The sequence below is a fragment of the Coregonus lavaretus genome (genome assembly GCF_964263955.1).
Source record: "Coregonus lavaretus genome assembly, chromosome: 5".
NCBI classification, from domain to species: Eukaryota; Metazoa; Chordata; class Actinopteri; order Salmoniformes; family Salmonidae; genus Coregonus; species Coregonus lavaretus.
The window spans coordinates 70,847,043-70,919,131 of record NC_139992.1 but is presented as its reverse complement, the minus strand read 5'-3'; the positions used below and the strand labels follow the sequence as shown (position 1 = coordinate 70,919,131).

The 72,089-nt window shown below is 41.4% G+C and overlaps 2 protein-coding genes across 2 annotated transcripts; both read left to right on the top strand.

Moving 5' to 3' along the window:
- Positions 1-14,614: 14,614 nt before the first annotated feature.
- On the top strand, positions 14,615-18,613 carry LOC311129118 (protocadherin-8-like; the record flags this gene model as incomplete). Its single annotated transcript, XM_084161403.1, has 4 exons — positions 14,615-16,978; positions 17,112-17,182; positions 17,887-18,011; positions 18,261-18,613. 4 exons carry the CDS (start codon positions 14,615-14,617, stop codon positions 18,611-18,613), a joined length of 2,913 nt encoding a protein of 970 aa, XP_084017529.1.
- A 20,408-nt stretch (positions 18,614-39,021) lies between these two features.
- Positions 39,022-62,225, top strand: LOC311128989 (protocadherin-17-like; the record flags this gene model as incomplete). The annotated part of the gene is made up of 4 exons (XM_084161222.1): positions 39,022-41,508; positions 42,882-42,940; positions 43,109-43,281; positions 61,615-62,225. 4 exons carry the CDS (start codon positions 39,022-39,024, stop codon positions 62,223-62,225), a joined length of 3,330 nt encoding a protein of 1,109 aa, XP_084017348.1.
- Between the last annotated feature and the right edge of the window lie 9,864 nt (positions 62,226-72,089).

Genomic DNA, 72,089 nt, shown 5'->3' with positions numbered 1-72,089 from the left:
CTCTAGAGGATATCTGCATGGAGGAATGGGGCAAAATACCAGCAACAGTGTGTGAAAACCTTGTGAAGACTTACAGAAAACGTTTGACCTGTGTCATTGCCAACAAAGGGTATATAACAACGTATTGAGAAACTTTTGTTATTGACCAAATACTTATTTTCCACCATAATTTGCAAATAAATTCATTAAAAATCCTACAATGTGATTTTCTGGAGAAAGAAAATCTCATTTTGTCTGTCATAGTTGACGTGTACCTATGATGAAAATTACAGGCCTCTCTCATCTTTTTAAGTGGGAGAACTTGCACAATTGGTGGCTGACTAAATACTTTTTTTCCCCACTGTAAATGCACAAAACATAATCTGAATAATGAAATACTTCAAGATTTGTTAGACAGTGTATTTTCCCTCCACAGTGAACATGCTAATTAGCCCCTAGGAGAACCATTGAGCAGTTTGCAAATTTGCCCTGATTTTTTATCAGTCTAATTTCTCTCTCCAACACACAGGCACATTTGCACAGTCATACACAGAAAAACACTAAAATCCTCTGTTTGCATAATTTGTTCACTGTCTGTTCCTATGAGTAAGAAAAGTGTGCGTGTGCGTGTGTGTGTGTGTGTCTGTGCATTTGCGTGTGTATTCTGGGGTAGGGGTTGATAGTTCTCCCCCCCCCCCCCCCGGATTGCTGCCCTCAGTGTGGCATGACCATGATCACTCTGACAATTGAACAGAAAAAAAACACCTTCTGCCCGACTGTTTCCCCCATCCTGTTATGGAAATGAGATTTTCCATCTCACTTCATCTTCAGTGCTTAAATACCTCTTAGCAGTGAGGAGGATTGTCTGGGCTGTTAACAAATATCCTCCCTTATAACTATCCTGTTGTTCTCCAAGCTTAAGCGAATTTCAGCTTCTGCTACCTTGGAAACCAGATTATCGGAATACAGTGCAAATTGCAATGTGCTGTGCAAGGAATGTCACATTACCATCTGAATCAGATTTACCTATGACTGAAATGAAGTCAGACTTATATTTAGCTCAACAGCAACATGAATTATCTCCCTCACTATCATTTCCTATTACTGCACTGACTTGGATTGGTACTCATTATGGCAAAGTCAACTGCCAGAGAGGGAAAATGTGCAGTCTGTACAAAATCCAACCTCAGTTTTGGAGCGGTGAGACTGAGGAAATTGTGTTAGTACTGTGACCAATTTGAAAAATCCCATTTCATTAAACCTCTATGTGAAATTAATTCCATACTTTAAAAATCTATTAAGCTCTGCTGCCCCTGACAGCAAACAAAGCAGACATGGACATTTTCCCCAGCCGAGTTGAAAAGAAAGAAGATAATTTCTTAATCTGAAACAATTCATAAGTGAGGTTTCATAAAGCGCCCATTGGTTGTGCTCTGGAGGACTGCAGAACATCTCTTAAAATGTACACTGACTCCCTCTTTTATCTGCTCTTGTTCCATGAAAGCACTAAGATGAGCTTCATTTTTACCCAAGCTTCTATTCATAGAAGCCTTTTGAAATAACTGCCATTCATAATGGAGTTGATTAACCTCTCTGCTTGCCGGCACAATGACAGGCTACCCTGAGATTCAGCCCCGTAATGGAGTCCGCTATCACCAAGCACACTACAAACATTCCTCGCACTGCAGGACTCGGCCAGATTGGAATCCGTTAACTCCTCTCTGCACAGTGGGGAGACTAACAATCCTGGGAGATGCTGTTGCCCCTCAACATTAAAGGTCCAATGCAGCCATTTTAATCTCAATATCAAATAATTTCTGGGTAACAATTAAGTTCGTTACTGTGATTGTTTCAATTAAAATTGTCAGAAAAAAAAAAAAATGCTTCTTAGCGATGAGCAATTTCTCAAGCAATAATTTTTATAGGACTGCCTGGGAGTGGTCTGAGTGGGGAAGGGAAAACTGAAAACTAGCTGTTATTGGCAGAGAGCTTTGGAAATCTCTTTCTTATTGGTCTATTAACTAATTTACCGCATGGTGATATCACCAGGCAGGCCAAAACTCCATCCCACCAAAACAGGCTGAAATTTCAGGCAGTCTTTTCAAACAGCTCTTATACCAAAAGGGCATTATATTCATTTTCACAATTTCACAGTATTATTGGAAATATATATAAAACACAGGAACATCTAGTTGTTGACTGGACTGGGCCTTTAATCTATACTTTCTGCTCTACGGAGACCAGCTCTCTCATTGCCATTTTCCTCCCTAATATACAGTAAGTGTATGTATGCAGTGAGTCTTACATTTCCATTTTAGTCAACGCTCTTATCCAGAGAGACTTACAGTTAGTGAGTGCATACATTATTTTTTATACTGGCCCCCCGTGGGAATCAAACCCACAACCCTGGCATTGCAAACGCCATGCTCTACCAACTGAGCTACATCCCTGCCGGCCATTCCCTCCTACCCTGGGCCAATTGTGCGCCGCCCCATGGGTCTCCCGGTTGCAAGCCTGGATTCGAACCAGGATCTCTAGTGGTAAAGCTAGGACTGCGATGCAGTGCCTTAGACCACTGCGCCACTCAGGAGGAGTCTTGTAGAGAGGATTTAAGTGTGTGCACAGTAGTAGGTTGATATTTATTGTCATGAGTCTTATCCTGGAGGCAGAACTGAGCGATTTCCCCTTAGATCAAAAGTCAAAATTGGCTATATTGGAAAAATTCATGAAAACAAAACAGAGCTTTTTGCTCTTAATTTAAGGTAAAGTGTAAGGCATTAGGGTTAGTAGTGTGGTTAAGGTTAAAGTTAGGGTTAGGTTTAAAATCAGATATTTTTACTTTGTTGCTGTGCCAGCTACTGACCACTCTGCAGAGCTGCCTCCAGAACAAGATTCATGACGAAAAACGCTAACATCCTGCACAGTACCCAAACAAATTGCCATGGAAACATCTTTAGGGGGCTTATTTTGTCAGTAAAATAAATACAGTTGAAGTCGGAAGTTTACATACACCTTAGCCAAATACATTTAAACTCAGTTTTTCACAATTCCTGACATTTAATCCTAGTAAAAATACCCTGACTTAGGTCAGTTATTTTAAGAATGTGAAATATCAGAATAATAGTAGAGAGAATGATTTATTTCAGCTTCTATTTCTTTCATCACATTCTCAGTGGGTCAGACGTTTACATACACTCAATTAGTATTTGGTAGCATTACCTTTAAATTGTTTAACTTGGGTCAAACGTTTCGGGTAGCCTTGCACAAGCTTGCCACAATAAGTTGACAGAGCTGGTGTAATGAGTTTGTAGGCCTCCTTGCTCGCACACACTTTTTCAGTTCTGCCCACACATTTTCTTTAGGATTGAGGTCAGGGCTTTGTGATGGCCACTCCAATACCTTGACTTTGTTGTCCTTAAGCCATTTTGCCACAACTTTGGAAGTATGCTTGGGGTCATTGTCCATTTGGAAGACCCATTTGCGACCAAGCTTTAACTTCCTGACTGATGTCTTAAGATGTTGCTTCAATATATCCACATAATTTTCCTTCCTCATGATGCCATCTCCAGAGTGGCTCTGTCGTAGCTGGCCGCGACCGGGAGACCCATGGGGCGGCGCACAATTGGCCCAGGGTAGGGGAGGGAATGGCTGGCAGGGATGTAGCTCAGTTGGTAGAGCATGGTGTTTGCAACGCCAGGGTTGTGGGTTCAATTCCCACGGGGGGCCAGTATGAAAAAATAATGTATGCATTCACTAACTCTAAGTCTCTCTGGATAAGTGCGTCTGCTAAATGACTAAAATGTAATTTTGTAAAGTGCACCAGTCCCTCCTGCAGCAAAGCACCCCCACAGCATGATGCTGCCACCCCTGTGCTTTACGGTTGGGATAGTGTTTTTCGGCTTGCAAGCACCCCCTTCTTCCTCCAAACATAACGATGGTCATTATGGCCAAACAGTTCTATTTTTGTTTCATCAGACCAGAGGACATTTCTCCAAAAAGTAAGATCTTTGTCCCCATGTGCAGTTGCAAACCGTAGTCTGGCTTTTTTATGGTGGTTTTGGAGCAGTGGCTTCTTCCTTGCTGAGCGGCCTTTCAGATTATGTCGATATAGGACTGTGGATATAGATACTTTTATACCTGTTTCCTCCAGCATCTTCAGGACCTTTGCTGTTGTTCTGGGATTGATTTGCACTTTTCGCACCAAAGTACGTTCATCTCTAGGAGACAGAACGTGTCTCCTTCCTGAGCGGTATGATGGCAGCATGGTCCCGTTGTGTTTATACTTGCGCACTATTGTTTGTACAGATGAACGTGGTACCTTCAGGCGTTTGGAAATTGCTACCAAGGATGATCCATACTTGTGGAGGTCTACAATATTTTTTCTGAGGTCTTGGCTGATTTCTTTTGATTTTCCCATGATGTCAAGCAAAGAGGCACTGAGTTTGAAGGTAGGCCTTGAAATACATCCACAGGTAAACCTCCAATTGACTCAAATTATGTCAATTAGCCTATCAGAAGCTTCTAAAGCCATGACATCATTTTCTGGGATTTTCCAAGCTGTTTAAAGGCACAGTCAACTTAGTATATGTACATTTCTGACCCACTGGAATTGTGATTCAGTGAATTATAAGTGAAATAATCTGTCTGTAAACAATTGTTGTAAAAATTACTTGTGTCATGCACAAAGTAGATGTCCTAACCGACTTGCCAAAACTATAGTTTGTTAACAAGAAATTTGTGGAGTGGTTGAAAAACGAGTTTTAATGACTCCAACCTAAGTGTATGTAAACTTCCGTCTTCAACTGTACATTCCAGGCAATAAACATTGTCATTATCAAGAATGATTCTGCAATATACCCTGCAATATGTTTTTTGAGATGGGTCTGTTTCTTGTGTCATACCTCTATTTTCATAAAACCTGAGTCCAACCTCTCCTTTCTCACAACAAGACTTCAAGCCCTTAATAACAAGGCAGTATAAATGTTTCCAATGTCGAACTCCCATCTCAATGTTGCCATCTCCTGGCGTGTTTCAAGGTTGTTTTTACAAAGGGATCACGCAGGCCTTGTGTATTGTTGAGCGAATCTCAAGCCTTGTGCCAAATATGTCAAAGGGACTGATTACAGCCCTCAGTGGCCAGTTGGCCCAGGAGTCCACCCCCAGTGGCCAGTCCGACGGGGACTGTCAGGCCCAGGCAGACTCTGGATTGGTGAGGAGCCAGGGAGGGGGCTCACAGCCATCCTACCCAGCCAGAGTGTCATGTGGCCCTGCCAATGAGAGGCTATTCACCAGCATCAGATAACACTGAGCAGGAAATTGCTTCAAGGAGAGGCAACATTTTTAGGACTGAAATATCTAGCTACAGTGGGAAGGAGAATAAATCCTGGTCCTTGAAAATATACAAATTAGCACGCACACACACACACACACACAGATACACATGTACACACACACACACACAAACTAACTTGCTATACTGTATCTCTCCTGCTTTGAAAAATACAAGCATCTCACAAAGAATAAAATGTATTCACAGCCTGGACTGCCAAAAAAATTGTGATTTACCCTGCCTGATATAGTAACTGACAACAAGCTACAAGGAATATAAATGGCAAGCATAAACATTGCAGCTTCAGATAGAACACATTGCAATATGGAAATATGTAATTAGACTAGGATTTATACAAGCTGAACATGCGAGTTTGGAAATGTGGAAAATTTAAATTAAAATGGAATTAGAATAGTCATGTGTCATGTAGAATATGTACTGAACGATGATCAAAATATATTCCATGGAATATCATTGAAAGTAATGAGAAACAATATATACTGTGTACCTCTGATTTTCCAAGGTTCTCAGCCGTGTACCTTGAGGTGGTGAAATTCAATATAAACCATGAAATGTAAAGTAGTCAACCTAATTGGATTGCAACATTCAGCACAGAGCTCTACCAACACGGAGTGAAAGGCAACACAGCTACGGCCCCACGCTTCACACTCACGCTAGAGCTGATTTCAAATAGACTGCTTATCACATGCTTTTGAGGTTCAGGGGCTCCAGACAAAATCCTATCTCTCTCATTTTAATTAGCTAGTGGTTTGTGTTGCTATGATCTGCCAGGAGAAGATGTACTTTGAGACAGGTGCTTCACGCACTTGTTTATGATTCATTAGTCAGGCCGGATATTGATCAGAGGCTGCATGACATTTATACATTAGAAAAGGGAGCATGCATGTCATTGGATGTCATCAGCCAAATGGCTGTGCAGCAGAGGGGAGACCTGTGGCCTGGAGATGGCACTCTCTCCCTGGGTTGTAAATACTGGCCTTAGGATTCTGACACCATTGCTCCTCTTGTGAATGCCCACAATTTAGAGTTTGTTTTTGTGGATTATTTGTACTACAACCATGTGTCTGGAAAGAAACTAATGAAGGATAGTAAAATGTTATAATATTTGACACTGATTACTTGCTCATCGCAAGTAAACAGCCATTATTGTGGATGTGTCTGAGTTGATGATAGTATCTGTGGTATGAATCAATGCCCTTTCAACAGAGAAGATTCACATTTCAGTCATCTCAATGAACATGATTTCCCAAAGCAACAAAATACTAAGAACTGGGTTAAATATAATTATGACTAGAATCATTCTTTGAAGAAGAATGTACTAGTTTTACAATGGGATGGGAGTCGAGGAGGGGGTGGAGTGGTGTGTGTACAAGAAATTCAGCCAAGTGTGATTTGTTCTAGAATTCAAATTTGTCTTTTGATCTGTCTTTGTTTTCAGAGGATTTAAACAACAAATTGTGTCTCTCTAAATGTCTTAAAAGATGGAGCCATCTGTGGCCAACACGAAGAAAATCCTAGAAACATGTTTGCATCCATTTTAAAATGCTGCATTTGTTTCAAACATCTACAATCCATATTACTGAGATATACCCTGCATTATTCAACTGAGCCCTAATAGACTCATTAATTTTTCACTAAATAATAAAATAACTCCATACTTTACTTGTATGTTATGCATTTTATTACTATAATTGATCTTTGTTTTACAAATATAAACATTGTGTGCAAATAACAAAAATCAAAATTTTAGGAATAGCAAAGTAGATTCTTCCATTCTAGCTAACTTACGTATTTACTGCCAGGAACCAAGCTACAGAGAAAAAATAATTAACTAAATCACGTAAGGTCTAGGGGGTAGGCCCTCTTACAACAGACTATTTCATGTGACAGAATGCACAGTGTTACTCTGACCAGTATGCTGAGCATTTGGCCAGTCCTAATGCGTTTGAGGGTGGCAGGGATGATCTGTGTTTTGGGGCCATGTGGGCCCTGTCTCACGCCACAGGACGTGCTAAGGCCGCAGGGACCACTAGCCAGTCTGATCTTCTGGCACCTCCACATCTGTTGCTCCCTCACACCCGCCCATTTGTCCCACTGACTGGGGGGCTACAACACCCTGGGCTGGCTAAGGGATCATCTTTATCTGGCTTTCAGACAGCCCAAATGGCTTACATTAAACATAGAATTCGCACATAACACATGACCCCCCATGGCCCGAGGAGTGACATGCATACCCCCCACTTAATAGACCACTTGAGGTGACAAGTAAAATGAAGAAACTGATAAGGAGATGGCTTGGCCTGTTTTAAGCCATTGGAATAATTTGAGATTAATTAACTGACTGCATATTATATATTATATATCAATATATTCAGAATAATCAATAATATAGAGTAATGTATGTTTCTTTTTCAAATCGTACAAATATATATATTTATTCGGTTAATTTTTATTTATTTAAATAAACAGTCCCCACAGAATCGTATTTCATACATGTCAGCGTACTGTCAACAACATGTAATTTGTCATGCTGTCATGTCAGTATAATGTGCATGGTCTCAAATACAGACAAGCATAATCTAAAAACATTGCTTTATTAATTTTGAACTAAACCAAACCAGCACAGCAGGAAAACCTGAAAATGTCTGAGCATGATGATGTAGTAGCCATACATCACCTTGCCCTGGCAAAGACACCATTATAGTATGAAACGTAGCTAACATGAATGCTATCCAAAAGGTTGTTATTTATGTTCTGTTGAGGGACATTTGCTCCCAGTGACATATGCTACAGGATTAATGCCTACAGTGTCACCAAAAGCCTGGTCCTGTGCCACTCCATCTTGGCTGTTTTGGACATTGCAAAAAAACATGTTACAAGGTGGAGGAGGACAGGAGGTTTGATCTTTGGGGCCCAAACTGTCCTCAAATGGTCCATATTAGAATCAGTATAAAAGGCCTGTTATTAGAGAGAGCGACTATAATTATTGTGTTATGGCCTGCCAAGAAGAAGATTAACATTATTCGTACCTTTAATTAAAATCTCCCCTGTCTGGAGCATATGGCCTAACCCATTAATACGCTCTAATGCTCTTACTGTCACCACACAGGTCCTAATCAAGCTGTGATCTGCCTTACTCACTAGTCTTAAGTGGCAAACAAGTATCACTCCAAGGCTAGCCATGCATCATTAGTGATGAGACTATTGCACTCACGCCACGGTCTGGTGTCGTGCTACATTGGGTCACAATAACAATAACGCAGACTGAAAAAACATGACACTGCAGTATGTTCTTTATTACTATTCTTAGAGCAAATTATGTATATTCTGAAAGAATTGCGAGGTAAAATAGGGTCTTTCAACGATGACTGATAGGATTATTCAGACACCAGTTGCCCTGTTTAGATTTTATAAGAATAAATTAATTGTTCTCTGACTGGTTTTGATTAAATATTAGGTTGATTGTAGAATTTGCTGTTTGTTAACCTTCAAAAAATGTGGCCACCCGAAATGGCACATGTATGCGTGATATGTTGATAAGATTAACTCCTAAGCTTCTTACTGACAAACAACTAATTTGGCCTAATTGTTTAGTATTATCTACCAAACTAACTCACATTAGCCATGAAATCCTGGATTTCCACACCCGGCCAGCCTGAGGGGGATAAAGAGAGTTCTGGGTAGAGGGCTTCTGGTCTCCCCAGTCTGCCTGGAGAGCCACCATCTGCAATCTGTTCCAATGCTCCTGAATCTCAAATATGTTTATTCACAAATGTGAACATGTTTTCTTTGACTATCATTAATAATTCAGGACTTTAATTATTAATGAAAAGACACACTCTAATTTACACTGTACACTCAATTAATACTGTATAACTATATTATAAATTGCAATTGCAGAAGTAAACATAAGTTGGGACCACTTTTACACATCATTTACACATTTCTTCACGATCATCAAAATAACTCCTGTTCTGTTCATGAAATAGCTTCAGTGGTGGTGCGAGAACAATTCCCTTGAATCTGTTAAATTCGATATGTTAAATTAGAAAGTGAATACAGCCTTTTTGTTATTGCATTCCTCTCCGCTCTGTTACTATGTGTGAACCCTCAGTAGTTGGACTACAGTGCAATACTACAACATCACTAATCACAGATAAGACTGTGCATTAACTTTTCTCAGAAGCTTACTGACAATCTTTCAGGGTATTATTTGATAATGGAGAATCAGGCACTGGGCTTAGCAGCTCCAGTAGAGTCCCATGTGATGGGTTGATGCTAGTATAAACACAACAGAGCCTGTACCTCTTAGGAGAAGAGGTTGTTTGACTAAGACTGTGAGTTCAATGTAAGTAATAGATCAATATATATATAATGGAAAGCTTTGCACAAGACAGGTTATAATATTAATGGATAATTTTAATGAATTTGTTGAAATAAGAGTGTTAAGGCATTCGCATGCTTCCCATTCGAAATGGTTCGTGCATATATTATGGCGACATTTTGTGACGTTTTTGTTCGTTTTGTTCTCCGGCAAGGTTTTTTTCAGCTGTTCGCGCACACAACATTTTTTCTCAAGGCAAGCCGAAGTTCGGTACCCGAAGTCTACGCCACTTCGTCGGTGATTGGTCAACAGTAGGGATTCTTCAATTAAATGTTTGTTGTCATTCAACGAGAGACGACTCGTTTTCATGCACATTTTTGTACTTGAGAAATACTGCACCAAACATCTTAGTTATATGTCAAATTAAGCTACTAAGATCTTCTCGACAAAAACGTCAAAATGAATGACAGATTTCTTGAGTTATCTTAGATTAATTATGACTATTTTGAGGAAGTGTATACTGGCTACGGCGTATCAAGATGGACATTGCTTGGATTGTTTTGCCAACTATTTGCTATGAGAGTGAACTGCCCCAATGAAATCGCAGGATTTCATAGCATAAATTATAACAGCACAAAGTAAACGGAACGTCTTGGGGTGCTCAAATGTGCATTCAGTCAGAACTTCTGGATCTGCTCTAGTCTCCCTCCCAATGAGTCTTTCACGCCAGACGGCTTATTTCCGCATGTGAGACAAGATATGCTCTATCAGGTACAGATGGCGCTAAAGCAAAAAGTAAATTATAATTAACTTGTAAATAAATAATCATAACAGTCATGGGAGCCTGGGACCTGATAACCCGGACATCTACAACCAAAAAGAGTTGACGGACAGAGGGATACACTAGCTAGAACCTTCTCATTGCGGATCTGGTAGGACAAAAATGCATGACGGTGTCTGGCCAATTTTCTCCCTATGGTGTTCATCAGGTTCTACTGTAGGTGACAGGGTGACATGTTGTGTGGACTAAAACAGCATAAAACCAGGTGTATCACAAAGCATGATCAAATTAATTAGCCAGATACAGTCATTTATTGAAACATTGAGAAATAGTTTGGTACATTTTTGGGTCAAATTAAACAGTTATCTACCTTTGATAAGCAGCTAGATAGCTATAGCTAGCTGGTAGATTGCTAGCTAGTTAGCTCCCATGCCATTCTAAACTAATATCTGACTAACTCTGAAATATTAAGTTATTTCAGAATGAAAGTTAACTGGCTAGGGCATCATACTTTGTAACATTATGTTAGCTAGCTATCCCCAGATTAGATCATGTGTTTTCACTTATTGCATCTGCATGCTTGTTGCACCCATTTGCTCATGAGCTGACTGCTTGTTCTAAATGGTGGCAGCATCTGCAGCAGTGGTCATTCGGTTTTTGACATGCAAAAGTGAAATAGGTGTATTTATGCTGTTGTTTAAATAAACAGATCGCTTTATACAGTGAGGGAAAAAAGTATTTGATCCCCTGCTGATTTTGTACGTTTGCCCACTGACAAAGAAATGATCAGTCTATAATTTTAATGGTAGGTTTATTTGAACAGTGAGAGACAGAATAACAACATAAAAATCCAGAAAAACACATGTCAAAAATGTTATAAATTGATTTGTATTTTAATTAGGGAAATAAGTATTTGACCCCCTCTCAATCAGAAAGATTTCTGGCTCCCAGGTGTCTTTTATACAGGTAACGAGCTGAGATGAGGAGCACACTCTTAAAGGGAGTGGTCCTAATCTCAGCTTGTTACCTGTATAAAAGACACCTGTCCACAGAAGCAATCAATCAATCAGATTCCAAACTCTCCACCATGGCCAAGACCAAAGAGCTCTCCATGCATGTCAGGGACAAGATTATAGACCTACACAAGGCTGGAATGGGCTACAAGACCATCGCCAAGCAGCTTGGTGAGAAGGTGACAACAGTTGGTGCGATTATTCGCAAATGGAAGAAACACAAAATAACTGTCAATCTCCCTCGGCCTGGGGCTCCATGCAAGATCTCACCTCGTGGAGTTGCAATGATCATGAGAACGGTGAGGAATCAGCCCAGAACTACACAGGAGGATATTGTCAATGATCTCAAGGCAGCTGGGACCATAATCACCAAGAAAACAATTGGTAACACACTACGCCATGAAGGACTGAAATCCTGCAGTGTCCGCAAGGTCCCCCTGCTCAAGAAAGCACATATACAGGCCCGTCTGAAGTTTGCCAATGAACATCTGAATGATTCAGAGGAGAACTGGGTGAAAGTGTTGTGGTCAGATGAGACCAAAATGGAGCTCTTTGGCATCAACTCAACTCGCCGTGTTTGGAGGAGGAGGAATGCTGCCTATGACCCCAAGAACACCCTCCCCACCGTCAAACATGGAGGTGGAAACATTATGCTTTGGGGGTGTTTTTCTGCTAAGGGGACAGGACAACTTCACCGCATCAAAGGGACGATGGACGGGGCCATGTACCGTCAAATCTTGGGTGAGAACCTCCTTCCGTCAGCCAGGGCATTGAAAATGGGTCGCGGATGGGTATTCCAGCATGACAATGACCCAAACACACGGCCAAGGCAACAAAGGAGTGGCTCAAGAAGAAGCATATTAAGGTCCTGGAGTGGCCTAGCCAGTCTCCAGACCTTAATCCCATAGAAAATCTGTGGAGGGAGCTGAACGTTCGAGTTGCCAAACGTCAGCCTCGAAACCTTAATGACTTGGAGAAGATCTGCAAAGAGGAGTGGGACAAAATCCCTCCTGAGATGTGTGCAAACCTGGTGGCCAACTACAAGAAACGTCTGACCTCTGTGATTGCCAACAAGGGTTTTGCCACCAAGTACTAAGTCATGTTTTGCAGAGGGGTCAAATACTTATTTCCCTAATTCAAATGCAAATCAATTTATAACATTTTTGACATTCGTTTTTCTGGATTTTTTTGTTTTTATTCTGTCTCTCACTGTTCAAATAAACCTACCATTAAAATTATAGACTGATCATGTCTTTGTCAGTGGGCAAACGTACAAAATCAGCAGGGGATCAAATACTTTTTTCCCTCACTGTAATCTCAAAGAAACCGGCAGTCTGAAAACTTGCCATCATATTTCTGTCATGCTGCTTTGTTGACAACTCCAACCACCCCACGCCCCAGGAATTCAGCCAATCAGTGGCCAGCACTGGACAAGTGTTAAGATTAGCTGGCAATTCACTTGTAACTATGAGCTCACATCAATTGAACCAACATTGCTGTGCTTGCACAGTATATCTATTTTTCCCATCATCAAATAAAATAAAATGACATACTAATGGTTTTAGTTATTGTAAAAACCTCTCAGATTGATGTTTACTCAAAATAAGAAGTGTTTGTATGAGTGGGCAGCAGTTTGTGAACAAAGACACTGCTGTAATTATTGGAATGGCAGGTTCATGTTTGATTGAATTCCAGACAGTTATAATTAATTGATGGTGCACTGTTCTTGGCACAGCTGACAGGTAAAACCAGCCTCAAACTATCACATTCTCTAATGTGGATTACCTTGTGTTAAATTCTATTTTAACTCTTTTTACCAGAGGCAGTAGACCAACAAATGCTTAGTGCCCCAGTGACTCTTTTTAAGTGTGTCATTTTTAACGCCTTCCTGTGCTTGCTCCAACAGGGGCTCAAACAGATTTAGCTCCAACTTGTCGAAGGTGTCAGTCAGACCTGAGCCCTTTGAAGCCCAACACTGTATTTTTAATCAACACACACTAATCATCCATATGTTTGTCAAAAGCTAGTTGAATAGTACACATGTTCTTTTGTGTCAAACTTAAATCTGGTAGGGACACACACATTCGTGTAGTACTAGTAGGCTACACCCCAACAACTGTTGTTGGCTAGTGTAACCATTTGACCCTTGCATGTTGACCAAAATGTAGTCTAAGCTTGCACACAAGGTTAAGCAAAGGGTATTTCAAAGTTGTTTAAAGGGCAATTCCACCACTTTTTAACCTCATATGAACTAATCTCCAGCACCGTACAAGTGTCTACATATGCGGAAATTGTGCATTTATAAAAGGGTTTTGCCACCAAGTACTAAGTCATGTTTTGAAGAGGGGTCAAATACTTATTTCTGTCATTAAAATGCAAATCAATTGATAACATTTTTGACATGCATCTTTCTGGATTTTTTTGTTGTTATTCTGTGTCTCACTGTTCAAATAAACCTACCATTAAAATTATAGACTGATCATGTCTTTGTCAGTGGGCAAACGTACAAAATCAGCAGGGGATCAAATACTTTTTTCCCTCACTGTAAGTATTACAATTGGTGACTTACAATTTGTTCATGGTTTGTTAATTCACAACAGAAAAGTACTTAAATGCCATAATATTATTGGGTGGTTAATACATGGTTAATAAAGTATTCACAGTATTTATAGTGAATGCATGGTACATATATTTATGTTATACAGTGTTGGTGATTATTGTTTTTCTGTATTCATAAACAGACCAACACATCAGTCTCAAATAACCTGTGAATGAAAGTTATTTATTCAGATAGAAAAAGTCCAACTGGATTAATAGTCTATTGAAGCAGTGACAATATACATACTTCACTGTAAGGCAGTTTTCCTTATCATTATCAAATGCCATTACCATTGTATTTAAAAAGACTGTTTGCACACAGTCAATGAGAGGGGCTGCAGTAATTGGCACAAGCCGGAAACCAAACATGCCCCATTTGGCTGGCCAGTTGAATGCCATTGGTCGGTTAGACAACTAATTTGCATAAATCAAAGCTTATATGTCAATGCTGTCTTTGGACTGTATCTAATCCAGTTGGTCGTGGCAAGCGAGCTCAACATCACAACAAGTTTACTTCCAGCTCGTTTTCTTTATGAAGTTTTATTTCGTCATCTTCATTGACCTTTAAAATGGGATTCTGCGGGATTCGAAGAGTTGGAGAGTGCGTGGTGCTTGCTGTTCTGTTCTACTCGGTTCAGTCTACAACTACGAGGTATTACACTTATGAAGAGGATGCGCCCGGGTCAGAGATTGGAAATCTGTCTCAGGATTTAAAGATAGACCCAGCAGAGAACCCTGAAACATCTTTCCGCTTCATGCAGGAGACCAATTCGTCTGTGATTCAAATGAGGGAGATCGATGGACTTTTAACAGTTGGGGAAATGATTGACCGAGAGCATCTCTGCCCAAGGTCCCCGCGGTGTTTTGTCACCTTCGACATAGTTGCCTTCTCCAAAGAAAAGTTTCAGCTGATTCACGTGGAGATCGAGGTAAAGGACATCAATGATAACTCACCCCAGTTCCTCCACAACGAGACGACCCTTGAGATATCCGAGAATGTTCAGGTGGACTCACGATTCCCGTTGGACATCGCTGTTGACCATGATGTCGGCAATAACTACATCCAACGTTACCATATCTCTCCCTCCAGCAATTTCATAGTTGATGTGCGCAGCAGGGAGGATGAAGTGAAGTATGCTGAACTTGTGCTTGTGAAAGCACTGGACAGAGAGGCTGAAGATTCCTACACAATTGAAGTGACGGCAACAGATGGGGGAGAGCCACCCAGGTCCGGATCAATGACTGTTCATATCAAAGTGCTGGATTTTAATGACAACAGCCCAACGTTTGAGCACAACTCACTGAAAGTTGAACTTTATGAGGATTCACCCATAGGTTACCAAGTACTGAAAGTGCATGCGTTTGACCCAGATGCTGGCATCAATGGCGAAGTAGTGTATGGATTTGTAGAGGACACATCATCTGAAACAATGCGCATTTTTAATATAGACCGAATTTCCGGTGCTGTAACTTTAAAAACATTGGTTGATTATGAGAAGAAGAGGTCCTATGAATTGTACATTAAAGCATCCGATTTGGGCACAAATTCTATTCCATCGACCTGCAAAGTTGTTGTTGATGTTGTAGATGTAAATGATAACGCACCAGAAATCACCATCAAGCCAATGACATCGACTAGTGATGGTGTAGCTTACATCACCGAGGCCGCAGCGGAGGAAAGTTTTGTGGCGCTGATCAGCACCTCGGACAGTGACTCTGGCTCGAACGGTTACGTGCGCAGTAGCCTACACGGCCACGATCATTTCAAGCTGCAGCAGGCCTACGGGGACACTTTTATGATTGTAACAACCAGCACTTTAGATAGAGAGAAGATCCCAGAGTATAACCTCACTGTAGTGGCTGAAGACCTCGGAACACCACCTTTCAAAACGGTGAAGCAGTATACCATCAGAGTGACCGACGAGAACGACAACGCCCCCCTCTTCAGTAAATCCATTTATGAAGTTTCTGTCCTGGAAAATAATATCCCTGGGTCATATATAACTACTGTTATAGCACGTGACCTTGACATGGGTAAAAATGCCAAAGTTTCATACAAACTAATTGATTCAGATGTAGTGGGGGAGGCCTCCATTTCGACTTATGTGTCTATAGACCCAATGTCAGGGTCATTGTATAGTCTGAGATCTTTCGATTTTGAAACCCTCCAACAGATTGAATTAACCATCCAGGCTGACGACAAGGGCTCACCTCAGCTGTCAAGCACATCCATGATCAGAATCAAAGTGGTTGATCAGAATGACAACTATCCCTGTTTCACCTTTCCTGTTATGCTGAATGACTCTGCTGAAGTTCCTCTTCCTGTCAATGCACCACTGGGGTACCTGGCCCTACGGGTCAAGGGTCAGGATGAGGATGAGGGCATGAATGGTGAGCTCAGCTACAGAATTGTACAAGGTGACTCTAAGCTATTTTCAATCAATAAAGACACTGGAGAAATAGCTCTAAAACAGGGGCTGGCCTCTGCTATTGGAGATGTTTTGGAAATCAAAATTGCAGTGAGCGACAATGGGAGATCCCCCCTCTCCAGCAGTGCCACCATTTGCTTTGTTGTCACAGATTCGCAGCTCTCAGATGACCAAGTTGTCATTGTATTACGGTCAAGTGATGAGGAAGACGCAGGCTTGGATGTTTCAGTAGTAGTTATCATAATGCTCGGCGGAGGTTGTGCTCTGCTGCTGATTACCATAGTGATTGTTGTTATCACATGCAAGCTGAATCGAGGAGGGAAGGATCAAGACTCCAAGAGAGACGTGTCTCATGGCCTGTTTGACTCCAGGCGTCATCCCAGGCTCAACTCTGCAGAACCCAACATGTACGGTGGACCAAGAGGTTTCCTCAATGAAAGGACCTCTTCATCTCTTGATGAGTCCAGCCTGTATGAGGAGAAAAATGGAGATTTGGAGTCACAGGTGAGTGAAATATTTCATTCAATTTCAATAGTGTTTAAATACTGTACAACTGTACACATTCAAGTGTAGCACTACTCCTGATCCAAGTAGCTGAAATTAATTCCCATCCTGTTCTCTTGTGTTTGCTCTTTAGATGTTCCTGCCTCCCAAGCCTTTCCTACCAACATCTATGTGGCAAGGGGACAAATACTGCCTGCAAATGAGGTAAGAATACCACCACATTCCTCATACTTGGCATGATGTGCTCTTTTATCACAATTATTATTTTCCATGAGAAAACATTTACATAACCAGTCACTGGAAGTTACTTAACATCCCATATGCATACTGCAGATGTAGGATTTTAATTGAATCACTCTTTTGTTGCTTAGAATTTTCCTGCACAACAGTACATGCAAACTTATTGTGTATTCAATGTTTAAAAAGGCTTCTAAAGTGTGTAATTTCCACTTTAAAATGTCAGACTTGACTTGCTCTAACAAAAAATATATCAACCCCTACAAAAAACGTCCATTAATTATCATTAAAAAAATAGACAAATATGCACATCCAACTTATCAGGTGCAGGACAGAAGAACGTATCAAAGAAAAAAGAATGTCCGCAACTCTGGTAAGCTCCCATGGTGATTAAACCAGACGGACAAAACAGACAACGTTTCGATCCAAGTTGGATCATCGTCAAGTCATTAATTATAATCCACATTATAATTCACATTTTCTGTTGTTGCAGGATAATTTTCCTGCTGTATTATACTGGCTCAAATTAAGATCCTATATCTGTACATGTGATTGCAGTTGTTGTCCGGAGAGAGGGGGCGGGTGGTGGCAGGTTTCATAAGAGGGGGGAAAAGCACACATCAATAATCAGATACAGCGGTGCAGTGGCTAATGTTTGATTCTATTCGCAGTGGCATTGACCAGCAGAGCGTAAAGGACAGTGGCAAGGGAGACAGTGACTTCAATGACAGTGACTCTGACATCAGTGGGGATGGAGGCAAGAGGAACCTCAGCACCTTCCAGCCCTGGGCCAAAAGTGAGTTTACTACCATCACAATTTCATACTGAGATTTTAGAGTTCCTCGTAGCAGAATGATGAAGATAACAGTGGCATTTTTATAGCACTTTATAGCACTCAAACTGCAGCGGATTACATTGTGTGGGGATAACTCACCCCTTCCACCACCAGTGTAGAACCCATCTGGCTAGGTAGCGCAGCAACAACGAATATCATTCTTTACTCCTTGGAAAGTAATTCTGTATGCGTGTGTGTGTTCTATTTCAGGTTCATTCCATGCCGCTAACACCCTCGCTGTGGATTGTCAAGGCACTTATTGTGTAATACCAACCCAAAGCTTCCAGGCCCCACTAGACAATGCATACACAATTGGCTTTTCCCAAGCACCAGTCTACAACAATCCCCATGCCTATTCCCACTCCTGGAAAGACTCCGGCTACAACACCAGCATTCCCAAAGCAAGAAACACCATGCAGACGTTCTCTCATCACACAGGTACACTCCCTTCTTACTTTGCCCATCAAAAGAGACAATCTGCTGCCGGACTTGCTGAAATTCAGGAGTACAACCAAGATATTACTACAGTGGCAACCATATCTGAAGTTGCCACCATTTTTTAAACAACCTGCCAAGTAAATATACAATTGGTTATTTATAGATACTGTATTATTCACTAGATTGTACAGATACTGGTCAAACTAGACAATTGGAAAATACTGTAAAATGTATTGGCCATATGGACATTTCATGTATGAAAAGAGAAGCAACTTGATGCATAATGAAAACAGCTTATGTATATTTTCTTATTTGATTATATTGTGAAGATGTAGGCTATGTGTATATATTGATTTTCTTATTGTATGAACATTTGTGAAAACATTGGTGTTTGTTTTATGAATAAACACAATATTAAAACAATGAGAGATACAGTATGTGCATAAATGTTAATGAGATTGTTTAGCATGACTAAACTTTACCCACTGGGATTGACTTTCCCATTAACCCATATATATAGTGCTTTCAGAGTATTCACACCCCTTGACTTTTTCCACATTTTGTTGTGTTACAGCCTGAATGTAAAATGTATTACATTTAGATTTTGTACCACTGGCCTGCACAGTCCACTTAATAAGTTGCATGGACTCACTCTGTGTGCAATAATAGTGTTTAAAATGATTTTTTTATGACTAACTCATCTCTGTACCCCACACATACAATTATCTGTAAGGTCCCTTAGTCGAGCAGTGAATTTCAAACAGATTTTATCCACAAAGACTAGGGAGGTTTTCCAATGCCTCGCAAAGAAGGGCACCTATTGGTAAATAGGTAAAAAATTTAAAAGCAGACATTGAATATCCCTTTGAGCATGGTGAAGTTATTAATTACACTTTGGATGGTGTATCAATACACCCAGTCACTACAAAGATACAGGCGTCCTTCCTAACTCAGTTGCCAGAGAGGAAGGAAACCGCTCAGGGATTTCACCAGAAGGCCAATGGTGACTGTAAAACAGTTACAGAGTTGAATGGCTGTGAAAACTGAGGATGGATCAACAACATTGTAGGTACTCCACAATACTAACCTAATTGACAGAGTGAAAAGAAGGAAGCCTGTACAGAATACAAATATTCCAAAACATGCATCCTGTTTGCAATAAGGCACTGCTAAAAATGTTGCAAAGCAATTCACTATTTGTCTTGAATACAAAGTGTTTTGTTTGGGGTGAATCTCTATGTGCGACCACGAAATTCAAAATACAAACTCACGTAGTTCTATCATCATTATAATCCCATATCATCTCTGCCACTGAGTATACACAGTGCCTTCGGAAAGTACTCAGACCCCTTGTCTTTTTCCACATTTTGTTACGTTACAGCCTTATTCTAAAATTGATTAAATAAATAAAAATCCTCAGCAATCTACACACAATACCCCATAATGACAAAGAGAAAACATGTTTTTAGAAATGTTTGCTAATGTATTAAACATAAAAAACAGAAATACCTTATTTACATAAGTATTCAGACCCTTTGCTATGAGACTCGAAATTGAGCTCAGGTGCATCCTGTTTCCATTGATCATCCTTGAGATGTTTCTACAACTTGATTGGAGTCCACTTGTGGTAAATTCAATTGATTGGACATGATTTGGAAAGGCACACACCTGTCTACATAAGGTCCCACAGTGGACAGCGCATGTCAGAGCAACAACCAAGCCATGAGGTCGAAGGAATTGTCCATAGAGCTCCGAGACAAGATTGTGTCGAGGCACAGATCTGGGGAAGGGTACCAAAAAATGTCTGCAACATTGAAGGTCCCCAACAACACAGTGGCCTTCATCATTCTTAAATGGAAGAAGTTTGGAACCACCGAGAATCTTCCTAGAGCTGGCCGCCCGGCCAAACTGAGCAATCGGGGGAGAAGTGCCTTGGTCTGGGAGTTCCTGAGTTCCTCTGTGGAGATGGGAGAACCTTCCAGAAGGACAACCATCTCTGCAGCACTCAACCAATCAAGCCTTTATGGTAGAGTGGCCAGACGGAAGCCATTCCTCAGTAAAAGGCACATGACAGCCCGCTTGGAGTTTGCCAAAAGGCACCTAAAGACTCTCAGACCATGAGAAACAAGATTCTCTGGTCTGATGAAACCAAGATTGAACTCTTTGGCCTGACTGCCAAGTGTCACGTCTGGAGGAAACCTGGCACCACCCCTATGGTGAAGCATGGTTGTGGCAGCATCGTGCTGTGGGGATGTTTTTCATCGGCAGGGACTGGGAGACTAGTCAGGATTGAGGGAAAGACGAACGGAGCAAAGTACAGAGAGATCCTTGATGAAAACCTGCTCCAGAGCGCTCAGGACCTCAGACTGGGTAGAAGGTTAACCTTCCAACAGGACAACGACACTAAGCACACAGCCAAGACAACGCAGGAGTGGCTTCGGGACAAGTCTCTGAATGTCCTTGAGTGGCCCAGCCAGAGCCCGGACTTGAACCCGATCTAAGATCTCTGGAAAGACCTGAAAACAGCTGTGCAGCAATGCTTCCCATCCAACCTGACAGAGCTTGAGAGGATCTGCAGAGAAGAATGGGAGAAACTCCCCAAATACAGGTGTGCCAAGCTTGTAGCGTCATACCCAAGAAGACTCGAGGCTGCAATCGCTGCCTAAGGCGCTTCAACAAAGTATTGAGTGAAGGGTCTGAATACTTATGTAAATGTTATATTTCAACAAAATGTTGAAATATTCAAGGGGTCTGAATACTTTCCAAATGCACTGTAAGAATCTAACATGTATTGACTCAAGGGTGTAAATACTTATGTAAACATGTTTTCACTTTGTGATCATCGGGTATTGTGTGTAGATGGATGAGAAAAAATATATATTTAATCAATTTTGAATTCAGGTTGTAACACAACAAAATGTGGAATATGTCAAGGGGTATGAATACTTTCTGAAGGCACTGTATATAATATATGAAATGATAAGGTATATAAACAAACAATTATAATGTTGTTTGTGTTAGTTATGATGGCTTACAGTATAAACTGAATCAATATGCATCTAAGCAAAGTCCATTATGATGGCAAACAGATTGTGTGATACAAATATATTGTGCTAGTTTAGACAAAATAATGAGCAAATCCAATTCTGTAATGATGTTTACAATATTTATACCTTAGTGAATTCTTACATAGTGTTACTATGAAAAACCACAAGGATGCTTGGCACACTCAATCCCCAGTGGTATTAAGAACAATCCTCCTTTCGTGCAAGGGAAAAGCACCAGTGATCTTTAACATAAAGATAAAGATGTATTTCAATGCCATACAAATTATGCTGGACAGAGCGCTTGACTTGCATCATCAGCAAATGCCTGTATGGCTAAAGAACATTTCCAGTACTTCAGTAGCTTTATGTTCCAATAAATATGTACTGTTCAAAATGAGTAGTCTATATACATAATTTTGACACAATAAAACCATTTTCATACTGTCAACAGAAAATTCTACATTTTTATTAAAGGAAGAAAAGCGTCCATCATTCCATCAAATCAATGTCCTTAGGGAAGTGGAATGCTTTTCATTACTAACTTAAAATGTGCTTAGGAAGTCTTCTTCATAGCAGATATTTCAGTTTTGAGGAGTTAAACAGCGGAATATGTCCCAGGTGACCTGGATTGACTTTCAGCCTCCAGGATATAACATTTGACTGTCAATTACTATCAGCACAGAAGCCAGTAAATTACTGTAGATTTACAGGACCTTTACTGTAACACTAATGTACAGCATATTACTGGAACACCTGACTACAGGAACATGCTGTATTTCTAGAATTTACAGTACATAACCGGAAGCACAGTGGTTAGTAAACTGTTTCAGATTTAGTGTAGGTAGCTAGTGCCAACACGGGCAGTATTTTATATTCTGTAGGTATTTCAATACCTATGTTGTAATTTGTATTTTGCCTGTCCCCAACTACAATTCATGTAGCCTATTTTGTAACAGTTTAATTAGAATACACGTATTTTGTAAAACAAATACTTACACTGAGTGGGTGCAACTCAATATTAGGAAGGTGTTCTTAATGTTTTGTAAAATGTAAATGTATAATTGTAAAAATGAACGCTTGCAAAGCACACTGCTGGGTATTATTCTAATGACCTCCACCCCCAAACAAGGCCAAATTTGATCAAAATACAAATAGTTTGAGGGCGGAGCTCATTAGAAGAATACCCAGCAATGTGCTTTGCAAATGTACATTATTTACATTTACATTTTGGTAATTTAGCAGATGCGCTTGTCCAGAGCGACTTACAGTCAATACATTCATCTAAGGTTGATTGAAGAAAAAAAAAAACATATCAGTCATAGCAAGTAAAACGTTTCTGTAACCGTTACTGGGAATGTTGTTGTAGTTAAGGATACATTGTAATATTCATTGCAGAGCAATGCAAAGTACAATACTGTAAAATTAGCCTACTATACTGTAAGAAAGTGGATGCTACTTTAATCATGTTAGTATTTATGGTAAATCCCGGGGAAGGACTGCCCGCTCCATGATCTCGCCATCACGGTTGACAACTCCATTGTGTCCTCCTCCCAGAGTGCAAATAACCTTGGCGTGACCCTGGACAACACCCTGTCGTTCTCTGCTAACATCAAAGCGGTGACCCAATCCTGCAGGTTCATGCTCTACAACATTCGCAGAGTACGACCCTACCTTACACAGAAAGCGGTACAGGTCCTAATCCAGGCACTTGTCATCTCCCGTCTGGATTACTGCAACTCGTTGTTGGCTGGGCTCCATGCCTGTGCCATTAAACCCCTATAACTTATCCAGAACGCTGCAGCCCATCTGGTGTTCAACCTTCCTAAGTTCTCTCATGTCACCCCGCTCCTCTGCACACTCCACTGGCTTCCATTTGAGGCTCGCATCTACTACAAGACCATGGTGCTTGCCTACGGAGCTGTGAGGGGAACGGCACATCCTTACCTTCAGGCTCTGATCAGACCCTACACCCAAACGAGGGCACTACGTTCATCCACCTCTGGCCTGCTAGCCCCCCTACCTCTACGGAAGCACAGTTCCCGCTCAGCCCAGTCAAAGCTATTCGCTGCTCTGGCACCCCAATGGTGGAACAAGCTCCCCCACGACGCCAGGACAGCGGAGTCACTGACCACCTTCCGGAGACACTTGAAACCCTACCTCTTTAAGGAATACCTGGAATAGTATAAAAGTAATCCTTCTACCCCCCCCCCCCCCCCCCCCCCCAATAAGAAAAAAAAAAAAAAGTGGTTATCCCACTGGCTATCATAAGTTGAATGCACCAATTTGTAAGTCATCATAAGTTGAATGCACCAATTTGTAAGTCACTCTGGATAAGAGCGTCTGCTAAATGATGTAAATGTAAATTAGTGCAAGCAGGTTGGCTGCTAGGTATTTGTATATTACAGCATATTTATGAATAGGTGGTGTTTTATATCACTTGCACTTCTAGAGACCTAAACAAAGGCTTCCAAACTCACCGTGATTACAGGGCAAAACAGATGGAAAGGACATGGCCTAATATTTAACCATTAAAGGTTTAAGACCCACTGTTCCCTATATACATTAAATTGTTAAGGCAAGACTACCACATATCAGTTAAATTGCTACAGCATTCTCACTAATGGGTGCAACAAATAGCAACTTACAAGGCATGCCTCAAAATATGTATCCTACAAAATGTTTCCACAATGCACCATAATTTACAGAATGCTACAATCAAATATACAGCAATACAGTACTTTATTGTTAAATTGTATTGTTAAAAAAACTACAATGTGCACCCAGGTGGGGGCCCATGACTGAGTTTGGGAAAGCCTGTGTTACAGCATATCAATGAATATTTGGTGTTTTATATCACTTGCACTTATAGAGGCCTTAACAAAGGCTTCGAAACTGGCAGTGACTACAGGGCAAAACAGATCAAAAGCACATGGCCAAACACTCAACCATTAAAGGTTTGAGACTTACTGCCACACTGATCTGTCCCCTATATACATTTAGTTGTTAGGGAACTACTACCACATATCACTTTAAATTAGTACAGCACTCTCACTAATGGGTGCAACAAGTACAGCCTCTTACAAGGCATGCCTCAAAATGTGATAATGAGCAACAACAATACCATCCACCCACAAAAGGTTTTTGCTGCTCCAAAATTACAGTACAGTACTGTATTCTGTGGGGGTGGTACTGAATTACAGTAAATTACTGGCAGCACAGTAGCCAGTAAGTTTCTGTAGATTTACAGGACAAATATACAAAAAATATGGTATGGTACTTTATTCTGTAGGGTACAGCAAATTCACTAATGGGTGCAACCAATATAGCCTCTTACAAGGCACGCCTCCAAATATGTTAATGAGACAAAGATTATTTCACCGCCCACAACATTTTCCCATAACGCACCATAATTCACAGTATGCTGCTGTAAAATTACAGCAATTTTACAGCAGTGTAGCGGAATGCCATTGATCCCCCATAATGCATTGATCTTTACAGTACTGTAATATAGAATTACCGTAGCTAACTAAAAGTTTTGCTGTAAATTTACAGCAATTTGTTACAGTGAATGCGGAATCATCTGCAGCAAATCTCTAGTTTTTGGTAGTTTGTGTATAAGATAGATTTTCTTCTGGTGAAACAGTTTCCCTTTGTGTTGTTCTATTGCGTCTGCTCCTGCTTGTGATGTTGTTGTTGTTGATGATGATTATAAGTTGTATCTTCTGCATATGGGTTGACAGTCTTGTTTAGGCTATGCGGCCTGTGTGCTGGTTTCACAGAATCCTCTAACTGCTTAGGGTCGGTATCAAATGAACCTGCAATTTAGAAGAGCAAAGAAGACACCAGGATTTTAAAAAGCTTACATAATCCAGCCATCTGAAGTTCATGCCCTGAAGGAAGAGGGGAAAAAAGTGTTGCTTTATTTTTGCCAGAGAACCTACAGTACAGCGCTAGGACCAGATGCTGGATGGATCAATGTTCATTAGCAAATTATCACTGTCGTTTTTTCCATTCAACAAAGCTAAGACTACTTTTCATCACTACGAATTATATAAGATATATGAACATATGGTGTAGAATTTAAATCAAGATGAGCATTCTTATTGATTAGTTGCACATTTTCTAGGAAGCTCTCACAACTAACCACAATGCACCACCTTCAGAATATTCTTATTCCATATCCAATGATTGTATGGTCAGGGAAGCCCCCAATAATCTTGTCCTTGGAAATGGAATTTTTGGTGGCAAAATGGACACATAAATACCCTATCATAAACAGCCTATATGTTAATGACGTTAGATACACTATGGACAAAATAAGGTCATACTTTTTTCTCTGGGTTATGTAGGCTACTAGCTTGTGACTGGTTGTGACAGATCTCCAATTCCACAGGGGAAAAATGCATTTATCAATCAATAGAATATGAAATGGCTTACTTCATCATTGCTATATATTTTCCATGTAGGTCAAAAAGCTACCCATCGACCCAATAACTTGTGCCACAAGGCATATTCATCTACAGGGTTGAATTAGAGGAAAAGTCCATTATCAGAACACATTTGTGGATCCATTTTGTCGTGTGAATATTAATAGCTATCATCGGTAATATCAGGAACAGTAGTGTAGCCTACTGCTCAATTCTCAGACACCTCACTCAGTAAGTAACTCACGACAGTACTATGTTGGTCTCCGCAGCGGATGGAAAATGAGGCGTCACATAAAGCCTGCGCTGTGTTCACAACTTCACGATCGACAGATGAGCATGATTCACACAGGGCGTGATGGCCTTCAACTTCCGATGATGAAATGTAATTTTTTTGGCAGATTGCTAGTCTTCTTTTTAATTAGTGTTGTAGTGGCCTCTTCTTTTCATCGCTTTGTAGGCCAAGGCCATCAATACACAACTCCCCAATTGTGTAAGATTTGGCAAATGTTGACTCATGTTTATCTATTGTCTGGCCTGTCAATGGATGTTCGTGGGCAGAAATTACATTAACCTTTAGCTTTGTCATTAGCGGTGGGACGCCCTTATCTTTCACACCCACTTGCACATAAAATATTTTCTCCGGTCTGTTCATTTATTGAGAATAATTTGTTGGCTTCGTCCAAGATAAGGAACATTAATTTTGCATTCAATCCCTCATCAGCGTCTTGCGCTTTGATCCCTAGCATCAGTTGACACATCAGGCGCCAAGAACGCGAAAGCGGCTCCATTTACTAAACGAGGGGATGTTATCACTGGTGCGTGTTCATTTTGGTCCATAACTCTTATCCAATGTTGTGTTCGATAGCACTGGGTATCCACCATCACTGGCCTGTATTTGCACATCAATTTCTTTGGTCAACTCAAGGTAGAACGCTAATGCTGAGCCTGAAACTGAATTGATTGACACTCTTTGATTAAGGGAATTTTGCGCTGGATATACCATTAATTAGTCGGTATGTTATCTCAGGGTTCTGGCCCAGATCGAGTTCATTGGCTAACACATATCTTAGAAATGTGTCCACTACTACATTGTTCTCCTCTACCCAAACTTCACAGAACGATTTACTGAACGTAGGAGCATTGTCGTTTTCTTTGCTCACTCGGATTGTGTATTTTACTGTGGTTTTGAACAGGGGTGTTACAAAGTCCATTTCAACAACAGTCAGATTGTACTCAGGTAATATTTCTCTATTTAACGTTGTTGTTTTCACAATCATGTGCGTGCCTCCATATGCCTGTTGCAACCTGAACTGGTCATGGCCGTACAAAGAGCAGCGCACATAGCCGTTGAACCCAGAGTCGCTGTCCATTGGACTGATCAGAGACACAAAGCTGCTCTCTGCCGCGGACTCAGTTATGTAGGCAACCCTGTCAAACTCGAACAGTTCTATGACAATTTCTGGGGCATTATCATTAACATCTAGAATATCAATCCTAATTGTACATATTTTGAATTTATAAAACGTATTTTTCTCAAAATCAGCCTCTGCAGCGAGAAACACACAGGAATCGATTGTAAAGATGTGTTGTAGCCTATGTCTGCAGGCGCTTTTTCCACCAACCCATTCATTATTTCACCATTCGTGCCCTCGTCCGGGTCAGTTGCATTTAGCTGCGATAGCAAGACTCATACTTCAGCTTCCTCATAGAGTTCCACTCTGGTGAAGCTGTCCAAAAATATTGGCCTGTTGTCATTGAAATCTATCACTTTGACATATAGGCCTACTGTCGGTATGCCAGACCTTGGTGGACTTCCACCGTCCATTGCCATGACCACAATGGTATGAGTCCTCCATTTCTCTGTCAAACTCTTTCACTAAGACTTGATCTGCATGTCTACTCCCATCCTGTCAATTCGCACTTGAAATGATTATTCGCTGAAACATGGTAACTTTGGATAAACAGTCGTTTCGACCGACATCTTGATCAGATGCAACTTCTAAAGAGAACCGGGTACCTAAGGTTGCGCTCTCAAGTATCTCAATGTAGGTGTCATCAACAGGGAACATTGAATTTATGAAATGAAATGAAAGATCTCATTGTAAAATGCGAGGACGTACAAAAAAAGCATGCAGCGTTGCAACCGATGGCACAGTTCTTCTCGGTCAAGTCTCTGAGACTGTCGACGACAGTTGTCCATCCAGCGCTCTTGATCTTATCAAGCAGACAATGGTTTGGTTGTTCAATGAATCGAAAAATTTTTGTGCCAAAAGAACCATCAAACAAGGGCAATGGCTAGATCCCGCCGCAGGTTCCCAGTCTCCGAGCCAGCTTCATCCTCTTCAATTACAACCTATCGGATGGTCCTAATTTTCTCAACAAGTTGTACAAACAGTAAACAGGTCGAAAATAAATAGCTTAAGGGCGGTCTTGTCAAAAAGTCAGTTTTCTTCAACTGGGCTTATGTTGTTTCTCCTGAAAATAGTTGTATTAACGCCTTGTTGTCCCCAACATCGTCTTTGAGCTCTAACACAATCCATGTCTAATTCGTTTATCCAAGACCCTACAGTCTTTTAGACCAATACAATTCCTTTGATAATTAGGGTTTGTTTTATGATTTATCTCGAAAGAGTAATCCGACTATCTTCTCTCCCCAAAGTGGAGACATCCTTATAATCCATTAAGTGATTGCATCATCAATGGAACAACATCAAAATATGTGATGGAATTCATGTCACGGAAAATAAAACAATTTATTGCCATATGGGTATTTCATACACTCCTCTGGGAGTCATAATGTGGTTTGTAAATACTTGTGATGTTATAAACATAGTTTAATCCCCAATGAGAGATAATTACAGTATAATGTTTAGACGTTTGTCATAGTTTATCCCTTTCTTAAACATACTTTTACATAAATAAAATGTTCTTACTGAGATTGAACATATAGGCTGATGATTGCACCCAGTAGGATCCCCTCACGTTGAAATATAGCTAATTGTCTGAAAGCCACATGCTATACATACCATTTAGACACATTGATTGTTTCCCGTTTAGGAACTCCGTTGAGATGAGAACATAATGGATATGAATCAGCAATGAAAGTGATTCCTATAGGCTCACATAGGAAAATATTTTGACAAGAAATAAAAAATAAGTACAGGCCTACTATTTATATTCTATTGTCTGTCCCCCACTGCCCCTATCCTCAGTGGAATGGCAATTCACACTAGCCTGATTGACAGTCTTTTTCTGCTCTCTTGCCAACTCCTTATGGAATTGTCATGCAAAAACATGTTTGGCTTGATAATGACAATGGAGTAGGAAAAAGCACTAACATATCTAGGACCAGGCTAAATTCACACCACTAGGGGGAAACATCATGCTATGGAACCGCAAAGAGTGTAGTCGGGGAAAGCCGGAAATCCAATGGTGTATGACTGGGGTGGAACTGACAAATGATAAGCTGCTGAGTATCAGGTGCAGGTGACTGTGCAAGCAATATAAAATTAAATCTCATAGGCACTTATGGCATGACTAAAGGTTGATGGTGCCAGCTTAGGAGCTGCAAAATAATTGAAATTCAGATGATAGTTTATATTCATGAGTCATGCAATGCAAATAAGGAGTAATTTCATCTCGTTTATGAGCACTGAAGAATCAATCTGTATCATCAGGCCCTGCAAGGGTTTCAACATATTTCCTGCCAGGTTGATTGTTTTAAAATATTGAAATATATTTCATTATGGTTAATTGTGGACTGCTAATGTAATTGACATAGCCTTTTCACATCCCGGATTTGCAATTACATGACCTTTCAAATTATAAGCAATTTTAGGTGTGCTTGCTGAAACCAAACCACAACTTTAGAAACTGTTCATACTTCTTCTTATTCGTCTTCCGCTGCCACCTGTAGCGACAAAACCGTAAAAGCTACCAACACCAAAACAACTTTCAAATATCCGGACTGCCACTGGCCAGGTTGCTTGAAAAAAACGTTTTGATACTACTTATACTTTTCACACTACAACCATATTTGCATAAATCCCAATGCATTTCAATGGCCTAAGACTTGAATGGTAAACATTTCCACCGTAACTGGTCTTCAACCATTTAAGCTAGAAATGCCATTCAAACTTTAACTACTAGCTACGCCGTGGACCAGAGTTAGTGCGGATGAGAACTAATGCTGACCAGAGCTAGCTAGCTACACCCCGGACCAGAACTCTGGTCTGGCTCTGGTCCACACTAACTAGCTCTTTTCCAGGGCATAGTTAGTAGCATTGGTCTAGCTCTGGTCCACATTCTCTAGCTCTGATCCAGGGCATACAGACTGACTCAACTTAGGTTTCTTCAATAAAGCTTTATGCTAGAATTGACCACAGTCACTACTAATACCCCTATAATGCAGTAACTACTACCACTACTAATACTACCACCACCACTACTGCCACAGTCACCACTACTACTACCACCATTACTACTAGCCCACTATAGCCCACTATAACAACTCCACACCTACAAACCAGCACAAAATAGGTCACTATAACTATATATTACTACTAGCCCACTATAACTATAAACCTATGAAAACCATATTACTACCATTACTACTTCTACCATTACCTCTGCCGTCACCACCACTACCACTACCACAGTGCCGGTTCCAGGCATAAGTGACACAAACGGTTGCTTAGGGCCCCAGTCATTGTTAGTCATTCTCACTCAGAAACAGTTGCTAGTGAAAGTGTCCACACCCCTTGCACAATCTTCACATAAACAGTGCCTTCGGAAAGTATTCAGACCCCTTGACTTTTTTCACATTTTGTTACGTTACAGCTTTATTCTAAAATTGATTAAATAGTTTTTTCCCCTCATCAATCAACACAGTATACCCCATAATGATGAAGCAAAAACAGGTTTTTAGACATTTTTGCTAATTTAATGGAATTTTAATGGAAATATCACATTTACATAAGTATTCAGACCCTTTCCTCAGTACTTTGTTGAAGCACCTTTGGCAGCGAGTACAGCATAGAGTCTTATTGGGTATGATGCTACAAGCTTGGCACACCTGTATTTGGGAAGTTTCTCCCATTGTTATCTGCAGATCCACTCAAGCTCTGTCAGGTTGGATGGGGAGCGTTGCTGCACAGCTATTTTCAGGTCTCTCCAGAGATGTTAGATCGGGTTCAAGTCCGGGCTCTGGCTAGGCCATTCAGAGACTTGTCCTGAAGCCACTCCTGCATTGTCTTGGCTGTGTGCTTAGTGTCATTGTCCTGTTGGAAGGAGAACCTTCGCCCCAGACTGAGTTCCTGAGCACTCTGGAGCAGGTTTTCATCAAGGATCTCTCTATACTTTGATCCATTCATCTTTCCCTCGATCCTGACTAGTCTCCCAGTCCCTGCTGCTGAAAAACATCCCCACAGCATGATGCTGCCACCACCATGCTTCACCAGAGGGATGGTGGCAGGTTTCCTCCAGACGTGACGCTTGGCAGTCAGGCCAAAGAGTTCAATCTTGGTTTCATCAGACCAGAGAATCTTGTTTCTCATGGTCTGAGAGTCTTTAAGTGCCTTTTGGCAAACTCCAAGCGGGCTGTCATGTGCCTTTTACTGAGGAGTGGCTTCCATCTGGCCACTCTACCATAAAGGCCTGATTGGTGGCGTGCTGCAGAGATGGTTGTCCTTCTGGAAGGTTCTCCCGTCTACATAGAGGAACTCTGGAGCACTGTCAGAGTGACCATCGGGTTCTTGGTCACCTCCCTGACCAAGGCCCTTCTCCCCACATTGCTCAGTTTGGCTGGGCGGCCAGCTCTAGGAAAAGTCTTGGTGGATCCAAACTGCTTCCATTTAAGAATGATGGCCACTGTGTTCTTGGGGACCTTCAATGCTGCAGACATTTTTTGGTACCCTTCCCCAGATCTTTGCCTCAACACAATCCTGTCTCGGACCTCTACGGACAATTCCTTTAACCTCATGGCTTGGTTTTTGCTCTGACATGCAGTGTCAACTGTGGGACCTTATATAGACAGGTGTGTGCCTTTCCAAATCATGTCTAATCAATTGAATTTACCACAGATGAACTCCAATCAAGTTGTAGAAACATATCAAGGATGATCAATGGAAACAGGACGGACCTGAGCTCAATTTCGAGTCTCATAGCGAAGGGTCTGAATACTTATGTAAATAAGGTATTTCTGTTTTTAATTTTTAGTCAATGGCAAAAATGTCTAAAAACCTGTTTTTGCTTTGCCATTATGGGGTATTGTGTGTAGATTGCTGAGGATTTGTATTTACTTAATCCATTTTAGAATAAGGCTGTAACATAACAAAATGTGGAAAAAGTCAAGGGGTCTGAATACTTTCCGAATGCACTGTAGCTGCCTTAAAAAGGGATTAAATTGGATTTTTCTTCCTACCAATCGACACCACCGACTCCACATTTTCAAAGTGAAAGAAAAATAATAATAATTTTTAAAAATGGATGTATTGATTGCATATTTTGTAGTTGTATTTTTGATGGATCCCCGATTGTATTGCTCAAGCTCAGTCAATTTGGTTGGGAATCAATGATGGACAGCAATATTCAAACCTGGACCATTCAGGAACACTCAACACCTCTTGGAAAGCAATTCTGGTGTGTCTTTGGCATTAACATTGCTATAAAATAAAACTCTATCCCAGGGTTAGGTTTTCAGAAGACTGAGGCGGGTTTTCCTGAAATTTTTTACCTTGGCTTTGCTCCTTTCATATTTATTTTGATCCTAACAAACTCCCCAGTCCCTGCCGGTGACAAGCATATCCATAATATGATGCTGTCACCACAATATTAGAAAATACAAAGGGATCAACAACATTGCATTCACTCCACATTACTGGCCTGTTTGACAAAGTGAAAAGAAGGAAACTGTGTTAAAAAAAAATCCATCCATTCTGTTTGCAACAAGGCAGTTAAGGAATACTGCAAGACAACACTGCAAATATATGAACTTTTTGGCCTAAATTAAAAACTACAAGTTTGAGTCAAATCCAATACAACAAAGCAAAAAGTGAAACCCTCTGTATTTTCAAGTATTGTGGTGGAAGCATAATGTTATGGGTATGCTTGTCATCGGCAGGGACTGGGAAATTTGTCAGGATCAACATAAATATGAAAGGAGCAAAGCCCAGGTAAAACGTTAAAGGAAAACCCGCCTCAGTCTTTTGAAAACTCAACCCTGGGATAGTTTTATTTTATAGCGGGAAGCTAGCTTTTCACCATGCAGATCCAGAGTCAAGGACTCCATTCTCTGTTACATCTTACCTCTCTTATAGAAATACTTTATTACATCCAGCCTTTACTGTAATCCCACAAACGGCATGGCATGTGCAGACAGAATTCATTTAAACCCCTGTGTCTTACGCAGCACATGTCAGTGTCTGCAGTCCCATTTCTGTAGACTGTGTCAACACTGCTAGAGATATCCCTAGTCCTGGGATGATGAGGCTGTTGGTAGTGATGAATCTGTACCAGTTGCATACCGGTTGTTTTCTGCACACTACTGAGACTGGAGTGTCTCATTATGTCAATACTGGTTGCCCTGTAGACAGCTGTCAAATGAAACATGGGTCTAGTTATCTATTTTCTTCCATTCCACGTAGATGAGGAAGTGAGAGACCTTATATGTTCCATCAGTCTAATTGACTTGGTTGTGAATTAGCCGCTGTGTTTTGTTCTAAGTTTCACAGAAGTTATTAGTGGTTTGCCAGTTTGCCTTGAAGTAATTTGAATTCCTCAGAGACAACACTTGATGTTGCTCTATCTGTGCAGGACTGACATATTATTTTTTTCTCAGTGGGCGACTTCCCTCCTCTTTCATGTTCCTACAGTATTTGTAAATTAGTTTCCCCGTCCCTATACAGTAGCACATAATACTAATTGGGGGTGAGCTGTTTGTGTTCACACCCCACTAGGTGACATGGTGTCTTTCACTTTGTAGGCTACGCCTAGACAGGGTAAACATCACTGAAGCCATTAGAAATTAATAATAATAATAATAATAATAATAATAATATGCCATTTAGCAGACGCTTTTATCCAAAGCGACTTACAGTCATGCGTGCATACATTTTTGTGTATGGGTGGTCCCGGGGATCGAACCCACTACCTTGGCGTTACAAGCGCCGTGCTCTACCAGCTGAGCTACAGAGGACCACAATGCATTGCTCTTGCAACCATTAGCAATGAATAGATTGATCTTCTTTTGGTAATATTTGGATAAAAAAAAGACACTGTGACACCACTTTTGAAAATGGCATTTCCTTGTCAACAGATATAAAGATAAGAGACATGAAAAGCAGTAGAAGTCATGTCTTCACCCTTACAACCCAGTAAACTTAGTCATTTCTGTTGATTTGCCTTGTCTACAATTAGGCATGCACTGAGTTGCCATTGACTTCTGTTATTTTTTGTTGGAGGGGATATCCACTCTGTTCTCCTTTAGGGCACCCTTCATTTGACAAGGAGAGGCAGTCAACACTATAAATGAGTTTTATTCTGAGTTAAAGTACAATCATTAACAGCCTTTTATTGGGGCTGGGGGGGGGGGGGGGGGGGGGGGTTCCTGCCACGCTATGTTCCTTATCAGACTCTAATTGTCCTTATCCATGACAGAGGATGGCAGAGGACTGCAACGTCTTCCAAATATCCCCCTTACGGTCACAGGAAAAGTTCTGAGCTTCCGGGAAATTGATATTATGGAGTGGCACGCAGAATACAGAGAAACTTGATGTCACCTTGAATGCACATTACTTCCCCGATTGGACTGGCAGGTGATATCGGAGGATAAACCTCATTTTCACCTTGTGCTCACTCATCACAACAAAACAAAAGGAGCAGATAGTGCCAAAGCACCCATCCATCATGTTTCAAGTTTTATTGCCTTCAGACTACTGATATCGCCATGGTAGTTTCAGAGAGCTGCACTTCATTTTGCCAAAGCAGGTAATTCTATCTGACTTATATTTTTTAAGGGTCTTATTAAAAATTGCATAACTAAAAGTGTTTCCATTCATATTTCATCCTAGGGTGTAGTAATTGATTTCATCATCCCAAAGTTATTTTCATGATTGGAATGGGGACATTAAAATGCAGTGACCTCCATAATAATCCCTTTGAAATGAAATCCACTTTTATTCTCTGCTCAGGCTCTCACCAGTATTTCCAACTATTTATCTAGGGTGATTCCTTTTCCTAAACTGCTCCTTCAGTGCTGGTCCAGAGAGTATCCAGCCATACATCCACCTATATCACTTCCCCATGCTGTATGTGGGCCACTTGAGCTAGGCATCTGACACAACCCTCCTGAGGCTGTGCATCAGTGTGCTAGTTTCTGTATCAGTAATACACAGGCAGGCACAGGCCCAGAAGAGAAGTGGCCCAGAAGTGAAGTAGCACACATGTTATATTTATGTTGATAACACATGGGTCTTGTGCACTGAATGAAATCCCTACACAACAACAATCCATGTATAGGCCAAGGGCTCTATTCAGTTCAACACCAAACAGAACAACCTGTTATGCAGCATACTGCTTGTAGGTCTACTGTTTTCTCTTGTATTATTGTTCTTGTTCAATTTAAAGAAACAAAAGTGAAATGAGGAACAATGTTGTTACTAGAATGTAATTACAGTGTTATACAAAGGTATACTGTACACAGTTGTTGTCTGACTCAGGAATGTACAGTAGGGGTAATGATAATACTGGAAAATGCTCACATACTTGACCACATCAAAAGCACTTTCAACTACAAAGGCTATGAATTATTAGATCTACACAATGGCTCAAGAGACCTCTTTATGACATTATAATGCTGATGCTTATACAGTGAGTGCACTACTATCATACAGCACCAGTGGAGGGTATTGGAAGGGCTAACCAACACAAACACTTAGAATACCCAGTCTCAAATGTGCTTAAATTCATCCAGGATTCTCCACTGGTGTTCCTTGAAAATAATTGATTGATATGCGGGTAATGTGCATTGTTCAGAGCGTATAATTGCATTAGGTCTTTGAAGGCACATTGTCCGTGGTAAACAGAGAACTGGTCCCCATAGGCTTACCTGACCAAAGGCAGCTGTCAGAGTGGTTTAGCTAAACCTGAGTAGGAGGAGCGATGAGGGGCATCTGTAGGGCATGGAGGCACATGTGTCTGTCCACCTCAGGAGGTTTTTGTTGAGAGCATAGAGCACACATGACTGGATATCATACATGTAACAACATTCTGTGTTCCTACACTGCACATGATTGTGGTGAAATGCTTTGTACTACATTTTACATCACCTATTACACATTCATTAGCTTGGTGTTTTGGAGGTTTTTAATTAGAGATGATGAGCTGTGGTACAGGCTGTGATACAGATATGTGGTGATAAACAGTTCAATCTCACCCTCTAATCACACCATTACAAGGTGGAAAGTGAATATTGTATTCATGCTCAAAGCTGTGTAATTACTGTTTACTACTTGTCATTCCGGCTTTTCCAAAATTACAGCAGCTCAGATATGCAGTGGCATCTTAATGCATATTTGACTGCGAATCAATTTGCAGTGAAACAATCAATGCACCCATGTCTTGGTGCCACAAACAGATGCAGATTAAAGTGTATCACTGAAAGAAAAGCAATATGCTCTGAGGAAGATTCTCGCCGTGGCACAAACTCTTCAATCTCCACAAAACCTATTGGGAAATGGAGAGGCACACGTGGACGAAAGAGGCATGTATTATGGATTTGAACTTCACATTCATTCTAAGGGAATTATGATAATAGTAAGAAAAAGGGATAAATGTGTCAATGCAAACAGTATTGTCAATAGCCATCCTTTCCTGGGGTTTTTAACTGACTGAATAAAAATTAGGGTTTGCCTTTGTTGCTCTTATCTCGCACCTGCAGTACTGTCCAATTTATGCAGGCTGCACCCTGGGCTGGCAAAGTTGCTGCTCCCCAGAGGAGGATGGCAGCATGTTTCAGACAATATAAATGAACCTGTAGACAACTCAAGGTTGATTTAGAGCCGGCGCAACAAGCAATTTAATGATGAACCTGCAACCATACTGATCTTGCCCTTACGCTGACAAGAAAGAATATGTCAGTGCATACCTGTATTACCTAGGAGACTGGTATTGCACTGCTCTGGCCAGGTGAGAATTAATTCAAATGCAAATGTTAGCTGATTTGAAAGAAGACTGGATTAAATGTCAGTCCATTTTCCCACAAACTGTCTGTGATAATAACTGTGGATATTGCATAGCAGGAAGAGGTGGAACAACAAGTGTGATATTTACGATAAGAAATAGGAAACAGTCTCTGAATATAGAGAATATCCCCATGTAGAGAAATAATCCCTAATATTAATTGACAACTACTATGATATTATTGCTTTTTCTTTAGTTTTATCCTCTTGTGAGACTTGTATCTTTACTCACTCAATACAACCATGTTCAGCTTGTATTCTTGAATCATGAACCACAGTCATTATCAGACCATGCAGTGAAAGGAGACAAGATCAAATCAAGATGTGTCATAACAGTAATATAAACGTTATAATTAGGTGAATTGGGATTGGAAGCATTGGATACATGCTGTACACAGTTATTTTGGTCGATCATGTCCACAAGCATTTCCACAGTCAGAAAACAAAGGTCTGTTGTTATGATTGCCTAGCCTAGTAGCCTAGTACCAGCCCCTGGCATGACCAGCCTTTCTGTCTCAACAGGACTGACCACCTTTAACCAAAGCTTTATAGTATTGTCACCACTTTACCCAAACCCTCACAGTTTTTCTATATTAATTCCCATCCCCACATTGTTATGATCCACACACTATCTCTAGGCCTACTGCACATCGAAATGTAGCCTATTAGGAACAAAATCCACAAGCACGTTTTCATCTGCAGCTCTCTCTCTCTGCTCTGTGCGCTCACATCAGTAACTGAATCACGTACCAGCGGAACAGCCCTCGTTCAATGCGAACTTGCCAGACCTATTGGAGAAAACCCCCAAGGCAGGATCTGTCACAGTTTCACTCATTGGTTGGAAGACGATCAGAAACAATGTTAAATGCACCAAGATATAAACTGGAGTCAGTGTGTAGGGCGTCGGGAGGATTCTAGTGGTAACCAGATATCAATGCCAAGAGAGCTTTTTTTTCCGTGACCGGATAATTGAACACCGAATTTATTTGCGACCATATCGAAAAATCTACAACGTTGTGCACCTGACTTCTTGGATTTGTTTAACCTCTAAAGGAGCATTTTTGATGTTCTTACCCCGAATCAATGCAGAATGCAAGGGCACAAGGTCCAACTGGACTGGATTACCGGATTACTGGACTGATTATAGGACAATTATCGGGCAAAAGTCCTTATCGTTCTCCAGATGTTCGTAAATGAAAGGAAAATGTAAGACTTGGTCCCGAATGAGCGTATTTATTTGGTGCATCTGCTTTACTTTATGGGTTGGTTCATGTGTACATAACCTGTATGCAACAGTGTGTAGCTCTCAGAAAAAGTATACTGTGTAGATGGTAGCTGACTATGCTGGAAAATGAATGGTTAAATGAATGACTATCTCAGTATTTTGCTGTAGGTAGGCTATAAGGGCATTGCGCTTTTCTACTGCCTAACCTTCAGCATAGAGCGATGTACAAACGTTTGTAACCTTGTAGCAACAGGGGAAATCATAAACGCTTTAAAATCACTGAATATATTTTATTCACCGCACCAGCGAATCACGTCTGCCACATGTTAAATGTTGTGTTGCGTTAATGCGTGATATGTCTTTGGGCGTTCATCTTTGTTTACAGAAAGAGTTAATCATAGCTGTACGGCATGTGGAGGTTAAAAGGACAGCGGAAAGAGAGAAAATATATCAAGAAATCGATGTAATAACCTCTCCGTTGTGTTAGATACAAAACTACCTGTCTCGTGTGATTTTAGTCGTAGTGTGTTCGCTGAACAAATCAACAGGTTGGAAGTTAAAAAGGGAATTTTTAAGCACGCGCATCCTACACAGTAAATGGATATGCGTCTTCCTGTCATCTTTTTCCTTCTCTTTTGGGCTAAAGCCCGGACACTGACAAATCTCAATTATTCCGTTCCAGAGGAGCAGGGACCTGGAACTGTTATCGGAAACATTGCTAAGGATGCCGGATTTGGACCGGTGGAGAGAGGGGGGAAATCTAACTTTAGAGTTCTGGAGAATTCTGCTCCACATCTCATTGATGTGGATCCGGAGAGTGGGCTGCTTTTTACCAAACAACGAATCGACAGGGAGACATTGTGCAGACGCAACCCCAAGTGTCAGCTCTCCATGGAAGTGTTTGCCAACGACAAGGAAATATGCATGATCAAGATTGATGTAGTGGATATAAACGACAACTCTCCCAGTTTTCCCTCAGATCACATCAATATTGATATTTCAGAGAATGCAGCTGCTGGGACACGTTTCCCTCTAACAATTGCGCATGACTCAGATTCTGGGGGAAACGGAATAAAGAGTTATCAGGTCACCAGAGATGATTACAATACATTTTCTTTGGACTTGAAATTGAGGGGCGAGGGAACCATCTATCCTGAATTGGTGGTTCAGCGACCTCTAGATAGGGAGGATCAGTCCCATCACACCCTCCTTTTGACAGCCATTGATGGAGGGGAGAATCCAAGATCAGGGTCCATGCAAATCAATGTGAGAGTTACTGATTCAAATGATAATAGCCCCGTATTTGACAAACCCGCCTATGTGCTGGAGCTCCCTGAAAACTCACCACCTGGGAAAATGCTGATAGATCTGAATGCAACAGACCAAGATGAGGGCAGCAATGGACAGGTAGTCTATTCTTTCAGTGGATATGCATCTGATAGAGTCCAGGAGTTGTTTTCTATTGACCCCAACACAGGTGTCATAAAGATTCAGGGAGAAATTGACTATGAAGAGAATCCGACCATTGAATTTGACGTGCAGGCCAAGGACCTGGGGCCTAACCCCATCCCTGGCCATTGTAAGATTTCAGTCAAAGTGCTTGACAAGAATGATAATTGGCCTGTCATAAGTTTTGTTTCAGTCCGCCAGGGAGCTATCAGTGAGGCAGCGCCTCCAGAATCTGTCATCGCCCTGGTGAGAGTCACTGATAAAGATTCTGGGAGAAATGGCCAGCTCCAATGTAGGGTGCTTGGCAATGTACCATTCAGGCTGCAGGAAAACAATGACAATTTTTACACTCTGCTCACAGACAGACCTCTAGACAGGGAACTGAAAGACGAATATAATGTGACAATAGTGGCCAGAGACAACGGAATACCCTCCTTGAATTACACCAAATCGTTCACAGTGAAAATCTTAGATGAGAATGATAATGCACCACGTTTCACCAAGACAATCTATATGCTCCAGGTGCCTGAGAACAACATACCAGGGGAGTACTTAGGCTCAGTTCTGGCTCATGATCCAGATATAGGTCGGAATGGAACTGTGTCTTACTCCATTTTGCCATCGCACATCGGAGACGTGTCAGTTTACACCTACGTGTCTGTCAATCCTACCAACGGAGCCATATACGCCTCAAGGTCTTTCAACTACGAACAAACTAAGTTCTTTGAGTTCAATGTTCAAGCTAAAGATGCAGGGTCTCCTCATATGGAGAGCAGTGCCACAGTCAGGGTCGGTGTGCTTGACGTCAATGACAATCTACCATTTATTGTATTACCCCTCCTGATAAATGACACTGCGGAAATCATGGTCCCTAGAAATGTAGGCCTGGGGTACATAGTGACCACCGTAAGAGCGGTCGACCACGACTACGGTGAGAGCGGTCGACTGACCTACGAGATCTCAGAGGGTAACGAGGAGCACCTGTTTGAGATGGACCCTGTGGCCGGTGAGGTCAGGACTGCCCATGCTGTGTGGGAGGACGTGGCCTCAGCTGTAGAGCTGGTAGTGAAGGTAACCGATCACGGCAAGCCCCCGCTTTCTGCTGTGGCTAAGCTGATCATTAAGGCCAACACAGGAGCCATGGCAGGAGGGGAGTCCAGGGCTAGCGGGGAGCAGCAGCACTGGGACTTGTCCCTGCCCCTCATCGTCACCCTCTGCATCATCTCTGTCATGCTGCTGGCTGTCATGACTGCCATCGCTGTTAAGTCCAAGCATCAAGATAAGGAGGCTGGGAATTATAAGTGCCGCATGGCTGAGTACTCCAACTCCAATCCCCCGGTGGGGAAGGGCAAGAAGAAAAGGATCAACAAGAACGAAATCATGCTGGTGCAGAGCGAGATGGAGGAGAGGGACTCTGTGAGCAGGATGAACGTGGTGAGCAGCCCGTCTCTCATCACCTCGCCTATCTGTTTCGACTACCAGACGACCAGCCCGCTGCCTCTCACGCTGCCCAGGTCAGAGGTCATGTACCTCAAAACCACCTCCAACAGCCTGACGGCGCCTCGGGCTGGATGTCACTCAAGCTTCGCGGGGCTTACCACAGAGACTACTATGAATAGAATGTCAGTCATACAGGTAAGAAACAGTATCATTGTACTGTATTTTTTCAGCCTTTTATTCTTCCTCATTCTTTCATGGTATTCTATACAAATCTGCCACAAGAGAGGTAATTGTTCAAATCAATACTCAGGCACCATGCAATCAGACATCCTTGTTATCGTTTGTATTCCCTGTCTGGCGCCCTATGATGTTGCAAATTGAAGGACAAAAAATGCAGCATGATACATCACAAGCATATTGAAGAAATAATATCTGAAAAGATACTGTATTTTGATACCGGTTGTTACTGTGCTAGAATAGACTGTTTGTGATCTACATTTCCTCCACAGAGATCCTAACCATTTTGAAATTGGCCCATTATGAATCACTTCTAGCAGCACCTTACAGGTGGTCTAAATAATCAGAAAACCATTTCTGTTAGATATGCAAACCATGTGGGTCTTGGACTGCACTGTTATGCTGCCACTGCCAGATCCGCCTGCCACAAGAGTGAAAACAAAACCTTGCCTGAAGTCTGGGATTGGCCAGGTGTTTGAACAGCTTGTCTGATCACATTAGTGAAATATTTTGTGCCAGACAGCTAGATGCACACAGCATAACCTTAGAATCCCATCTCTTGCCCTCCACAAACATGGGCCAGTTCCACAAATCCAAATCCAATGTTGGCAAGATAAGGCCATTAATAGGGTCCAGCCCTGCCTTGTAAAAGATGACAGGGCTGCTTATGCAAGCCAGCATATTAAATTGACAGGGAGTGCATGTAATTTTATTTAGCACAGCAGTCTTTTCAGTTGTAAATTATGTAAATATCTAGGACAGTCTCCGAGACAGTCTCATTTGGAGATGATAACACTGATGACAAGAGCTGGCGCTGTCACCAGTTGCTAGGGCATGTGGGTGTGATCAAAACAAACACATTATTCTCAAGATGAGAAAAAACAAGGATGCAGATGACAGTGGCTGATGCATTACTTCTCTCTCCCTCGCCAAACAGGCACATATGGACATAAAGGAGATTTGTTCTTATCAGGGTGCCACTGATAGCAGCTGCTCTCTCACACTGGAATATGCTTTATTAAAGCTAGAGTCCTTAATTTAAACAATAACAAAGCGGATACCCCGCCTCTGTTTTGATAAAAAGCTGAGGTATGGACCATTGAGAAATGTAGCCACTCTCAAATTCATACAGAGCAACAAAAAAAAATGGATGTAGCAACAAGGATTCAATGTGTTCCTAAATGATTCAAATGAACAGATCGGAATGCAGGCCAAGCCATACTTAATGGAGGTGTCCTTTGAATATGTCATGTTGCTCAGATATACTGTTGCACACAGGAAAACAATTCTGGCGCACAATACACAAATAATTATCTCTCTTCTATTCTCAGACGGATAATTTTCCCTCGGAGCCCAATTATGCGGCCAACAGCCAGCCATTTGCTCAAAGGTAAGGCCGCTAAATGATAACTACCTGACGACCGCCATTTACATTCTAGTCAATATCAAGCCATCAGACCATGCATGTCAAATAGGGCGCGAGGGCGATCACAGGAAAGACAGACAGACACCACCACCAGTGAGTTATGTTTTTTTTTTCTGTCTCCTCATCCTGCAGCAGCTCAACATTTAAGGATGCAGAGCAAGCGAGCCTCCGAGACAGTGGCCATGGTGATAGTGACCAGGCTGATAGTGACCAGGATACTAATAAAGGCTCCCACTGCGACACTTCTGCCAGGGAGGCCCTCAAGATGAAAGCCACAGCAGTTAATGGCCAGCCTCTCGAGCAGGGTGAGTGGAAGCTCTCGTTCTGTCTGACATCTTGAAGATGCTTAACGGACCCTTGTATCAGACCCTTGTTTTCCCAATCACCGCACCAAGCCAAAATGCACTACAAACACATGTACACAGTCTGTCTATCCCCAATCCTACAGTACCACCCTCAGGGTAAAGCTAAAGTAAATAAAGATAGTACAGTGTACACCTCAAAGAGATTACTGAAATCATAATACTTAAACAATATTTCAGCTGTATGAATTCTATGCAATTACAATTTAGTCATTTAGCACAGGGTTTCCCAGTCGGTCCTGGGGGCCCCCCGTGTGCACGTTTTAGTTTTTGCCCTAGCACTACACAGCTGATTCAAATAATCAAAGCTTGATGTTGAGTGCACCCAGATGGGGCCCCAAGACTAAGTTTGGGAAACCCTGATTTAGCAGACTTACAGTAGTGAGTGCATACATTTTCATACTGGTCCCGCGTGGGAATTGAAACCACAACCCTTGCGTTGCAAGCACCATGCTCTACCAACTGAGCCACACGGGACCAGCACGATCTACCATCTGAGCTACACAGGACCTACGCAGCAGTAATTAAATCTTAGCTCTATGAGGCAGCTTGATGGGATGTTATCTACTTCCTCAGAGTCAGATGAACTCATGGATACTATTGTTATCTCTGCATCCAGTATGAAGGAAGTTAGAGGTAGTTTTACGAGCCAATGTACTAGCATTCTAGCCGTTACCATAGACTTCCAGTCATTGCGCTACCGCTAGTTAGCAATTGCGCTAACGCTAGTTAGCAACTTTCTTCAAACTGCCCGCAGAGACATAAAAATGTTATCCACAAGTTCATCTGACTAGATAAAGGGCTTCATTGCCAAAATCCTGAAGTATCTCTTTAAATATATTTTTTAATGCATTTTCAGGATACATTTGAAAATATAAAGAATTGGCCAAATCATATATACATTTTAAATACATTTAAATACATCTTGACATACATTGCAAATTGTATTTAAAATGCATCTGAAAATGTATTTAAAATGCATTAAATATATTTTTGGAAAATATATGATTTGGCCAATTCTTGGTCCTCTGTAGCTCAGCTGGTAGAGCACGGCGCTTGTAACGCCAAGGTAGTGGGTTCGATCCCCGGGACCACCCATACACAAAAATGTATGCACGCATGACTGTAAGTCGCTTTGGATAAAAGCGTCTGCTAAATGGCATATTATTATTATTATTATTATTATTATTCTGGAAATGCATCTAAAATATATATTTGACATTTATATTTTTCAATGTCACATTAAATAAACTCTGCATTAAGAAATCTGTAAATATTTGATTGAAAACAATTCTGGAACAGAATCTGGGTTGTTGATTGCTTTGGTGGGGTGTTTCATCTGATTGCATACACTATATATACAAAAGTATGTGGACACCCCTTCAAATTAGTGGATTCGGCTATTACAGCCACACCAGTTGCTGACAGGTGTATAAAATCGAGCACACAGCCATGCAATCTCAATAGACAAACATTGGCAGTAGAATGGCCTTACTGAAGAACTCAGTGACTTTCAACGTGGCACCGCCATAGGATGCCACCTTTCCAACAAGTCAGTTCGTCAAATTTCTATCCTGCTAGAGATGCCCCGGTCAACTGTAAGTGCTGTTATTGTGAAGTGGAAACGTCTAGGAGCAACAACGGCTCAGCCGCAAAGTGGTAGGCCACACAAGCTCACAGAACGGGACCACCGAGTAGCGCGTAGCACGTAAAAATTGTCTGTCCTCGGTTGCAACACTCACTACGAGTTCCAAACTGCCTCTGGAAGCAACATCAGCACAACTACTGTTCATCGGGAGCTTCATGAACTGGGTTTCCATGGCCGAGCAGCCGCTCACAAGCCTAAGTTCACCATGCGCAATGCCAAGCGTCGGCTGGAGTGGTGTAAAGCTCGCCACCATTGGACTCTGGAGCAGTGGAAACGCGTTCTCTGGAGTGATGAATCATGCGTCACCATCTGGCAGTCTGACGGACGAATCTGGGTTTGGCGGATGCCAGGAGAACATTACCTGCCCCAATGGTGGAGGAGGAATAATGGTCTGGGGCTGTTTTTTATGGTTTGGGCTATGCCCCTTAGTCCCAGTGAAGGGAAATCTTAATGCTACAGCATACAATGACATTCTAGATGATTCTGTGCTTCCAAATTTGTGGCAACAGTTTGGGGAATGCCCTTTCCTGTTTCAGCAGGACAATGCCCCCGTGCACAAAGTGAGGTCCATACAGAAATGGTTTGTCGAGATCAGTGTGGAAGAACTTGACTGGCCTGCACAGAGCCCTGACCTCAACCCCATCGAACACCTTTGGATGAATTGGAACGAACACCGACTGCGAGCCAGGCCTAATCGCCCAACATCACTGCCCGACTTCACTAATGCTCTTGTGGCTGAATGGAAGCAAGTCCCCACAGCAATGTTCCAACATCTAGTGGAAAGCCTTCCCAGAAGAGTGGAGGCTGTTATAGCAGCAAAGGGGGGAACAACTCCATATTAATGCCCATGACTTTGGAATGAGCTGTTCGACGAGCAGGTGTCCACATACTTTTGGTCATGTAGTGTTTCTGTAAAGAGAAAGGAAATGTTGAATCAAATTGGGAAATAATGTAGATTGCTTGAGCGTTTATTGAACACATATTCAACTTAAGTTCAATCTTACCTTCAAAAATGACGCTGCTATCATTAAGACATCAGGCAGGCACCATCAGTTTGTACCATCGATGTTGCTGTGGACAGGGGAATTAGGGGGGTGTATTAATTGCAGATCAGCCATTTAGAATTCAAAATGATGTGCATTGGTTTGAAAAAGGATTGCAGCATGTCTAACATTTTTCTTCCAGATTTTTCTAGTCCATTCCCTTGGACAACATTCTTAGCATTGACTCACAAATCCAAGCCTTATTAATCTCTGCGTACACTTACTTTATGATCTTCCGGGCTGCACAGTAGATTCTTCCATTAAAGGTCCTGAACAGTCATTCTGAAAAGTACTTTTTCTCTCATGGCTAACTACCAGGAAATGTTAAAAGACAGGCTGAGTGGGTGGGGAGTTTATATTCATGAGCTCACCTTGACTGATAACTCTTTGAAACACCTACAGTGGGGAGAACAAGTATTTGATACACTGCCGATTTAGCAGGTTTTCCTACTTACAAAGCATGTAGAGGTCTGTAATTTTTATCATAGGTACACTTCAACTGTGAGAGACGCAATCTAAAACAAAAATCCAGAAAATCACATTGTATGATTTTTAAGAAATTAATTTGCATTTTATTGCATGACATAAGTATTTGATCACCTACCAACCAGTAAGAATTCCGGCTCTCACAGACCTGTTAGTTTTTCTTTAAGAAGCCCTCCCGTTCTCTACTCATTACCTGTATTAACTGCACCTGTTTGAACTCGTTACCTGTATAAAAGACACCTGTCCACACACTCAATCAAACAGACTCCAACCTCTCCACAATGACCAAGACCAGAGAGCTGTGTAAGGACATCAGGGATAAAATTGTAGACCTGCACAAGGCTGGGATGGGCTACAGGACAATAGGCAAGCAGCTTGTTGAGAAGGCAACAACTGTTGGCGCAATTATTAGAAAATGGAAGAAGTTCAAGATGACGGTCAATCACCCTCGGTCTGGGGCTCCATGCAAGATCTCACCTCGTGGGGCATCAATGATCATGAGGAAGGTGAGGGATCAGCCCAGAACTACACGGCAGGACCTGGTCAATGACCTGAAGAGTGCTGGGACCACAGTCTCAAAGAAAACCATTAGTAACACACTACGCCGTCATGGATTCAAATCCTGCAGCGCACGCAAGGTCCCCCTGCTCAAGCCAGCGCATGTCCAGGCCCGTCTGAAGTTTGCCAATGACCATCTGGATGATCCAGAGGAGGAATGGGAGAAGGTCATGTGGTCTGATGAGACAAAAATAGGGTGAGTACAACCCCAAGAACACCATCCCAACCGTGAAGCATGGAGGTGGAAACATCATTCTTTGGGGATGCTTTTCTGCAAAGGGGACAGGACGAGGATGGATGGGGCCATGTATTGCGAGATCTTGGCCAACAACCTCCTTCCCTCAGTAAGAGCATTGAAGATGGGTCATGGCTGGGTCTTCCAGCATGACAACGACCCGAAACACAAAGCCAGGGCAACTAAGGAGTAAGAAGCATCTCAAGGTCCTGGAGTGGCCTAGCCAATCTCCAGACCTGAACCCAATAGAACATCTTTGGAGGGAGCTGAAAGTCTGTATTGCCCAGCGACAGCCCCGAAACCTGAAGGATCTGGAGAAGGTCTGTATGGAGGAGTGGGCCAAAATCCCTGCTGCTGTGTGTGCAAACCTGGTCAAGACCTACAGGAAACGTATGATCTCTGTAATTGCAAACAAAGGTTTCTGTACCAAATATTAAGTACTGCTTTTCTGATGTATCAAATACTTATGTCATGCAATAAAATGCAAATTAATTACTTAAAAATCATACAATGTGATTTTCTGGATTTTTATTTTAGATTCTGTCTCTCACAGTTGAAGTGTACCTATGATAAACATTACAGACCTCTACATGCTTTGTAAGTAGGAAAACCTGCAAAATCGGCAGTGTATCAAATACTTGTTCTCCCGACTGTATGTCAAGCAACTTGGATGCAGTGAACAGTGTTGCAGTAAAATCATCTCAAGCAAATGTGGTGATGCACAAAGCAACTCAAATTGTATCACTAACCAGGTTTCCATTCAACATTTTTATGTGAGTAAAGTACATGTTGGATAAAAAATATAATGACATGCCTGATGGAAACAGAACATTTTTCAGTAAACTTTCCAAATGTCGACAAAACAAAATACAAGGTGGGATAATTTTGTGTCGGTAAAATGAATTATATGAGAAATGTTGGTGGAAATGCTTTTATGCGTAAATATTGATATGATAACCATCATATGGAAGTAAACGTGGCGTCACGTGATGACATGTTGTGTGGTCCTCCCACTACGACTCGTCAGGAAAGCATGCAGTTTATTAGGCTACAGAAAAATTATGATGAACTTCACAGGGTGGTGAAAGTGCAAGGTGATGATCTTGATGCTCCTTTCCAATAAATATTAAGGGTCTTATTCTGGTGACATGATCATTGATGCTTGGCTGCCGTTTGACAAATACAAATAATCTCGCTCTTTAGTCCATAATAATGTCATGATGTAGACCAGGGATGGGCAACTGGCGGCCCATCCCTGGAATAATATAATAAACAAGGTGCAATCTCAAAATTTGGTTGTGCAACAGCAGTCAATCAATTAGCCCATGTCAGCAAAACATTTTTAGATTGGTAAATTAGTCTAGCAGCAGGCTATCTAAACTTGTAGTAAGCATGGTCTAATTACAAACCGGGGTGGGGCCCATTGATCATCAGCTATCATATGAAAAACGGCAAACATTTCTCTCCACCCTATGGCAAAATGTGTAGAATTGCAGGAAATGAACTTTTAAACATTTTTTTTTTATCTTCGCTGTCACGAGGGGTGTCGCTAAAACATCCCCCATTTGGCAGGTCTCTTGTGATGCAGTTCACAGCAGCAATGACGGATGTGTTGACTTGACAACTGCGTCTGAGTTTTGAACTACCCTTCCCCCCCTTTTGTTCCATGCAAGCTGAAGACCTAGCTAGCCAGTAACTAGCTAACACCAGACATGAATAGGGTAAACTTTTAATTATATTTGCTTACACCCCACAGTCAAATATTGGCACCAGTAGAGTAGCTATCTAGCTATATAAGCCACGCCCCTCTGCAAACTCGCCTTCTCCGATGTTGGTTACAAGGCGGTACTAGGTATGAGAATATCATGTTACCATTGATGTATTAAAATGAGAGTTAAGGTGATGTCACCTTGTCCCCTTAATAATGAATTCAAGTGTTTGACATGGGGGAGGGGACCAGTAACTTTATGATCAAACTTTATCAATGTAGAAGCAACAGTCATATTTCATACTTTGGTCATCATACTTTGATCTGGTTTCCTTCAAATATCATCCAATTTCATGAAAACATGATTTTGACTGTTCATGACCTATGGAAACAAAATGGAACAGACACATTTGAAGATTAGTAATTAGTTAGAAACATGACAGTCAAAGCTTACAAAGTCATGCAGCTCTAAATACAGTGCTATGAAAAAGTATTTGCCCCCTTTCTAATGTTCTCTACTTTTGCATATTTGTGATACTGAATGTTATCAGATCTTCAACCAAAACCTAATATTAGATCAAGGGAACATAAGTGAACAAATAACACAACAATTACATATTTATTTCATTTATTTCATAAACAAAGTTATGCAACACCCAATTCCCCTGTGTAAAAAAGTAATTGCCCCCTTACACTCAATAACTGGTTGTGCCACCTTTAGCTGCAATGACTCCAACCAAATGCGTCCTGTAGTTGTTGATCAGTCTCTCACGTCGCTGTGGAGGAATTTTGGCCCACTCTTCCATTCAGAACTGCTTTAACTCAGTGACGTGTGGGTTTTCAAGCATGAACTGCTCGGATTAGGTCTGGACTTTGACTAGGACATTCAAAAAATTCCAATTTGTTGCTTTTGAGCAATTTTCATGTAGACTTGATTGTGTGTTTTGGATCATTGTCTTGCTGCATGACCCAGCTGCGCTTCAGCTTCAGCTCACAGACGGATGGTCTGACATTCTCCTGTAGAATTCTCTGATACAGAGCAGAATTCATGGTTCCTTCTATTAATGCAAGTCGTCCAGGTCCTGAGACAGCAAAGCATCCCCAAACCATCACACCACCACCACCATGCTTGACCTTTGGTATGATGTTCTTACTGTGGAATGTAGAGTTTGGTTTTCGGCAGGCATTACTGGAACCATGTCGTCCAAAAAGTTATACTTTTGAATCATCTGTCCATAGAACGTTCTTCCAAGAGTCTTGATGATCATCCAGGTGCTTTTTGGCAAACTTGAGTCAACTTTTTGGACGAGATGGGTCCCATTATGCCTGGCGAAAACCCACACGTCACTGAGTTAAAGCAGTTCTGCATGGAAGAGTGGGCCAAACCAGTTATTGAGTGTAAGGGGGCAATTACTTTTTCACACAGGGGAATTGGGTGTTGCATAACTTTGTTTATGAAATAAATGAAATAAATATGTAATTGTTGTGTTATTTGTTCACTTATGTTCCCTTTATCTAATATTAGGTTTTGGTTGAAGATCTGATAACATTCAGTATCACAAATATGCAAAAGTAGAGAAAATTAGAAAGGGGGCAAATACTTTTTCATAGCGCTGTATCTTCACCTCTGAAGAAAAGAGAAATGGTGAATCAAATTTGAAATAAATATACATTGCTTGACTGTTTATTAAACACCTTAGTTAGCAAAAGTTAAATCTTACGTAAAAAAATGATGCTGCTATCTTTAGGATATCAGGCACTATCAGTTTGGATAATCAGTGTTGCTGTGGACAGGTTCATTAGTAATTAGGGTGGTCTATTAATTGATCAGCAGAATTAAAAGTGGCTGTATGGTTCTGCATGGTTCTGCAGATTTGCAGCTTGTACATTTAGTCCAAAATACAATTCTTACCTAGCATTGACGCACACACACTTGCACTGCTTTAATTTAAATGATCATGTCTTCAGGGCAGCACATTCTCTCCATTCAGCTAATGGAAACAAAATAAGGCAGACACATTTGAAGAGTTATTGAAGTAGCTAGCTAGCTGGCTAATCGGCATACACAGTCATGTTAGGGATCAATCATTGGAAGATATAGCTAGGAACAGTTGGTTAGCCAACTTAGCCAATTTAGTTTTCCGCTACAGTATTTACAATTTGCTATTTTTACCTAGCTAGCTAGACCATAATACTCCTAATTTGTGTCTACTCTTACAAACAAAATCACACAATAAAATCACATGTAAAAAGAATGTGAAAAAACGTGGTTTTCAGAAAAAAATTTGTGAACACAAGTGTGAACAAATCACTTGAAAAATGTCACGTGGGAAAAACAGACACATGGTTTTCGGACACGTGTGAAGTTTCACATGGATTTTTCACATGTCATTTTTTTCACTTGACTCAGACACATGGTTTCCCAACATTTCACGTGATATTATAAGTTTCAAATGTGTGCTTTTGTAACTGGCGGGATTACAACCTTGGTCTCACACAACGTATTTTGAGTCGCAAGCGGGGCTACCTCATCACTTGACGATGAGCAACCATGACCGACTCATGTTCGTTACACTTTCACATGTGTATTTTCACACTTTAATGTCAACTGACATGTGGCGCCGGAGAAGATGGCTGCCGTTTTACAGCCCTCTAACCAATTGTACTATTATGTGTGTTTTTTCGCGTTATTTGTAATTTATTCTGTACATAATGTTTCTGCCACCGTCTCTTATGACCAAAAAGAGCTTCTGGATATCAGGACAAACATTACTCACCTCGTATTGGACTAAGATTTTTTCTTCAACGAGCCTGACGCGAAGGATATCCTACAGACACCCGACAAGGCCCAAATCCCCGCCATTCGCATGAGAAAGAGACGGAGATATCGTGGACGTAGGTCGGGGTGCCTTGTAAGGATCCGACGGCGAGCGAGTAAACTGCCTCTTCCATCAATCCTATTAGCCAATTTTCAATCATTTGAGAACAAATTGGACGACCTAAGATTATGGTTATCCTACCAACGGGACATTAAAAACTGTAATATCTTATGTTTCACCGAGTCGTGGCTGAATGACGACATGGACAACATACAGCTGACGGGATATACGCTACATCGGCAGGATAGAACGGCTGAATCTGGTAAGACAAGGGGTGGCAGTCTGTGTATATTTGTAAACAACAGCTGGTGCACAAAATCTAATACTAAGGAAGTCTCGAGGTTTTGCTCGCCTGAGGTAAAGTATCTCATGATAAGCTGTAGACCACACTATTTACCAAGATACTTTTCATCTATATTTTTCGTAGCTGTCTATCTACCACCACAAACCGATGCTGGCATTAAGATTGCACTCAATTAGTTTTATAAGGCCATAAGTAAACAGGAAAACGCTCATCCAGAGGCAGCGCTCCTAGTGGCCGGGGACTTTAATGCAGGGAAACTTAAATCTGTCCTACCTAATTTCTACCAGCATGTTAAATGTGCAACCAGAGGAAAAACAACTCTAGACCACCTTTACTCCACACACAGAGACGCATACAAAGCTCTCCCTCGCCCTCCATTTGGCAAATCTGACCATAACTCTATCCTCCCGATTCCTGCTTATAAGCAAAAACTAAAGCAGGAAGCACCAGTGACTCGGTTAATAAAAAAGTGGTCAGATGATGCAGATGCTAAGCTACAGTACTGTTTTGCTAGCACAGACTGGAATATGTTCCAGGATTCTTCAGATAGCATTAAGGAGTACACCACATCAGTCACTTGCTTCATCAATAAGTGCATCGATGACGTCGTCCTCACAGTGACCGTACATACATACCCCAACCAGAAGCCATGGATTACAGGCAACATCCACTCTGAGCTAAAGGGTAGAGCTGCCGCTTTCAAGGAGCAGGACTCTAACCCGGACGCTTATAAGAAATCCCGCTATGCCCTCCGACGAACCATCAAACAGGCAAAGAGTCAATACAGGACTAAGATTGAATCGTACTACACCGGCTCTGACACTCGTCGGATGTGGCAGGGCTTGAAAACTATTACAGACTACAAAAGGAAGCACAGCCGCGAGCTGCCCAGTGACACAAGCCTACCAGAGGACCTAAATCACTTCTATGCTCGCTTCGAGGCAAGCAACACTGAAGCATGCATGAGAGCACCAGCTGTTCCGGATGACTATGTGATCACACTCTCCGTAGCCGATGTGAGTAAGACTTTTAAGCAGGTCAACATTCACAAGGCCGCAGGGCCAGACGGATTACCAGGACGTGTACTCCGAGCATGTGCTGACCAACTGGCAAGTTTCTTCACTGACATTTTCAACATGTCCCTGACTGAGTCTGTAATACCAACATGTTTCAAGCAGACTACCATAGTCCCTGTGCCCAAGGACACTAAGATAACCTGCCTAAATGACTACCAACCCGTAGCACTCACGTCTGTAGCCATGAAGTGCTTTGAAAGGCTGGTCATGGCTCACATCAACACCACTATCCCAGAAACCCTAGACCCACTCCAATTTGCATACCGCTACCAACAGATCCCCAGATGATCAATCTCTATTGCACTCCACACTGCCCTTTCCCACCTGGACAAGAGGAACACCTACGTGAGAATGCTGTTCATTGACTACAGCTCAGCGTTCAACACCATAGTGCCCTCAAAGCTCATCACTAAGCTAAGGATCCTGGAACTAAACACCTCCCTCTGCAACTGGATCCTGGACTTCCTGATGGGCCGGTCCCAGGTGGTAAGGGTAGGTAACAACACATCTGCCACGCTGATCCTCAACACGGGGGCCCCTCAGGGGTGCGTGCTCAGTCCCCTCCTGTACTCCCTGTTCACCCATGACTGCATGGCCAGGCACGACTCCAACACCATCATTAAGTTTGCTGATGACACAACAGTGGTAGGCCTGATCACCGTCAACGATGAGACAGCCTATAGGGAGGAGGTCCGAGACCTGGCCGTATGGTGCCAGGTTAACAACCTCTCCCTCAACGTGATCAAGACAAAGTAGATGATTGTGGACTACAGGAAAAAAAAAAGGACTGAGCACGCCCCCATTCTCATCGACAGGGCTGTAGTGGAACAGGTTGAGAGCTTCAAGTTCCTTGGTGTCCACATCACCAACGAACTATCATGGTCCAAACACACCAAGACAGTTGTGAAGAGGGCACGACAAAGCCTATTCCCCCTCAGGAGACTGAAAAGATTTGGCATGGGTCCTCAGATCCTCAAAAAGTTCTACAGCTGCACCATCGAGAGCATCCTGACTGGTTGCATCACCGCCTGGTATGGCAACAGCTCGGCCTCCGACCACAAGGCACTACAGAGGGTAGTGCGTACGGTCCAGTACATCACTGGGGCCAAGCTTCCTGCCATCCAGGACCTGTATACCAGGCGGTGTCAGAGGAAGGCCCTCAAAATTGTCAAAGACTCCAGCCACCCTAGTCATAGACTGTTCTCTCTGCTACCGCACAGCAAGCGGTACCGGAGCGCCAAGTCTTGGTCCAAAAGGCTTCTCAACAGCTTCTACCCCCAAGCTATAAGACTCCTGAACAGCTAATCATTGCTACCCGGACTATTTGCACTGCCCCCCCACCCCCACCCCCCTCTTTTACGCTTTTACGCTGCTGCTACTCTGTTTATTATTTATGCATAGTCACTTTAACTCTACCCACATGTACCTCAATTACCTCGACTAGCCGGTGCCCCCGCACATTGACTCTGCACCGGTACCCCCCTGTATATAGCCTCCCCTTTTTTTATCTTTAAAAAATGCATTGTTGGTTAAGGGCTTGTAAGTAAGCATTTCACTGTAATGTCTACACCTGTTGTATTCGGCGCATGTGGCAAATACAATTTGATTTGATTTGATTTGATTTGATTTGAACTAGGGCTGTCAAACGATTACATTTTTTATCGAGTTGCTAAAATTGAGCTGTAATTTATGTTGGATGTTTTCAGTGTATTTTGAACGCTTTCAGACAATGTGCCCCCCAAAAATGGTGCATTAAATTACAAAAAGTTAACTGATTAACTCTGAAAGTGCTTATTTTAACATGTTAAACAGGATAAATAAGGAGAAACGGAGCGCTAGCTTCTCTGTTGTTTTCACTGGGCTTATTCCAACGGTCACTGACCAACGTATGAAGAACAGAGGCGTGCGTCTGCAGCAGTAACACTCCAAATGGATGGCTCAGAAATATGAAATAATACTCACTTGAATATTTATACTCAGGTAGGCTAAGTTACATTTTTACAGAATGGCATTACAGAATTTGCATATCCATATGTGGAAACATTGCTACTGCAACATGTTAACAGCACCTTTTCACATGTAAGGAGAATAACAAAATTTCACCACCACATGTGAACTTGCAATTCCACATGTGAAAGTTAGATTTTAATAATGTGAATGTTTCTTACATGTGAAACGGCAAATGTGATTTTACATATCCGATTTTCACATGTGAAGGTTTTTAACATGTGAAACTGCAATTCATATGTGAGGTAAAAGCATGTTTTTTTCTCACCCATCGACACACAACACCCCATAATGACAAAGTGAAAACATGTTTTTAGACATTTTAGCAAATGTATTGAAAATGAAATACAGAAATATCTCATTTACATAAGTATTCACACCCCTGAGTCAATACTTTGTAGAAGCACCTTTGGCGGCGATTACAGCTGTGTCCTTTTGGGTAAGTCTCTAAGAGCTTTGCACAGCTGGATTGTACAATATTTTCCCATTCTTCAAGCTCTGTGAAGTTGATTGATGATGATTGCTAGACAGCCATTTTCAAGTCTTGCCATAGATTTTCAAGCCGATTTAAGTCAAAACTGTAACTAGGACACTCAGGAACATTCCATGTCGTCTTGGTAAGCAACTCCAGTGTAGATTTGGCCTTGTGTTTTAGGTAAATTCAACTCCCAGTCTCCCAGCAGACTGAACTAGGTTTTTCTCTAGGATTTTGCCTGTGCTTATAGTTGTATTCCGTTTCTTTTGTTCCTAAAAAAAACTCCTTAGTCCTTGCTGATGACAAGCATACCCATAACATGATGCAGCCACCACCATGCTTGAAAATATGAAGTGTGGTACTCAGTGATGTGTTCTGCTGGATTTGCCCCAAACATAACACTTTATATTCAGGACAAAATTAATTTATTTGCCACATTTTTTGCAGTGTTACTTAATTAATAACTTCACCATGCTTAAAGTGATATTCAGCTTCTGCTTATTTTATTTTGACACATCTACCAATCTTTGCGAGGCATTGAAAACCTCCCTGGTCTTTGTGGTTGCATATGAGCTTGACATTCACTACTTGACTGAGGGACCTTACAGATAGTTGTATATGTGGGGTACAGAGACTGGGTAGTTATTCAAAAATCATGTTAGACACTATTATTGAACATGCAACTTATTATGCGATTTGTTAAGCACATTTGTACTCCTGAACATATTTAGGCTTGCCATAACAAAGGGGTTCAATACTTATTGACTCAAGGCATATCAGCTTTACATTTATGTATTAATTTCAAAAATGTTCTACAAACAAAATTCCACTTTGACATTATGGGGTATTATGTGTAGATCAGTGTCACAAAATCTCAATATAATCAATTTTAAATTCAGTCTGTAACACAACAAAATATGGAAAAAGTAATGGGGTGTGAATCCTGTCTGAAGGCACTGCAGCTAGTAGTGAATCTAGCTAGCGCTAACGTTAGCTTGCTAGCTAGCTAGCTTTGCTGAGTTTGCACACGTAAAAACGAAGCTAGAGTAAACTACTCATTTCCGTAGGCATAGCTATGTGTTCATTTTAAAATCGGAAACTTACTTGACAGTGCTTTCCCTGCCTCCCCTCGTGGAGCTTTGGCTGGGACTCAATTCAAACGGAAAACGACCATTATGTGATCGTGATGTCATAAAAATGTATGTGAAATTCTTAACATGCATTTAGACAAAAACACACATGTATTTGGAATCCATTTTGAGTACAGGAAATATATTTCAATGTATATTTTTTCTGCGTGGGAGTCCTGTTGCAGAAATGTTGATCTGCGCTGCCAAGATGATATGAAGACACCAGAGTAGAAAGTAGATGATAGTTAAGAGGATAAAAGGGTCCATTGGCTGAAGGAAAGAATGTTCAAACATCCTCTGCCGGCTTCAGCATTCAAACGAGCTCATATGCATAGTAAAGTGTATCTCTATGGCTGTCTCATTTGATCATTTCATTATTTGATTATGAACTTCCTGCAAGCTTGAATTGGAAGACAGGGACAAAAGAGCATGACAGACTCTTTCAATACAAACAGACAGGTAGCATTTGGCAGCTCCTGACAGAATGTTTTCATACAGCTTTTCTGTGGGCGACATTCTCAGTTGCCTTGTCTGGAATCTTAAATGGAATGTTAGAATGGACTGTTAGAATGGACATATAAAAAATTGAAGTATTTCATACCAGTTATGTCAAGTCTTGTTGACGTGCTCAATAGGCAACATACAATCATTGATGAATTTCAATTTCCACCAGTCAAGTCCTTTTCACCACTGGTCGGATTATGATTGGTTTATGTAGCTCTTTTCCTGCGTGATATGATGCATATAAAAGATGAGGCACGTCTCCCATAAAAGTCAGTTTGTCTGCAGTCGGAAAGATAATGGAGGACTTGACTGAAGTGGGGCTGGCTCTCATTTCCCTCAGTGAGAGACAGAAGTGTCTTGGAATTGAATGGCTATGGTCATCAGATCCCTGTGCAGTACTTTCCACTCCATTTGCATTGCTATGAGCTGTTTGTTTGTGGCATGCTCAGGAGGACAGCGATGGGAACACTGTTGTGGTTGCCAGGGGGAAGTGTGGGATTATGTGTGTGTGTGTGTGTGTGTGTGTGTGTTGTGTGTGTGTGTGTGTGTGTGTGTGTGTGTGTGTGTGTGTGTGTGTGTGTGTGTGTGTGTGTGTGTGTGTGTGTGTGTGTGTGTGTGTGAATGTGTTAGGGGAAACGGCAGGACCATGCTCTCTCTGTGGGAGGTATAAATTCAATCACACTTTTCTGGAGCACATATTTCTGAGTCTGATTCTCCTGCCCCTGTGTTCAAAGGCCAATCAAATGGAAAGATATTGAAAGAGATGTTTCATATGTGCAGAGTGGAATTTACACACAGCACTGATGCTTAGTTGACTGGAATGTCAATTAATTTAAAGGCCTGCATTTTTAAGATAAGAGAAATGCAAAGAACTGGGGCAATGCATTTAATATTAATTGCTTACGTTAATGCTTTTTTCTGATGTACTCTGAGTTGTGTCTTTGGTTGTAGAAAATGTACAGCAGTTTAAAAGGGAAGCTAATTGTCACATTAAATGTGTACTGTAAGGGTTTGTCAGTTTTACATTGAATTTACATTGAGTTTGCAGACAGTTCATCCTCCAAGCACGAAAAGAGACGGTTTCTGCATTATGTATATTTTCTATAGGTCACAGCGCACACATACTGGTGTGTGGGAAGTGTAGATATATGTTCTTTATCTCTAGGAAAATAAGTATTGAAATCCAGCAACTTGTACAGGATCATAGCCTGGAACAGTAGTTTAGACTTAATGCAAAGAGCACTATACCGGAAACCGAGCAGTCTTTGAATCGTATCCCCACAAGCCCTAACACAAAATGCCACAACAGTGGATTAAGTAGTGTTTTTGTATTTTCACCTCTATTGAAGACTCCAGTCTCCTCTCAGCTTTGATACAGGTAATGTATGCACCTGTGTGTCTCTCAATAGCTTCCCCCTCTGAATATGTATTGTCTCCAGGAGAAACCAGGTGCATACATCTTGGGGTTCTCTGTTGCTAGGCTTTTTCTGTTTCTATTTATAATGACCAGGCAGGTTATTTTCTTGGAAAACATGTTTTTCCCTTCAACTTAACCATAGTACACCACCCATGTGATCCCTTTAAATGGGTCCTTTGTGTCCCTGGCTTTTAAAAAGCATCCACAAGGCATACCACTGCAATTGTAGACCCATTAAACATGATTAGTCCTGGAACTCTAAGGTGCCTTAAGATATTTAAATTACACTGACTGTGGCAGGTACATGGCAAGGCACATCCAGTCTACTCTTGTTATTTTTTGTAAGATCCCAATGTCTTTAGGAATAGCTACAGTACTGTATGAACAAGGGAAGGAGGTAACATACAGATGTAGGATCTTCATTTGAGCCAGTTTGCTACAGCAGGAAAATAATCCTGCGGCAACAGGAAATGTGAATTATTATGTTGATTATAATTAATGGCCATTTCTGTAAGGGTTGATATATTTTTCGTAAGGGAAAATCAAGTCTGAAATTTCAAATAGGAAATTACAACTTTCAGAATCCTTTTTTACACATAAAATACACTACAAGTTTTACATTTCCTGCATTGCAACAGGGTGATCCAATTAAGATCCTACATCTGTATGGTTGGTCTGTGTTGTGCGAGACATGACACATCCGCATTATCTGTGCAAGGGTGTGAAACTCGTTTGACATAAACACACAAATCCTGATAATGAAGAGCTATTGTTTCAGGCCAGGTGTGCTTCTTTGCCTGTGAAAATAAACGGTCACTGTGAGTCGAGATATGACAGTTTCCTATATTTAACCACTTGCCATATGTGTTGCAAAATAAACATAAAATGCCTTGTTAGCGCCTATCTTAACGGGTGCTCATACCTTTATATGAATTCTTAATTGTCTGAACTAATTTGAATTCAACGCATACAGTGAGAAGGCAATGCAACACAGGCTTTTTAGTTCTCTCAGTCCAAAATATAAAGTGCAAATGCTTCTATGAACCTTTTCAATACACAGACCTCTCTCTTTACGTCATTGTCAAAGGCTAGTTTTTTTGTGGTCTTTTTATATGTATATACAGTACCAGTCAAAAGTTTGGACACACCTACTCATTCAAAGGTTTTCTTTATTTTTACTATTTTCTACATTGTAGAATAATAGTGAAGACATCAAAACTTTGAAATAGCACACATGGAATCATGTAGTAACCAAAAAAGTGTTAAACAAATCAAAATGTATTTTATATTTTATATTCTTCAAAGTAGCCACCCTTTGCCTTGATGCCAGCTTTGCACACTCTTGGCATTCTCTCAACCAGCTTCACCTGGAATGCTTTTCCAACAGTCTTGAAGGAGTTCCCAAATATGCTGAGCACTTGTTGGCTGCTTTTCCTTCACTCTGTGGTCCAACTCATCCCAAACCATCCCAATTGGGTTGAGGTTGGGTGATTGTGGAGGCCAGGTCATCTGATGCAGCACTCCATCACTCTCCTTCTTGGTCAAATAGCCCTTACACAGCTTGGAGGTGTGTTGGGTCATTGTCCTGTTGAAAAACAAATGATAGTGTCACTAAGCGCAAACCAGATGGGATGGCGTATCGCTCCAGAATGCTGTGGTAGCCATGCTGGTTAAGTGTGCCTTGAATTCTAAATAAATCACAGACAGTGTCACCAGCAAAGCACCCCCACACCATCACACCTCCTCCTCCATGCTTCACGGTGGGAACCACAAATGCGGAGATCATCCGTTCACCTACTCTGCGTCTTATAAAGACACGGCGGTTGGAACCAAAAATCTCAAATTTGGACTCATCAGACCAAAGGACAGATTTCCACCGGTCTAATGTCCATTGCTCTTGTTTCTTGGCCGACCTTCATGTCTGTCATTTCTCTTTGCTTATTTGAGCTGTTCTTGCCATAATATGGACTTGGTCTTTTACCAAATAGGGCTATCTTCTGTATACCACCCCTACCTTGTCACAACACAACTGATTGGCTCAAACGCATTAAGAAGGAAATAAATTCCACAAATTAACTTTGAACAAGGCACACCTGTTAATTGAAATGCATTCCAGGTGACTACCTCATGAAGCTGGTTGAGAGAATGCCAATAGTGTGCAAAGCTGTCATCAAGGCAAAGGGTGGCTACTTTGAAGAATCTAAACTTTTTTGGTTACTATATGATTCCATATGTGTTATTTCATAGTTTTGATGTCTTCACTATTATTCTACAATGTAGAAAATAGTAATACAAATAAAAAGATCCTGGAATGAGTTGGTGTGTCCAAACTTTTGACTGGTACTGTATGTAAAACTGATGTGTTTTTTTCCTCTGACTGGAGATGAAAGGCAGACAAAAACAAATGCACCGGGCACTTGACTGTAGTCTGTGGTTCGTCTACCTTGGTGGATATGCCTTCAAAGCACAGTGATTGTAATGTGTGGGATCTATGTTGCAGTTTTGCAAAATCGAACTGTTGTCGTTTTGTTCTCCCTTTTGATTTAATATGCATTTTGAACTCACATATTCTCTTGATCTTGGTCCTGACAGACTGGAAATTGGAGTGGTTGTACTTATTCCCTAGAAATTATTTATTCATTTTTCTATGCTTTTCATTTCAGTATGTGTGGGAGGACATATGGGGTCTCTATTGTGAGATTGAGCTGGCTCTGAATTAAATTGTATTCTTTAACTTGCATATTTAATTATACTTTGTAAAGTGATCATCAGTCATTTAATGAGAACTTTGTAACTCTTTCCTTAGGACAAGGCAGATCTGTTCACTGCACAGATGAATGTCGTGCGCTGGGCCATTCTGACAGATGCTGGATGCCAAAGTTACATGTAGGAAGCCAAGCAGACAGCGCCGATAATCGCACCAACCTTTTCATCCCAGTGGGAATGGAGGCCATGGTGGAGACAGAGATTTATGGCAGCCTCAACCGCAGCGCAGCCAGAAAAACCCTCAGCACGTTCGGGAAGGAGCAGCGGGACAGCATCATCCTAGTAGCCAACGTCAAACCCTACTTAAAGTCTCAGCGCGGCCTCAGTCCCCTGCTGCAGGAGTGCTCCTCCATGTCCAGCAGCCCCACCAAGGGGGACACACCCCTGGACTCCCCCACCAAAGGGCCCAGGGAGGAGGTGGGGAGGGACGGGGAGGGGGACTCAGACAGCAGTGCCTACGGACCCCCAGATGGCCAGTGTTCACCGCCCCATACAGAACTGGAGGAGCCGTCGTACCTGTCCTGCGACCTCAGTCCCAAGTCCCTGTCCAACAGCCTTATCCACAGCTCTGGGATCAGATCTGGGATCATCAGCCAGGAGTGTGGGGGGACGGAGTACGTCAGTCTGGACCAGCGGGAGTCTGGGAACTGAAAGGTCAGAGTCTGAGCCTTGCTCTCATTTGGCCGCCGTGTGATGAGGTCACAGATGAATGATGGAGGGGTAATTTGTTTTGACCCAGCAAGGTTCCAGACATGCATTGTATAACCAAAAACCATCAGACATTAGCTATCTCTTTTTTTATTCTGTGGTTTGTTGTTTGAAGTAAAGTGTGTTTCCTTGGTTCTGACTGCTGTGAGCGGAAGGGGAAGAAAACCATTGCTTTCATGCGATTACGTGTTTTCATGGTATACCCTTCAATTTAGATGTCCGTGTTTTGCACATTTCAAGCTCCAATTTTGTGAGGCTGTTGAACGAATTGCTCCTGTTAAACTATTGAGTCCTGTCTGCTTATGTACAGTGATATGCTTTTGTCTTCACTTACTATATTGTATGAGAAACATCATTTTGGATATTTCAGACAATTGAAATACATATCATTCAAGTATAATACAATGTGAAGTGTCTTATGAACGTTTAAAGGCGACTCTGCTCTGGTAGAATAGGGAATGTCCCTTTTCATCAAACAATTTGAGGTTCCTGAAAAATCTAACCGTTTTTTATGAATGTATTTGTAATTTTATTGTCGTCTTCTCTGCAGTTTATGTGCAAATAAGCTGAGCTTTCAAGTGAATATAAGCTACTGTACTTGTTGTTATTAAATTTGTATACACATGTGCTACTGCGAAACATGGAATGTAATTATTTTTGACAAATGGTGCCTCTAAAGCTATCAAGCTTTATTATGCCTGAGGATCATAATTCTCTCTCCAAGGTATGGTTCAAGGGCTGACATGATTTATCTTGCTTAATCAACTGTCAGAAAAAGCTGCAACCCCACAAACACACACCAACACAAGCCGTGACTATTTACAATAGCGGTCGAGACCCCACTCTCAAGTTAACTTAATATTATCATACTCTTAACCGCAGTCACCTTTCTTTTTACACACCAACTAATTATCTTTAACAGCAAACAAATGAAATCGGACAATATGAAATGCTTTACAGATGTTGGATTTTAATTTGATCACCCTGTTGCAGGATAACATTCTGCAATTTTAAACTTGTAGTGTATCTGTGGTTTAAAAAGGGTTCTGAAGATTGTAATTTCCACTTAGGAACAATGTATCAACCCCTACAAAAATGTCCATTAATTATCATCCACATAATAATTCACCTTTCCTGTTGCTGCAGGATTATTTTCCTGCTGTAGCAAACTGGCTCAAATTAAGATCCTACATCTGTAGTTTATGCAAGATGTGTTGACCTCAGCCCACTAGTGTACCTCATTAAACTGCAAATCAGCTGAACCTATGCTGCTTCTATGCTGCTTAAGCATTAAAGAAGTCTCCAATGTATGGTACGTGGGAATTTGTTTAGCACTGGCGTGCCTGAATTAAAGCCAGCTGCAGGATGGCCGTCCATTTGAATCAATTTTCCTCTTCCTGACATCCCATTCTGTACCATCCTGAGCAGAATAGAAACAGTTTGTCATGAGAACCACTAGTTCCAAACAAGAAAGAGCACCAGTGCAATAAAATCCCTAGCAGGGGTAAGCACTTCAGGTAAAAGTGATGGACAACAGCAATGATATGGCAGCCCTAGCTCATTTATCCTGTCTTTGCTGGTTCAGCTCTTTCCAAACATACCATGTTATTCCCTCTGATGCTGTCTGTAGCTCTATCAAACAGTGGCATGGGTTCTGCTAGTGACTAAAGCCGCATAACAGGGGAACTTGAATCCCTTCCAGCTCATCTGGCTCTTATACAGTAGGCTACTCTACTGCTACTCTACTGACTATTCACTGAATGGTATTTTTATTATGATGCATTGATTTGTGCTAAATTAGATCACCATATAAAAAGGCAATGTGTTTCACAATAGTTAAATTATCCCCATGAATTGCTTTTTCTATTTTCTCCTGTCTTATCTGAAGCAGTAGAAGACATATGACATCTGTGTGTCATCTCACTGAGAATGCCACAGTGCTTGTTTCCGGGATAACAGGATCCTGTCATGTTCTGAGAGACGAATATAAGTAAGACTCAGTTCCCTCCTCAGGGGAAACATATTAATTTTGATTTTGATTTGCATTTGTTTTCGTTGCTGGTATTGACAATTCCAAACCGAGATGTTGCTGCACAGCAGGCGGCTCTGTTGAGCTCATCTGCATAAGTTGAAATACTCTTTGAGGGGGAAATTGCGTGGGTCACAGCAACTGATTCCCAATGAAATGCCAGGCAATAATATCACATCTCTCACTACTCCTCTACTTCAATCCCCAGAATTGTAAAACACTAGACATGAAAACAGGCGATAGCAGAATGTCAATCTGAAAGGACTCAGGCAATGTGGTCGAATATACCCCTTGAGATCCTTTAAGATATCACTTACGCTTAACAAAGGGCTACAGGTTAAACTCCCATTTCAGCTGCAATTATGCAAAAAACTAAAAAAAAATGGAAGACAACCCTCCTTTAATTAACTCCGTGCAACAACTGCTTGACAAAAAGCGGCGACATGTTGTTGAGGAGCGCTGAATGCGGATTAGGGACAGGCATATCACACACCGTGGGATGGATGAATATGACTTGTCTTTCACAATGATTACAGTCAGAGTGAATAGGAATTACAGACAATGAAAGCGATCTGTGTAATACCCCCATTCTTCACCATTTTACATACACAAATGATCTATTCAGATGAGAAAGGAATGAGCAGTGTACCATTCAGTTGTGAAAAATGGACTTGCTCACCCTGAGCACATAAGCTTTTAATTCAATAATTCAATAACACACAAGCGATTAAGAGCTTGTCTCTACCTCCACCAAATGCTTTGGGAAATGGTTCCACTTGGTTGAAAGCTATTGATGGGGAAAAACTCTGAGAGCATGTCATAAACAATATTAGGAGAGTACTTTCCCCTAAAGTTAAAAACACCAGTCAACATTAGTCCTTTCATTGAGCGTCTCTTTTTCGAGTCCTCCTTTCGTCAGGTCAAGTTTTTGCTGACAAAGACATGGAAATTGGGTGTGTACATGGAATCATTTTCTCATAAGAATGATTGAAGTGTTGAAGTAACAACATTTTCAGCTGATATGGCTCGATAAGAAAAACTTCAGTATCGTAGGACTTATTTGGACTCTGACTTACTGTATCTTAAAATATTTCCAAGACTGTGGACTCTAGAGGCTTTTGTAAACCCTCAGGATTGCACTAGGGCACCGAGAGTATTTATTCACAATGTGTTAATGTATTGTGAAAGTAGACATGGCAGACAGGAAGTCAACTGAAAAAGCAGTGGTGTTAAGTCTCTTACTCTTAGAAGATCATGACACTGTTGACTGCATATAGTTTTCAGCCTCACCCCTGGGAATTAACACCCTTTTTATAGACCCTGTCTAACGCAAGAGAGATGGAGGGAGTCCACATCCATCCTTTCTTAAGTGCTTGTTAAAATTGTGTTACTGATGGCTTTTTCCTCTGGGAAGTGTTCAAATACAGCTCCAACCTGTCAATCAACGCTAAGTGTTCCAGACCAAGAGAGGATAGAAAATCAGGAAAGTTTCAGCTCAACCTCTGATGGGCTCCTTTATGGGGTACCTCATCTGTGCTTCCCCTCTTCAGAGACAAAGTGGGACAAAATCTGAATGTAGGCTACAGTCAGTGTTAGGAGTAGTGAACTACATGTAATTCAACTAGTAATTTAACTACATTTTGCAGTAGCTTGGTGGTAGTTGAACTAAATTCAAATCTAGGTAGTGTTTTCAGTTGTTAATTACTTTTTTGTAACTACTGGAACTACACACAACTATTTTTGAGAAAATAAAATATGGTTGAAGTAGGCAATCATGTCCTTTCTTTTTCAGCATCAGACCTGCCTAATTCTCACTTAATACATCGTTTTTGTGTTTAATAGGCCAAATTACACATTCTGTTAACATCTGACTCCAGAGTGATCTGTTCTTGAAATTTGTAGCCTATGACATTTCAGATTTCGATATGATAATTTATCACAAAGTAGTTTGGATGTAGTGAACTATGTTTTCAAAGTAACTTTAGTTAAGTAAGCTATTTTCTTCTTATGGCTAGCTTTAGTTTAAGTTAACTTCTTCCCAAGTGAAGTAACTGGTAGCTTGGTAAACTATATTTTCAGAGTAGCTTCAGTAACACTGTACAGTAAGAAGGTTCCTCTATCACAGCATGAAGGCTTACAAACCCTCTATCCGAGGTGACTTGCCCATCAGGTGCATGTGTCTGCTATGACAGATAAAAATACATATTATAGAACAATAAGACTGGAGCCTTGAACCAATACACAGTTTAGTAAATCAATATACTGTTTAGTGTAACACAAAGCTTGGCTGCCAGACTAGAATGACACAAGTAGAATAGAATGACCTGATTACGTGCTGCTTCGTTGACTAGGACTGTGCTATCCTGGTAAGATAAAAGGTGCTTTCTCACAGGATGCAAGATAGCAGGCGTATTATGAAGAAAGACAGTACGCCTTTATATTGTTCTAACGTTGACGGAAGGTTCATGCTTTTATGGAACTTTTCAATGATGTGCTCCATCAAACTATGTCTATATAAAGTCTTCACTTTTCTCCTCTCCCATTTTGACAAAGCGATGTGCATAACAACCATTCATCTGAACCTTAATGGTGGAGCGAAAAGACAAGTCCATATTCATGTGACCTTGAACTGTCAGAATAATATTCTCTGACAAACCTGATATGACATTTGAAGTGTCCCAAGTTATTCTGTGAATGGAGTTCAATCATCACATCATTAATGGCTTTGGAGTGGAGCCAGTCACTCATGACACTGTGCTTTATAGCTTTGCCGGAAATCTCAGCTCCGAAATGAAAGGGTCGTAGATATTTACCATGGAGCCATTTTCTGACCAGAGGCTAGGTTTGATTAATGACTGTCTTTCCCTGCAAAGTCACCTGGGTAATTCAGAGGAATAATCATCTCATGCATGTGAAACCAGACAGCGGCCACAGAGAGGGAAATTAGCTGCTGCAGTGTGTTCACAGACACGAATGGCAAATTAATCACACATTTCAATGATGTCTAAATACTAGGACTTTTTTTTCACATCAAATGTTTGTTATTTCAATTCATAGGATTCATACAATACACCATACAGGGCATTTGGAAAGTATTCAGACCCCTTGACTTTTTCCACATTTTGTTACTTTACAGCCTTATTCTAAAATAAAAAATAAAATTTAAAAAGTATCAATCTACACACAGTACCCCATAATGACAAAGCAAAAACAGGTTCTTTGAAATTTTTGCACATTTATTAAAAATAAACAATTGAAAGATCACATTTACATAAGTATTCAGACCCTTTACTCAGTACTTTGTTGAAGCACCTTTGGCAGTGATTACAGCCTCAAGTCTTCTTGGGTATGACACTACAAGCTTGGCACACCTACAGTACCAGTCAAAAGTTTGGACACACCTACTCATTCAAGGGTTTTTCTTTATTTTTACTATTTTATACACTGTAGAATAATAGTGAAGACATCAAAACTATGAAATAACACATGTAGTAACCAAAAAAGTGTTAAACAAATCAAAATATATTTTAGATTTTAGATTCTTCAAAGTAGCCACCCTTTGCCTTGATGACAGCTTTGCACACTCTTGGCATTCTCTCAACAAGCTTCACCTGGAATGCTTTTCCAACAGTCTTGAAGGAGTTCCAACATATACTGAGCACTTGTTGGCTGCTTTTCCTTCACTCTGCGGTCCAACTCATCCCAAACCATCTCAATTGGGTTGAGGTCGGGTGATTGTGGAGGCCAGGTCATCTGATGCAGCACTCCATCACTCTCCTTCTTGGTCAAATAACCCTTACACAGCCTGGAGGTGTGTTGGGTCATTGTCCTGTTGAAAAACAAATGATAGTCCCACTAAGTGCAAACCAGATGGGATGGCGTATTGCTGCAGAATGCTGTGGTAGCCATGCTGGTTAAGTGTGCCTTGAATTCTAAATAAATCACAGACAGTGTCACCAGCAAAGCACCCCCACACCATCACACCTCCTCCTCCATGCTTCACGGTGGGAACCACACATGCGGAGATCATTCGTTCACCTAATCAAAAATCTCAAATTTGGACTCATCAGACCAAATTACAGATTTCCACCGGTCTAATGTCCATTGCTCATGTTTCTTGGCCAAAGCAAATCTCTTCTTATTATTGGTGTCCTTTAGTAGTGGTTTCTTTGCAGCAATTCGACCATGAAGGCCTGATTCATGCAGTCTCCTCTGATTAGTTGATGTTGAGATATGTCTGTTACTTAAACTCTGTGAAGCATTTATTTGGGCTGCAATCTGAGGTGCAGTTAACTCTAATGGACTTATCCTCTGCAGCAGAGGTAACTCTGGGTCTTCCTTTCCTGTGGCGGTCCTCATGAGAGCCAGTTTCATCATAGTGCTTGATGGTTGTTGCGACTGCACTTAAAGAAACGTTCAAAGTTCTTGAAATTTTCCGGATTGATTGACCTTCATGTCTTAAAGTAATGATAGACTGTAGTTTCTCTTTGCTTATTTGAGCTGTTCTTGCCATAATATGGACTTGGTCTTTTACCAAATAGGGCTATCTTCTGTATACCAACCCTACCTTGTTACAACACAACTGATTGGCTCAAACGCATTAAGAATTATAGAAATTTCACATATTAACTTTTAACAAGGCACACCTGTTAATTGAAATGCATTCCAGGTGGCTACTTTGAAGAATCTAAAATCTAAAATATATTTTGATTTGTTAAACATTTTTTTGGTTACTACATGATTCCATATGTGTTATTTCATAGTTTTGATGTCTTCACTATTATTCTACAATGTAGAAAATAGTTAAAAAATAAAGAAAAATCCTTGAATGAGTAGGTGTGTCCAAACTTTTGACTGGTACTGTATATTTGGGGAGTTTCTCCCATTCTTCTCTGCAGATCCTCTCAAGCTCTGTCAGGTTGGGAGGGGAGCGTCGCTGCACAGCTATTTTCAGGTCTCTCTTGAGAGATGTTAGATTGGGTCCAAGTCTGGGCTCTGGCTGGGCCACTCAAGGAAATTCAGAGACTTGTCCTGAAGCCACTCCTGCGTTGTCTTGGCTGTGTGCTTAGGGTTGTAGTCCTGTTGGAAGGTGAACCTTTGCCCCCAGTCTGAGGTACTGAGCGCTCTGGAGCATGTTTTCATCAAGGATCTCTCTGTACTTTGCTCTGTTCATCTTTCCCTCGATCCTGACAATCCTCCCAGTCCCTGCCGCTGAAAAACATCCCGACAGCTTGATGCTGCCAACACCATGCTTCACCGTAGGGATGGTGCCAGGTTTCCTCCAGTCGTGATGCTTGGCATTCAGGCCAAAGAGTTCAATCTTGGTTTCATCAGACCAGAGAATCTTGTTTCTCATTGTCTGAGAGTCCTTTAGGTGTCTTTTGGCAAACTCCAAGCGGGCTGTCATGTGCATTTTACTGAGGAGTGGCTTCCATCTGGCCACTCTACCATAAAGGTCTGATTGGTGGAGTGCTGCATAAATGGTTGTCCTTCTGGAAGGTTCTCCCATCTCCACAGAGGAATTCTAGAGCTATGTCAGAGTGACCATCGGGTTCTTGGTCACCTCCTTGACTAAGGTCCTTCTCCCCCGATTGTTCAGTTTGGCCAGGCGGCCAGCTCTAGGAAGAGTCTTGGTGGTTCCAAACTTCTTCCATTTAAGAATGATGGAGGCCACTGTTTTCTTGGGGACCTTCAATGCTGCAGACATTTTTTGGTACCCTTCCCCAGATATGTGCCTCGACACAATCCTGTCTCGGAGCTCTACGGACAATTCCTTCGACCTTACGGCTTGGTGTTTGCTCTGACATGCACTGTCAACTGTGGGACCTTATATAGACAGGTGTGTGCCTTTCCAAATCATGTCCAATCAATTTAATTTACCACAGGTGGACTCCAATCAAGTTGTAGAAACATATCAAGGATGATCAATGGAAACAGGATGCACCTGAGCTCAATTTCGAGTCTCATAGCAAAGGGTCTGAATACTTATGTAAATAAGGTATTTCTGTTGAGTTTTTGTATAAATTTGCAAACATTTCAAAAAAACTGTTTTCACTTTGTCATTACGGGGTATTGTGTGTAGATTGATGAGGATTTGTATTTATTGAATCAATTTTGTAATAAGGCTGCAACGTAACAAAATGTGGAAAAAGTCAAGGGGTCTTAAACTCTCACAACCCAACCCAGCAATCTGATAGCATATGTAAAATATATTGTGAAATAAAAGCACCTATAAATAAACATACAGTACGTTATATAGTACATTTATTGAATAATACATCACAATACATATATCAGAAATAGTTTCAAATTATCCATTCATGGATGTACAGGTCTATTGGATAAGAGTTCAGAAATGTCTGCTGCTGCTTTTTTCGACCTGGAAAAATACTAGGACCTTTTGACATCCATCACTGTAATTGAATGGCACTCATGCCCATACACCCTCATGGTATGACTCACTCAGCTAAGGCAGTACTTCATATTATTGCTACTTTTAGGTGCTTTTAAAAGTTTTTGCCTTTACTCCGGAATAGTCTTACTTTTACCCCTGCATAGTTCAAACTTCTTTAAGCCTCTCCGAACGTTCCCCTTTATTTCCTTTGAATGCCGCAAATAAACATGGCTGCTTTCCCTCAACCCCAATTTAAACACTGCATTCCCTCCCATCTCACTCCCATTGACTGGCCAGTGCCTTTGAGACTCCGGCAGCAGGTCCCCACTAGAAGTGTTAACGGCAATTAAACCCATGGCACCGCTCTGTCACTCTCCAGTTGGGGTGACACATGAGTGATAACAGAGCCCCCTTACCTTCAGCTTTCATCTGACACAGATTAAATGGCACTGGACCCTTGCTTTTCCTGACATTTGGCAGAAATCGATTGCAATTTAATCACTCAGAGAGGTGCTATCAGCCATGCTTACCACAGCTGTTTCCATGTTAACTGGACTAAGAATTGAGCACTGCTGTGGAGATGAGTCGCCTGATAATAATAATAATATGAAGAAAATAACGTTTTATTTATTTTTATTTTTGTGTACTTGTTTGACATTTTACTGCACTGTTAGGAGCTAGTAAAACATCTGCTAAACTGTGTACGCGACCAATAAACTTGTATTTATTTATTTTTGGATAATAACTTTATTTGTATAGACCATTTCAATACAAGTAACAAAGCATTTCACATTATAAAATAATAAAATAAAAGTACTAACAAAGAAGCAAAGACAGGAGAAAGGAGAATGAAAAAAGATAGCTAATTAAAATCATACATTGAAATCATTGTCACGATCGTCGGGAACAGAGGAGGACCAAGGCGCAGCGTTGAAGGCGAACATACTCTTTTATTAGTGATTACACGAACAAAACAACAAAACGATAACGTGACGTCCACGGTCTAACACAAACCACACTGGAACAAGATCCCACAAACCACTGTGGCAAACAGACTGAATAAATATGGTTCCCAATCAGAGACAACCAGCAACAGCTGACACTAGTTGCCTCTGATTGAGAACCACTCTGGTCAACATAGAAATACACCAACTAGAAACAAGGAAACTCACACCCTGGCTCAACATACAAGTGTCCCCAGAGCCAGGGCGTGACAGTACCCCCCCTAAAGGCGCAGACTCCGACCGCGCCAACTAAATACCACAGGGGAGGGACCGGGTGGGCACTCCGCCTTGGCGGCGGATCCGGCTCCGGGCCTGATCCCCACTCCCTCTCTAACCCCCCAAAGTACCCCTGGTCCGGTCTGACCCTGCTGACCGGAGCT